General features: G+C 43.1%; 2 protein-coding genes across 3 annotated transcripts; both read right to left on the bottom strand.

Moving 5' to 3' along the window:
- Positions 1–13,354: 13,354 nt before the first annotated feature.
- On the bottom strand, positions 13,355–48,039 carry ADHFE1 (alcohol dehydrogenase iron containing 1). 2 transcript variants are annotated; one of them, XM_069600135.1, is made up of 15 exons: positions 46,419–48,039; positions 43,697–43,734; positions 41,723–41,769; positions 39,919–39,972; positions 39,533–39,687; positions 39,024–39,220; positions 36,949–37,026; positions 35,586–35,691; positions 31,552–31,704; positions 29,012–29,110; positions 25,906–25,984; positions 25,637–25,733; positions 25,040–25,116; positions 23,066–23,223; positions 13,355–13,936 (listed from the first exon to the last, which is right to left on the bottom strand). In XM_069600135.1, exons 1-14 carry the CDS (start codon positions 46,580–46,582, stop codon positions 23,083–23,085), a joined length of 1,485 nt encoding a protein of 494 aa, XP_069456236.1. In that variant the 5' UTR covers positions 46,583–48,039; the 3' UTR covers positions 13,355–13,936; positions 23,066–23,082. The 2 variants fall into 2 exon arrangements, with proteins under 2 accessions (XP_069456236.1, XP_069456235.1); XM_069600134.1 differs by lacking the exon at positions 25,040–25,116.
- Positions 48,040–48,051: 12 nt separating this feature from the next.
- On the bottom strand, positions 48,052–49,926 carry RRS1 (ribosome biogenesis regulator 1 homolog). The gene has a single exon (XM_069600136.1). The coding sequence runs from the start codon at positions 49,805–49,807 to the stop codon at positions 48,710–48,712; it is 1,098 nt and encodes a 365-aa protein (XP_069456237.1). The 5' UTR covers positions 49,808–49,926; the 3' UTR covers positions 48,052–48,709.
- Positions 49,927–71,846: the final 21,920 nt, after the last annotated feature.

Raw genomic sequence — 71,846 nt, 5'->3', positions numbered from 1 at the left:
AGCTTTTACTCGGAGTGGGATGGGAAGTCACCAGTGGGTTTGGAGCAGAGCTGCCCCATGCCTGACTTGAGAGCTTCATTCTGTTGAGAGGCGCTGAAGGGTGGCCAGGGCAGGAGCAGGAATGGAGTCAGAAGGGCATTGAAGGACCACAGGTGAGAGATAACAGAGGCTTGGATGAGGGCAGCGGTAGAAGGGGCGGTGAGAACTGGTCAAATTCTGGGTGTAATTTAAGGTAAAACCAATGGGACTTCTTGTGGCTCAGCTGATGAAGAATCTGCCTGTAATACGGGAGACCTGGGTTTGATCCCTGGATTAGGAAGATCCTCTGGAGAAGGGAAAGGCTACCCACTCTAGTATTCTGGCCTGGAGAATTCCATGGGCTATATAGTCCGTGGGGTAGCAGAGAGTCGGACATGACTGAGTGACTTTCACTTTCACTTTCTAATAGGATTTCTGACCAATAGGCTGTGGGTGTGAGAGAAAGAGAAGAGTTAAAGATGGCACTGGGGAAGAGTGAAAGAGGAAGATATTTGTGGGGGAGGGGAGAAGGCAATGGCACCCCACTCCAGTACCCTTGCCTAGAAAATCCCATGGATGGAGGAGCCTGGTGGGCTGCAGTCCATGGGGTCGATAAGAGCTGGTCACAACTGAATGACTTCACTTTCACTTTTTACTTTCATGCATTGGAGAAGGAAATGGCAACCCACTCCAGTGTTCCTGCCTGGAGAATTCCAGGGACGGGGGAGCCTGGTGGGCTGCTGTCTCTGGGGTTGCACATAGTCAGACACAACTGAAGCGACTTAGCAGCAGTAGCAGCAGCAGCAGCAGCAGCAGGGTGCCCTGTGGCATGTCAAGTTTCCAGGAAGCTGGTTCAGCTAAAGTTTGCATGCAGGAAGCCTGCCATGGTGCATTCCACGGGATTGCAAAGAATCAGACTAAACAACAACAAGCTGACTTCGGTGCTCACAGGATCAGCTCCTGGGGTAGAAGTGAAGGAGGTGAGACAGGGCAGGGGGAGTGCTAATCTGCCAAGCAGTCCTGACAAGGAACTCAGCCAGCCCATGAAGGGTCCTCCAGAGTTATCCAGACTGGGGCAGGGTGCTTGGTCAGGCCTCCTACTCGACTAGCACTGGATGGAGGCCGCCTGGGGAAGGGGTGTGATCTTGGGCCAGGAGATCCTCCCCGGTGGAGGCTGTAGTGCTTGGGCTGTAGGAGGTGTTGATTGCTGAAAAGCCACAGTAGGTGTTGCCTGACAACCCAGAGGTGTTGTCTCCCTCTGGGATGTGTTCCCTTCCTGTTTGGTGGTCATGGCTGGTTTGCCTTGTTAGACACTTGAACCATTGTGTGAGCATAATTTTTTTCCTTTTTCTTTAAGAAAAGATAGAATTAGGCCAAAATGCTTATGCTAAACAATGAAAACTTCCATATTCCCATTATCTTGAAGTGTTTTTCTAACATTAACTTTTGAATGATTTAAATTATGAATGATCTTAAACAAATATAAAAATGAAGAATATAGTATAACGAACCCTCAGGTTCCCACACTCAGCTTTACCAATAATCAGCTCATGGCCAGTCTTTTTTCACTAATACCTTGCCCCACTCTCCTAACCCATTTTATTTTGAAGCCCATTCCAATATCATCTATTTCATTTGTAAATATTTGAATGCGCATCTGAAACTTTTTAAAAAAAACTTAAGAAAATGATTTCTGGCTTCCTTTGCTACCTCTAGTCTCTTGATGAGATCAGAATTGCAAATCAGGTCTTTAGGCTCAACCTGATGGTAAATTCTTGGGTATTTAAATGGCCAGAGAGTTAATGACAAGGGCAGCTAGAGTTGCTGTTAGCTCTTGATTTATGAAGCCACATGTTCAGCCTGTGTGACAGAGGCTATTAACATCAGGCATGGCTCTGTCTCTGCCCACCACTCTCCAGGCCTGAACGCACTCAACAGATGGGGAATTTCATGGCCGCAAATGGAATTGTTTATCCTCTCATTGTTCCCGTGTCAGCAATCAAACTAAATCCATTACCCACCAATAAAAAGATCAGCTGGCTGCCAGTTCAGCCATGGAAGGAGCTGTGTTGAGGAGATTTAAGAGTTTTAGAGGGGATAAAAAAAAGTAATAAGAAGCCACATAAAAATTAAGACCCAAGAGAAGAGTTTGAGTCACTCATTCTAAAGCTGAGGTTTTAAGGGATTTGAAAGGGAAGGCCTAGTAACTCAATCTTTTCTTCAACATATCGGATACTCTAGAGACACCTGATTATAAATACTGTAGAGCTTTTATTGTGTGTTGATGGCTTTATTATTTCATTTAAAAAAGCACTCAAATGGAGCTTTGAAGAAGAAAGAAATGTCAGATTCATAATGGAAAAGCTGCTGACATGTTAATGGTCTTACTACCAGTAGGAAGATTTTCTTTTGTGGGGCTAAATAGTTGTCTGTTCTTGATGAAGTTGTTCCTCGTCGGCTCAGCTGGGGGTTTCTCTGTGTTTTGATCTGTAAGAGGAGGCTTCTAAGTTCTGTGGACCCCCCAAGTTGCTCTCCCAACATTCTCAAAAGACTAGTACTTAAAAAGTGGGTCCGAGAACACTTTTTGCCAGGTTGTTTTTATCAGGATGTATTGGACAGAAGATGTTGGTTCCAGCACTCATTGGTTATAGCTAAGGATCTGGGGCTCATGGGCTTTGCATGAATTCACTTGAAAAGTTAGAGAATTTGGCCAATGACTATTCATTCTCTTCTTTCCATTCTATTGTGGAAATACTTACTGGTAACGTACTGCTATATAGGAACACTATTTTGCCAGGCGATAAGGATCTATAGATGATTAAGACACGATTTTACCCTCTACCAGATTAGAGGGGGAGATGGACTGGGAAATAAGTGAGCACTGGATACGATGTTTCTGCAGCACAGTAGAGGCACCCAGAGCTTCCCTGTTAGCTCAGTCAGTAAAGAATCTGCGTGCGATGCAGGACACCAGGGTTTGATCCCTGGGTTGGGGAAGATCTCCTAGAGAAGGAAGTGGCAACCCACTCCAGTATTCTTGCTTGGGAAATTCCCGGGACAGAGGAGCCTGGTGGGCTACAGTCCATGGGGTCACAGGAGTCAGACATGACTTAGCGACTGAATCACCACTACCGCAGGGGCACACAGAGGATGTTAGGGAGTTCAGAGACCTCAGATGGGGCCTCTTTGACTCCCCAGGGAGAGGGTGTGATTGTAGGAAGAGTTCGTGGGGAGACAGCGACAAGATCATGACAGTCCCAGTGTCTGCCATGGGGTGTGTGCCTCCTCTTGAAGGCCAGGGAAAGCCACCAAAAGACTTTAATTAAAGAAAAGCCGTGGTCAGACAATTTGTGTTTTATCCAAACCATCCTGAGGGCAGGATGAAGAAGTGGTTAAGAACTGGAGCCTGGGCAGCCACTGAAGAAAGTGACTAGAGTGAACCAGGTGAGAGATGGTGGGCTTGAACCAAGGGGTGTGTGTGTGTGTGTGTGTGTGTGTGTGTGTGTGTGTGTTTGGGGTGAAGAGGAATATGTAATAATAACTCATAAGGTTGTTGAAATGTAAACATTGTTAAATAAAACGCTTAGAACAGAAGTTGTTGCCCAGTCTATGCTCGATCAGTGTTAACTTGGATTTCCATTTCTCCTCTTTGGGAATGAATAATTCCCAGTGGTCATAGAATAGCGCAGAAGGAAAACAGGAAGAGGAATATGTAAAAGAGGGGATAGTTAGGGGATGGGAGAGGAGAAAGGATAGTGTACAGAGAGGAGAGCGTCCCCCACAATGTCTCCTGGAGTCTCTGCCCCGCAGGAAACCTTACCTGTAGGCGAGACTCTGTGCACAAGGAGAGGCGGGCTTGGTGTTGGAGGTCTTGTGCGATGGTGGGAGTCTGGGAACAGTCAGGTCAAAGTTACTTGGAAAGCAAAGCCTTCCCGGGGCTGCAGTTGTGGCTGAGCCTGGCTATTCCACAGAGCTGGGTGGGAAGGATTTGCTTTTCTTTCTGGATGGCCAGCTCCTACTACTTTTTGGTTCTGTTATTTCCACGATGTTTCAGTCCCTTTCTTTATATTTGATAGTTTTCAGTGTGTTGCCCAGCACAGTTATGCAAACTGACCAGGATGGGTAGAGGCAGGTAGTTTTTTGGTTTAAGGAATTCCTTCTACTTTTATTAAGTAAAAAGTATTTTCTACTAGAAAGAGTTGTGCTTAATTCCATGCATCTCTTCTGGACACAGGCTCCTCTGTCCATGGGATTTCCCAGGCAAGAATACTGGAGCAGGTAGCCCTTTCCTACTCCAGAGGATCTTCCTGACCCAGGGATCAAACTAGCATCTCTTGTGTCTCCTGCATTGGCAGGTGAATTCTTTATCACTGTGCCACCAAGTTACCTTCTACATAAAATATGATTCACATTAGATCGCCCCACCCCAAAACAGATTAATACCTGCCTGCCTTCTTTCTTTCCTTCCTTCCTTCCCTTCCTCCCCTCCTTTCTGACCACTCAATCAATAAATGTTATTGAACTCTTCTAACACTGGTGAGATATCTCACTAACTGTGGCCATGGCTTCTTTAGGAACTAAGCTGCAAAGCTGATCTGTTTCTCCTGCTCAACTGACAGCATCTTCAGGGAAGGGACAGTCTCATCCAGCTTTGTATCCCCAAAACCTGGCACAGGAGTTGGCGGTGGGTGGTTTTCAAGAGCATGATCTGTGTCTGTCTTTGCTGGTTGTGTGACCTCGTTCACTTATCCAACCTCTCCAAGGCTTGGTGTCATCATCTGTAAAATGGGAATGATAGTAATAACCCTCGTCAGGTTGTTTTGAGCATTAAATGACATAATGCATGTAAAGCACTCATAGTGCCTGGCATATAAGGGTTCAACTGTATTATCAATACTAGGTTTACAGTAAATGTTATTGAACTAATGCTATTAGGACCTAGTCAGACCCTACTAATTTGCATGTAAATTGGGCAAGTGAATTTACCTCTTGGAGTGTCTGTTTTTAAAACGCTTACGTAGGGACTTTCCTGGTGACTCAGGCAGTAAAGAATCTGCCTGCAGTGCAGGAGACCCAGGTTCGATCCCTGGGTAGGGAAGATCTCCTGGAGAAGGGAATGGCAACCCACTCCAGTATTCTTGCCTGGAGAATCCCATGGACAGAGGAGCCTGATGGGCTGCAGTCCATGAGTTTGCGAAGAGGACTGAGACACAACTGAGGACTAACTTTCACTTTCACTTCCCGGGCTGCACAGTGGATGGGAATTCGCCTAGCAATGTAGGGAACACGGGGTCGATGCTTGATGCAGGAAGCTTCCGCATGCCACTGGGCAACTAAGCCCGTGTGCCACAGCTACTGAAGCTGTGCACCTGGAGCCTGGGCTCTGCAACAAGAGCAATGAAAAGCCAGGCACATCGAGTGTCCCTCAGCTAGAGAGTAGCCTCCTCTCCCTGCAACTAGAGGAAGACCGCTTGCAGCAGTGAAGCCCCAGTACAGCCAAAAATAAAGAAATAAATAAGATTATACAAACATTTATTTGACAAGTGAAAATGATAATATCTGCATGGATAATTATGATAAAATTATAATACCTTAATAGGATTATAATGGATATGGAGATTACTTTGTCCTTTGATTACAAAAATAACCCATCTCCAATAGATTATCTGAGCATAAACATCAGGAAGTAAGAAAAGCTACTGTGTTATTATAATGTTTTTTTAAAAAATGATAGATTCTTTAACTTGATAAAAGGCATCTCCAAAAGCTCTACAGCTAACATCACAGTTAATATGGAAGAGCGAATGCTCTCTCCACAGGATCAGGGTCAAGACATGGATGTCTGCTCTCTCTTCTCTTATTTAATATAGTACTGGAAGTTCTAGCAATGCAATCAGGCAAGGAGATAAAAGGCATACATATTGGAAATGAAGAAATAAAACTGTCCCTATTTGTAGATGACATAATTGTCAACATAGAAAATCCCAAAGAATCTACAGTAGACTTACAGAATTAATAAGTGAGTTCAGCAAGTTGGCAGGGTTAGGTTTAGGATAAAATCTTACCGATCTTGGGCTAGTCAGAGTTCATAGACTTCACACAAAAAGCATGATGCATAGAAGGAAAATGTGATAAATTGAATCTCATTAGACTAAAAACTTCTGCAGTATCATAAAAATTATAGGGTATAACCTAAAAATTGTGAATCACTATATTGTACACCTATAGTGTATATAATATTGTATATCACCTATACTTCAATTTAAAAAATAATGTAAACTTTTGCTCTGTGAAAAACCCTGTAAGATGAAAAGGCAAGCAATCGACTGGGAGAATAATATTTGCAAACCACATATCTGACAAAGACTTATATCTAGGATATATGAACATTTTTTCAAAACTCGACGGTAAAAAAAATAATCCAATTTGAAAACAGGCAAAAGACATGACCAGACATTTCACTAAAGAGGATACCAAATCCTCTTGCACAGATGGCAAATCAGTGCATGAAAACATGTTCAACATCATTAGCCATTAGAAAAATGCAAATTAAAATCACAATGAGACCTACCAAAATGGCTAAAATTAAAAAAAAAAAAGTAACACCAAGTGATGATGAGGATGCAGAGAAACTCACACATTTCTGATGGGAATGTAAAACTGTGCAATTCCCTACCAGTGGCTTTTAGCCCTTTCTGATGTAAATCCTTCAAGTCTACCCCTCATTTGCTAGCAAATCCTTTTCATTTTTTGTTTGTTTTTAAATTTTTTATTTTATATTGAAGTATAGCCAGTTAACAATGTTGTGATAGTTTCAGGTGGACAACAAAAGGACTCAGCCATACATGTACATATACATGTATCCATTCTCCTCCAATCCCCCCTCCCATCCAGGCTCCCACATAACATTGAGCAGAGCTCTGTGTGCTAAACAGTGGGTCCTGGTTGGTTATCCATTTAAAATATAGCAGTGTGTATATGTCAGTCCCAAACTCACTAACTATCTGTTTACCCTAGTCTTCCCCCAACTGCAAGCTTGTTCTCTCAGCCTGTGAGTCTATTTCTGTTTTGTAAATAAGCTCATTTGTATCATTTCTTTTTAGATTCTGCATAAAAGGGATGTCATATGCTATTTCTTCTTCTCTATGTGACTTATTTCACTCAGGATGACAATCTCTAGGTCCCTCCATTTTGCTGCAAACGGCATTATTTTGTTCTTTTTAATGGCTGAGTAATTTTCCATTGTATATATGCAGCACATCTTTTTTCTATTCCTCTGTCTATGGACATTTAGTGAAAGAAAGTGTTCATCAGTCATGCCCGACTCTTTGCGACATCGTGGACTGTAGCCTGCCAGATTCCCCTGTCGATGGAATTCTCCAGGCAAGAATACTGGAGTGGGTTGCTATTTCCTTCTCCAGGAGACCTTCCTGACCCAGGGACAGAGCTTGGGTCTCCTACATTGCTCGCAGATTCTTTACTGTCTGAATCACTAGGGAAACTCCTAATATTCCATTGTATATAAGTACCACATCTTCTTTACCCATTCCTCTGTCGATGGACATTTAGATTGGCCAACAAACCTTGTTAGTTACCATTATAAAAACACCACAGATTGGGGGTGGGGGAAACTTAAACAACAGGAATTTATTTTCTTAGAGCTCTGGAGGCTGGAAGTCCAAGATCAAGGCATTGACAGGTTTGATTTGTCCTGACATCTCTCTCCTTGGCCTGCAGGTGGCGCCTTCTTGCATGGCCTTATTGCATCCTTCCATGGCAATGGCAACCCACTCCAGAACTCTGGCCTGGATAATCCCAGGGATGGGGGAGCCTGGTGGGCTGCCCTCTGTGGGGTCACACAGAGTCGGACACTACTGAAGCGACTTAGCAGCAGCAGCAGCAGCATGGTCCTTCCTGTGTGCATCTCTGGTGTTTCTTTTGTGTCCAAATTTCCTCTTTTTCTAAGGACACCAGATGGATTAGATTAGGGCCTTCCCATTTGATTAACCTTATAACTCTTTACACGCCCTGTCTCCAAAGGCAGTCACATGTGAGGTACTGGAGGTTGGGGCTTCAGCACACGATTTTGGGGAAACACAGTTCTGTCTATCACCCTGGGTATCCCATTTCCCACCTAAGAAGGCTGGAGGCCAAGCCAGTGAAGCCAAAATTTCTTATAGGGGCCAGGATGGGGAGAGGCTAAGAGTGCTCACCCACTCATGGTCTTTCTGCTCTCAGGTGACTTTCTGGCCCCTTGAGAGGGGAGGCGGGGTGTCTTATGCAGCAGCTCCCATCACATTGCCCGGGAAGGGGGCTTAGTGGGCATTCAGGGAAAATTTGAGAACTGCTCCCTCTCTGACCCCCTCCCATACAAACTTAGGGAATATCATTTTCTTTCTACTCAGTTTTAATTTTTAAGTCAAAATTCTTAAATCTGTAGATTTTGGTGGTTCAGTAGCATGACAGAGGACTAGCCCTCCTAGTGTCTGCTCATTTCCGAGGAAGGCATCAGAAACCCTTGCTCTTGGGCGTGACCCAAGCTCCCGGTCAGGAGGAAGAGCCAGAGCAGAGCAGCCTGTGGTGACTTGGTGTGAGCACAGGACGCCTGGTCTGTCTTTTTCTAACTGGATGTGAGTGACTGTCCTTCTCTTTGTCCCTTGAGGCACAGTTCATTTTATTCTAATTCTTATCCATACTCTTTCTGTATGCGCTTTCCAGGTAAAATGGAAACTTCTCCCAACATAACTTTTTAAACAGGAATGTAAGGAGGAGAGGGCTTCTTGGGTGTCTCCAGCGGTAAAGAACTTGCCTGCCAGTGCAGGAGATGTAAGAGATGCAGGTTCTATCCCTGGTTCAGGAAGGTCCCCTGGAGGAGGGCATGGCAGCCCACTCCAGTATTCTTGCCTGGAGAATCCCATGGACAGAAGAGCCTGGTGGGCTATAGTCTATGGGGTCTAGCAAAGAGTCGGACACAACTGAAGTGACTTAGCACACACACAAAAAGGAGAATTTTTGTTTTCTTTTTTATAAACAGAGGTAAGACAGAGTGATCTTACTAGTCTGTTAACCCCATAGCTGGGAGATCTTTTATTCTTAACCAATTTTACCGAAATAGAACTCATTGCCCTGGTACTTACTGCAGTTTTTAATAATCACATCCTGACTGCAGCCAATACCGTGGTCTTCCTCAGTGCTGCAGTCATTAGTGAGTGCCTCCTTTCTGTCTGGGCTTTGACGGAAGAACCTCTCCATACCCTGAAAAGGCTTCAGCCTGAGAAGCAGGTGGAAATGAGGGAGGCAGGGGCTTCATGGCGAGGCCGCCACAGTGGGAAAGAGGCAGGATGGTGCCTGGGGCTGGGGTCTCCCACTCTGGGGGAAAGGATGTCTTATGGTCAGTGTCCTGGTCCTGTCCTGACCCTCGTCGTGGACTCATGGTCCTGCTCTGCGCTGGGTGGGGCTAATTCCAGCTGGAATCTCCTGAATTTGAAATATGAGAAAATTGCAATCCATGGGTTCAGTGGTTCTTAACATGTGGTCTCAGACTAGCAGCATCACCTGGGAACTAGTTCAGAATGCACCTACTGATTTAGAAACCCTGGGGCTGGGACCCAGAAACCCATGTTTTTCCAAACTCTCCAGAAGTTTCTGTGCACGCTGAAGGTTGAGACTGCCACTTTGTTTTTCTCACCACCTATGCAGAGAAGCTGCCAAACAGGTCCAAGAGCAGTCTTATTTTCCTAAACGAAACTTACCCAACAATAGAGCCCTGAGTTCGAACCTAGGCTGACAAGATCTGAATTTTTGGGGGATGGAGGAAAGGCCTGGTGATCTCTATCTTTCTAAACTAGTGCCCCAGGTCATTCTTGTCCTGGGGGAAGTTTAGAGGCCCTTGGTACCCAGCTGACATCATGTAGGGGTGTTCAGGAAAGGACGAGAACTCACAAGTGCTGAGTATAGACTGTAGGTCAGGCACTTCCTGCAGACATTTATAACAACCCTGTAAAGTGAAGTTTCTTCAGTTGCTCAGTCATGTCCAACTCTTTTCGATCTCATGGACTGTAACCCACCAGGCTCCTCTGTCCATGGGTTTCCCACGCAAGAATACTGGAGTGGGTTGATACTTCCTTCTCCAGGGGATCTTCCCGACCTAGGGATGGAACCTGCATCTCCTGCATGTCCTGCATTGGCAGGCAGGTTCTTTACCACTGAGCCACCAGGGAAGTTCAGAATGGCCACACGTTACCGTAAAAATTCCATTTGGGATTCATTAATCTAAGAAGTTAATTTACAGTATGAGACAAGGCACATGTACCTTCTCATTTATTCATTGTAATGGTAGTGGCAGGAGTAAAAATTTGGAAGCACTTTTGGTGCCCTGTAATATGAATAAATGATTAAATTCCTATTCAATAAACTGTTATGTACCTTCTAAAATAATGGTCCTGAAGATTATATGGCAACACAGAAAATACTTAAAATGTCATGGCTTAAGGGAAAAGAGCCAGAAACGACACCATCAAATTAAAAAGATGGAAAGAAAATATAGCCAATGATCACAGCTGTGTTTGGGTAATGATATGATGGTAGTTTTTCTTTTTTTCTTTCCGCTCATGATTATTTTAATCAGTTTCCAATTTTATAAGTTAGCACTTATAAGCAATTAACAGCACTTATAGCAATTAAAAGCACTCAAAGAAAAAAGTCAATTTTAAAGCCAGAAGGAATGAGATGGAGTTACTTTGAAGTTGACTGTCCTACAAGTAGTTTCATGAGGGATTTCACATGGGACAAAATTACAGTTAGAGCAGTTTGGGGGGGGGGGAGATATGCATTAATTCAGAGAGTTGTTGCGGTGGCTAGAAAGAATAATAGCATGAGAAAACTAGACCCTCCCACCCCCAGCTGCTGGTAATTCAACCTAGGGCTTTAAGAACCAATTTCTTCCCATTCAAAGTGTGGTTTGTCCCTGGGAACCACCTCCTGTAGGCCATTGTGATGGTGATGGAGCAGGCTGTGGCCTGGCCTCACCAACTCCCAGAGGACCCAGCGTTCAATGGAGGAGCCTGGGCAGCTGTCTCCGTGAGGGGTTGCTGGTCATCAGAGGCCCTGCAGCCTGTGCAATGTTGACCTGGAGGTGAACAACTCCCTTTCTCATACCCACTCCCTAGAGGCAACAGTCCCTCATTAGAATACAGTTTCTAATCTAAACAACCATTAATCTTTCTCAGGGTTAAAAGGCCAGAAAAGCAGTTTTTGCTCTCTATTTTGATACTATATTTGTCTCTGTTTTACAAGAGCAGACTTACCTCATTGACCACTGGAAAACACCCCCCAGCTGTGTCTACAGACACACTCACAAGGACAATCCCAGCACAGCCCTCCTCTAGGCATGGGAAAGGGACAGAAGTGCAACACACCAGCAACTTATTGTGGCTTGTGGAAAAAAAATCAAAGAAACAGGACCTGCGTGAAACAAATTGGTGATTTTGTATCAAGAAATAAATTAGGGATGATGTATTTTAAGTGAAAATGCCACCATATGTGATAATATTATATAAACTTTTGAATATGATTCCTTTAATTTTCCTTTCCTTAACAACTAGATTAACCCATGTAAATGGACCCCTAGGAAGAGTTTGATCATTTAAGGAAATCAATCCATAAGTAGGATCCAACTTGAAAAAATGTATGTAATTGTTGTTTCAGATACACAAAAATGTTTGGTTTACAGAAATCGACATGATCTCGTCATACTCTTAAGTCAAGAAATACATCTCTTTTGTATTCTCAAATTGTGAGGACTGAAATGATGGGTATTAGGATTAAAAACACAAGGCTTCCTAAATCTGTTTCTTCATGCATGACCTTTAAATCCTTCCTCTACGAGTCATCTCAGCATGAATACCAAGCACCCCTCCTGGTGAGTCACAGTGAGACATCTGTTTACTGGTGGAAATGGCATGGAACATTTCAGAGAGATAACGAATGCATTTTCATATCTCAAATGATTTTAAATTTTCCAAACTCAAAATCTCACATTAAGGACAGGGTAGTACCTGAAATCTAGTCAGGATATTTTCAAGCTTGCAGAGGACTTGGTTGAATAAAGTAAGACTCAGACAGAGAGAGGGGCTGGAAATGGAATCCAGGGTTCTAATGATGCCAAATTATCTTACAACATACATTACAAGAGGTCCCAAATTTACCTGGACTTTCTTGGTGGGGGCCATATATATTTTTGCTATGCCAAATATACTTTTTTTCTTTCTTTTAATTTTAAATTTATTTTTTTAATTGAAGGATAATTGCTTTACAGAATTTTGTTGGTTTCGGCCATATATCCACATGAATCAGCCATAGGTATACCTATGTCCCCTCCCTCTTGAACCACCCTCCCACCTTCCTCCCTGACAAATGTATTTTGAAATATTTATTAAACATTTATTTGTTTATTAAAGTTTCCTAAAGGATCTCAGATTGACAGAGAGTTTCACTGTTCTCTATCTTATTCACAAAGCTTCTGCTCTCAGAATCCATGATTCTCCTAAAAGGCTGGTGGGAATTTTAGCTAGATATAGTCTGCAAGGTAGAGCTGAAATTCTACTGAAACTGTCTTGTGCTTGCCTTTTGGGCATTTGGCATAAAGAATTTGAACGTTCATTTTATAGGAACTAAAATTACACCTCAGTGATTCTAAGTAAAAAAATATATAAATACATATGTATACATATAATTATCTATAACTATATATGTGCACAAAATTATGGGGAGAACATATATATATTTTAAATTTTTGTTATTTTTTAGTGGTGATTATCTTCTGGATGGTGCATTGTGAACAAATGTTTTCTTCTGTGTTTCTTTGTATTACCAGGTTTTAGTACTGAACATATTTTATATGTGTAATTAGAGAAGACAGCCTGCCCAATAAACAATATTTAAATGTTATTTTTAAAATCCCAAGTAAACAAAGATGTTTAAAGAGATAAACCTGCCCCAGGCAGGTTGACTGGCACAGTAATGCCCTTCTCATCTGTTTTTTTAAAAATCTTGATGTAATTATGTACTTTACTTGATTAAAACTTTAATCCAATTTAAAATACAGATAAATCTGCAAGTACACTGAAACCTAGAACTTTCCAGGTGGCACTAGTGGTAAAGAACCTGCCTGCCAATGCAGGAGATGCAAGAGAATTGGGTTTGATCCCTGGGGTTGGTAAGATTTCCTGGAGGAGGAAATGGCAATCAGCTCCAGTATTCTGCCCAGGAAATCCCATGGACAGAGGGGTGGGCTACAGTCTATGGGGTGGAAAAGAGTTGGACACGACTGAACAACTGAGCACACATGATTTATTTATCTATACACTATTAATAAATACTTATGTTCTTCCAAATTTTTTATTATTAGAAAATGTGCTGCCGGAAACACTCTTGCCATATTTCTTTACACACTTGTGCTAGAATTTTATAGAATACATTTCTAGATGTGGGGTTGATTACTGGGCAAAGAGTACATGCATTAACATTTTTGGTAGATATTGAGTATTTGCCCTTTTGATCCATGGAGCAGGGGCAGTCTGCAGGGTTTGGGGTAGGAACATGGATCCCTGAAGTCTGTCTGAGGGTCCAGCATGGTGGGCATTTGCCCAGCCTGCCCTATGGAAGTAGCTGGACTTGGAGCATCAGGGAATCTTCTACAGGATAAATTTATCTCACATTCAAGCTGGTAACGAGGGAGTTATATGTGGAGGCGAAAAGACAAAATTCTTGCTAGATCATCTTCTGTTATCAGAACTACGATGGCCAAGGGTAGGTCTTTCAGTGAAAATGAAAATTAATACAGTTTCATTGATGCTTCAAACAGAGCAGATAGATCCTCTTCTGACTGAGGGCGTGGTGCAAGCTTGGTGACTCTTTCCTGAAACAGTAAACAAAATAGTTACCCAGGGCTTTGCAAAAACGTTTGTAAAAGCTACTCGTATGTAAATTAACTCAGTCATGAGAAACTTGATAGTAATCATAGTTTTAAAAGTCATATTTCTTGTTGGCTTCATACTTGCTGATTCCCAGCTCAGAATTTATCAAGTGATACCTCTTTCCCACAAAGCTTTCAAAAGCCATTACTGTTGCCTGAGGGCCTTCTACCCAAATATTCAGAAGCTCACCAGCTTTGGGAAAAACACCACCTACATGCTTTTGAATTGTGGTGTTGGAGAAGACTCTTGAGAGTCCCTTGGACTGCAAGGAGATCAGCCCTGGGATTTCTTTGGAAGGAATGATGCTGAAGGTGAAACTCCAGTACTTTGGCCACCTCATGTGAAGAGTTGACTCACTGGAAAAGACTCTGATGCTGGGAGGGATTGGAGGCAGGAGGAGAAGGGGACGACCAAGGATGAGATGGCTGGATGGCATCACGGACTCGATGGACGTGAGTCTGAGTGAACTCCGGGAGTTGGTGAGTCTGAGTGAACTCCGGGAGTTGCAGGCCTGGCGTGCTGCAATTCATGGGGTTGCAAAGAGTCGGACACGACTGAGTGACTGAACTGAACTGAACTGAACTGAACAGTGACCAAGCTATGTGGATCAGGCACCCCTGTCAGGCTCTCCTTGTGCAGAGGGCACGGCCCCAAGCCCTGCATGTGCTGCCAAGGAAAATAGAACAGGGTCATCCTTGATTTCAAAGACTTTGCAACTTGGACTTAAGGTATATTAGGAAGGACTTCACCAGGACATTAACTTTCAGGCTGCAGGCAACAAGTAACTTAAAAATATATATATTAACTAAGATTTTATCTCTACCTCCTCAAACAAATTCCATGATTCCCTTAATTTCTCCAGTGATCATTGAGCCAATTTAGCAAAGACACCAGCACCTTCTACTGCTATGGTCACTCCTGTCAGTGGCTCCTTAACCCCCAGGTTTCCAGGCCTAAATGAAATTAAGAAACATGCCAGTGTTTGCTTGGGTTTTTGTGGGTCTCTGGATCTGTTTTCTGTGATGAGCACTGGTGTGGGGGCACACCTGGTAGAAGGGGGAAGGTCCATGGGGCAGGGCTGTGGCCAGCACCCCACACAGCAAACAGGTGCTCAACAGTTACTGGATGAATAAAGATGGTGGGAGGGGACACTGGCATCTCAAGGTTCACAAAGACAGGACCTGACTCCACCTTCCACTTTTCCTTAGGCAAAACCCTAGAGTCATCCCTTAAAAGAAAAAAATTATTTGGCTGCTCCAGGGCTTGGTTGTAGCACGAAGGATATTTAGTTGCAACATGTGGGATTTAGTTCGATGACCAGGGATCAAACCCAGGTCCCCTGCATTGGGAACACGAAGTCTTAGCCACTGGACCACCAGCGAAGTCCCTAGGAGTCATCTTTGATTGCTCTTTCTGTTCTCTGCAAGTTTAGTCCATCAGCAAGTCTGTCAGATTTACCTGCCAAATAAATCCCCAGTCAGACCGCTTCTCACCTCTCCATCCACCACAGCCTGTCTTACTCACTGCATGCTCCTGTCCCACTTGAAAGTCCTCTAAGAGCTACTTCCACTTTTGCTCCACTCTCAGCCTCTTCAGGCCATTCTCCCCCACGGCAGCCAGAGTGATGGTCCCACATTACAAGTTTGATCACACCATTTCCTTGCTTAACACCCTCCAATGCAACTAGAAGAACAAAACCATATCCCCTGCTTCTCACCCTGGCCCTGCTTCTCACCCCAGCTCTGATTCTTCTCACACTCACTCAGCTCACGTGGACCCACCATCCCTTTTCAGTCCCATGAAAATGCTGTCTTCACCCTATCTCAGGGTCTTTCCCCTCTGCCTGAAATGCTTCTCTCAGCTCTTCACCCATCTGCCTCAGCCTCCAGAGGCCTTCTCTGACCACATCCGCTGGAGTTCCTGCCACACTGTCCCATGTGAAATCACTATCTCATCACCCAGGATTCCTTCAGACTGCTTATCATTATGTGAAGTGATTTCATTCATATCTTATTTATAGATTTGATCAGATGTCCATTGTCTGTCTTCCTCACTAGAATGTAAGATCCATGAGGGATGGAAGGGACTTTATTTTCTTAGCTGTATCCCATACAATTCATGATATATATTAAGATGCCAGTAAGTATTTGTGAGGTAAAATGAAAAGAAGGAAGGACGCATTTAAAAAAATTAACTTTAAATGCATCTAAATATAAAGACCTAAATGTAAGGGCTAAAACCTTAAAACTCTTAGAAGAAAATGGGAAAATGTTAATGACTGGGTTTGGCAGTGATTTCTTGGATATGACATCAGCAAACAAGCAACAAAAGAAAAAAGAGATAAACTGGACTACATCAAAATTTAAAACTTTTATGCCTCAAGGGATACTGTATCAAGAGTGAAAAGACAACTTTACAGAATGGGAGAAAATATTTTCAAATCATATATATATCTGATAAGGGGTTAGTATCCAAAATAGATACATAATTGCTACAACTAAATAGCTAAAAACTCCAAACAACTCAACTCAAAAATAGACAAAGGAGTTGAACAGATGTTTCTTCAAAGAAGATATGTGGCTAACAAGCACATGAAATGATGCTCAATGTCATTAGGAAAATACAAGTGAAAACTGTGAGTTACCATTCATACCTATTGGGATGGCTATCCAAAGAATGGAAAATAATGGTGAAACTGCAGAGAAACTGGATCCCTCATGCATTGTTGGTGAGAATGTAAATGATACAGCCACTATGGCAGCTTGTCAGTTAAACACAGTATTACCCTGTGATCCAACACGCCTATTCCTTGGATATATACCCAGGTGAACTGAGAGCGAGGACTAAAACAGATACTTGTACACTGATGTTCATAGTTGCACTATTCACAGTAGCCGACCAGTGGGAACAACCCAAGTGCCCAGCTGCAGTTGAACAGATAAACAAAATGCGGCCTGTCCGCATGACGAAATGTTATTCAGCCATAAGAAGGAATGGCATTCTTACACACTGAAGGCATTATGCTAAGTGAAGACATTATGCAGACACAAAAGGACAAATACTGTATGATTGCACTTACATGAAGTACCTAGGATAGGCAAATTCAGAGTGACAGAAAGAATAGAGGCTGCCCCAGGCTGGGACTCTTCCTCTGAGTGTGGGGAGTTACTGTTTACCATTCAGCGATAGAGAAGAGCTGCTATCTGGGGTGATTTAAAAATTCTGGGGGCTTCCCTGGTGGTTAAGAATCTGCCTTGCAGTGCAGCGGACACCGGTGTGATCCCTGATCTGGGGCATGCCCACGAGCGTGCAGTGACTGAGTTATGTGCTACAGCCGCTGAAGCCAGTGCACCCTAGAGCTGGAGCTCCACAGCGAGAGGAGCCACTGAAATGAGAAGCCCGAGTACCGCAGTCAGAGAGTGACCCCTGCTTGCTGCAACCAGAGAAAACCTGCATGCAGCAAGGACAATCCAACACAGCCAAAAAAGAAGTTCTGGAAATGAAAAAATCAAAGTCCTGGAAATGGATAGTGCTAATGGTTGCATACCACTTATGTGTACTTAATGGCATTGAGTTGTACACTTAAAAATGATTAAAATAGTAAATTTTATGTCAGGTATGTTTTACCACAATTGAAAAAACAGGAATGGATGGACAGATAGAAGAAGGCTCAGGGACACTGCTGAAGAGCACGGGTGAAGCCAAGGTAAAACTCTTATCCCAACACATCTTGTACAGATGCTAAAGAATTCTGAAAATCCACAGCATGGCAGAGACTTGTTCACGGTGACTTATGTACACGCTTGTTTGTGGCGGGTCCAGGACTGCAGTTGGGTATTTGCTGTGGCTGGAGACGGCCACATTCTGTTCATAACAGCAGAGGCTTATCTGATGAGCTCAAGGGCCCTTGTGCACGCGTGCTCAGTCGCTCAGCCGTGTCCAGCTCTTTGCAACCGTAGGGACTGTAGCCTGCCAGGCTCCTCCATCCATGGGATTCTCCAGGCAAGAACACTGGAGTGGGTTGCTATGCCCTCCTCCAGGGAATCTTCTTGACCCAGGGACAAACCTGCATCTCCTGCATTGCAGGCTGAGCCACAGGGGAAGATTCAAGGGCTCTTAAAACAACCCTGTTCATCTTGGGTGACGTAGTTCAGGACTCTCAGCTCAGGCCAAGCTGAGCTCAGTTTCTTTTTCACATTTCTGACTCCCAACAATTGGTTCCAGGCTTCCCTGGTGGCTCAGTGGTAAAGAACCTGCCTGCCAATGCAGGAGACCTAAGAGACACAGGTTCGATCCCTGGGTTGGGAAGAACCTCTGCAGAAGGAAATGGCAGCCCACTCCACTGTTCTTGCCTGAGAAATCCCATGGAAAGAGAAGCCTGGCAGGCTACAGTCCAAGGGGTCACAAAACAAACATGACTTCATTGCTAAACAACAACAACAACAACAACAACAAACAACGGGTTCCACGAGGGTAAGGTCTGTGATATTTCCTTAAAGTGAAGTCGCTCAGTTGTGCCTGACTCTTTGCGACCCCATGAATAGTAGCCTGCACCAAGCTCCTCTGTCCATGATATTTTCAAGGTAAGAGTACTGGAGTGGGTTGCCATTTCCTTCTCCAGGGAATCTTCCCAACCCAGGGGTCGAACCCAGGTGTCTCACATTGTAGACAGACGCTTTACCGTCTGAGCTACCAGGGAAGTCAAATTTCCTTAAAGTCTGTGATATTTCCTTGCACGGATCACCTGTACCCTGTAAAAGCTAATATCTGAGGAATCAGACATGCTCTGCACCATGCTATTATTTATAGACACACAAGACTGAAGGACAAGTGAGTAACGCAGACACCGAAATAAATTCAGACTACCACTTTTAGCTCATTCATAAAGCAACATTTCAATGGTCCTGTCTGCCAGGGAGTGGAAGTGCTCACTTTGGTCCACAGCTCTTCTCAGTAATGAGATGTTTTGATTTGAGATGTAAATGTTTCTTTCCAGAGGTTTCAGAAATCTAGCCTGGAAGATTCATGTATTTTTGCCTGCCCCCAAGCAGCCAGGCTATGGCGACTGGACACCTCTGTCCTCCGGGCTCCGGTGCGCTGCCACCAGTAGGGGCTGTGCTGTTTGGTCAGGAATGACTGGCCTGGTTGTTCCTTCCAGCGAAAACCGATTCCCCTTTGCTAAACATAAAAGAAGCCTTATTGAGTGTCGACTACACAAAGCATCCTTTCTGGTGATGTTCTCTGCAGCAACCAGTGAAGCCTGGCAGGCTACAGTCCACCTAACAAGTGAAGATGAGTCTGCTGCGTGTGCGCCATTCTGAAACTGCCATAGCACTCCTGCAAAATGTTCACTGCAAACGTCCCCCCAACAAAATCCAAAAACTAAACCAAAATCCTTTAGTAATTCAACTGAAAAATAGATAAGCTTATTCCTAAAATTCCTTTTAAAGTCCTATGACTATTCCCCCCTTCCCCTTATATACACATATAAATCTCTCATGTTGACTTCAAAATTGAACTATCGCCAGTGAATTCAAACGAACTGTGTTTCTCCTAATCGTGAAAACATGATCAAAGGGAAAAAAGGCAACATCCGGTTGCGGGTTGCTTTATGAACACAGCTGAAGGAAATCCTGGTTCCCTACTTTACAGACATGACTTGTATTCAAAAGGTTCAATGTGCCTCGCATCCTTTGTGAAACTAAGACATTAGTCTGTTATCCGTCATCTCCCGGTATGGCATGTGCACTGAGTCATTCAGAATGGTACCTAATTAACTTGCTATTTTAGCGGATGGTCTCGAGTGTTAGTCTGGACCTGTTGCCATTTGGAACAGCTTTTGAAAGTGGGAGCCTGGGTAGAGTAGAATTGAAACTGCCCACACCTGCTGCTGTGTGCTGATGGCTAGGGGTGCACTGCCACTAGCAACTGAATGGCTGGGGCATCACCCAGTTTCGGGCTTCCCTGGCAGCTCAGCTGGTAAAGAATCCACCTGCAATGCAGGAGATCCTGGTTCTATTCCTGGGTCGGGGAGATCCCCTGGAGAAGGGCTAGGCTACCCATTCCGGTATTCTTGCCTGGAGAATCCCCATGGACAGAGGAGCCTGGCAGGATGCAGTCCATGGGGTTGCAAAGAGTCAGACATGACGGAGTGACTAAGCACAGCACAGCACATCATCCGGTTTCATCTGAAAATGATGGATACTATTCTTGGAGGCTAATGAACAACACATATTCCTGGACACTTTCCTGGGATAAATAAGCATAGCTTTTCAGAGGACCTCCTGAAGAGTGGATACTGTTATGACCATGCTATAAGAACTACAAGAGCCAGTCATCAAAATTATAGTGATCACTTGATCTCTGATGTCACTGAATGGGCTTTCATGGATCTTTGTCATTGGCTGAGTCCTATTAAATCTAAGGAAATTGCTCAAAAAGTGTCCACCATTCAGTCATTAAGCTCATATGGACAGAAGATTTAGGGGGAGAGGGCTGCCCCTTTAAGATGTTTGTGAGCTCACGTCAGGTGCTGTAGAAGATGAATGAACAAAACAGGGTCTTAACTTCATGGAACTTTAGTAGGTTTGGATAAAATAATTGTGATGGTTTTTTTTTTAAATTTAGTCCCTTGGACTTACAGGTTAGGACAATGGTTTAGAACCAGGGTCTCTTAGAGATTCCTCTTTTTCTCATTCATTTACATTTTTGGATGCAACTGAGCCTACTCTGGACCTGACCCTCAATCAGGAAAACTGGTGCCCATGGGCTATGTTTTGTTTGCGCATTTGGGAAATCAGGGAATTCAATACAAACATCCCAACTGCTGACTTCTCTTAAAAATTGAAATTTCTACCATCACTGGGACCTGAATTTATGTTTGGTGATAATAAATTGTAGCTGAAAAGCTGCTCACCCAATGAAATGGATTGTGTGTTTTCCAGTTCACTAAAGTCCTAGTGAACAAAAATTACTTTGTTCATTGCTATTATATACCTGGCTCCTATGGACAGGTAAGTCTGTGAAACCAATCCATACAAATATGATATTATGATATTATGCAAGGTCTTCAACATTCTTAGTACTTGCTAAGTGGAGAAGAAGCAAGTCTGAGACTTTTGCTTAACTGAAATGGGCTGAGGGAAAAGCATTGCCACTATGGTCAGCAGGATGCTGTGTGAGTGGAGAGTCTAGCTGTTCACTCTGTTCCAATGTCAGTGATGGAGAAGGAAATGGTAACCCACTTCAGTATTCTTGCCTGGAAAATCCTATGGACAGAGGAGCCTGGAAGGCTATATAGTCCATGGAGTCGAAAGAGTCGGACATGACTTAGTGACTAAATAACAATGTCAGGGATAGATACATGAATGTCATGACTCTGGGGAGAACTGCCTTATCCTCACAGTGTTTTTTTAAATAGGAATATATTTGATTTATAATATTGTGTTAGTCTCAGGGGTATAGCAAAGTATATATATATATATGTGTGTGTGTGTGTGTATATATACATATATGTATAACTGAATATATATACGTACACACATGGGGCTTCCCAGGTGGCTCGGAGGTAAAGAATCTGCCTGCCAATGCAGGAGACATGATTTAATCCCTGGGTTGGAAAGATTCCCTGGAAGAGAGCATGGCAACCCACTCCAGTATTCTTGCCTAGAGAATTCCATGGACAGAGGAGCCCGATCCATGGGGTCACCAAGAGTCAGACACGACTGAAGCAACATAGCATGCATGCACATATATAAACACAGATAATTTTCCATTGTAGACTATTATCAGATAATAAATATAGTTTCCTATGCTATACAATAAATCCTTATTGCTTATCTATTTTATATATAGTAGTTTGTATCTGTTAATCCCATGCATCTAATTTATCCCTTCCTCTTTCCCTTTCCCCTTCGGTAACTATAACTTTGTTTTCTATGTCTGTGAGTCTATTTCTGTTTTGTATATAGATTCATTTGTATTGTTTTTTTATATTCCACACATAAATGATATCATAAATTTTCTTTCTCTGTCTGGCTTACTTCACTTAGTATGATATTCTCTAGGTCATCCATGTTGCTGTAAACGACAATATTTCATTCTTTTACAACTCAGTAATATTCCATTTTATATAGGTACCACGTCTTCTTAAGCCAATACATCTGTTGATGGGCATTTGGGTTTTTTCCATGTCTTGGCTATTGTGAATGGTGCTGCTATGAACATTGGGGTGCATTTATCTTTTTGAATTAGAGTTTTTACCTTTTCTGTGTATCCATACAGTGTTTAGGTGATCCTTGCCTTCCCCGTCTTGGATAGGAGGACTTAGTGAGTGCTCTGGACCTGGTAAGCATGGTGGCATCTCATGGCTCTGAGCTCTCTATTTTATGGTAAATTACAATGAACAGGGTCTTGGGCTATCAGGTTCTGGTGCTATACCACCTGGGGTATCTGATCTTAAATGGAAATGTCCAAAGAGGAATAAACTCTCTTCATAAGAGCCTTGAGAGGGGAAACTTTACATCTGTTATGGTTCTACCATGTAAAGGACAGCTGCTCAGGAACATAAAAATAAGACAAAGTGACACAGATATGTATACATATGTATATGTATAGAATCTACAAGATCTAAAATAAGTTAAAAAGTGATTTCATCATCATCTTCATTTAAAGGCCATGTCTGTTCTTCACAAAGTAGTAGAATTCGTAACTATACTGGCAAAGAACATTAGTGGTCCTTTTAACTTCACATAGTTTCACGGGGGACTCTTGAAAGAGCAGAAATGGAGAAAAGGGAAATTCTGCTATACTCAAAATAAGCTTGGTTGTTTTTATCTTAAGTTTTTATAAAGAATCCCTTCGTTACATCATCAAAGCTGCACACAAGCCACAGTTTATGGAAGAAGACAGGGTGAGGGAGCCTTGACCCCTTTCAATGGGGAAACGGGGAGCTGTTGCCTGGTGTGGGTAGATTGGGTTTCCATCTCCCCTCTAAGATGCCCCAGGTGGACCCCATCTCTCCTGCAGCTCGGTGCTTCTCAGACGGGAGTGAGGGTGGCTGTGTCTCTTACCTGGGGCAGCGTTCCTTTCACCAGCTCAGGGATGTCAGCCTTGGAGTAGCCAATGGCAGCCAGGCCGTCATCCACATCCAGATCGAATAAGAATTTCCGCAGCGTGTCTGCCAAGACAGGCCCAGCATCTGGCCTCCTGGCAGTGCGGGTGTCAGCTCCTGGAAGACACAAAGCGCTGACTGTAGTGAGAGGGGGAAGCCAGGCCTGGGTGTGATTCAGCCCCAGGCTAGCTGAATACATAACCTGCTGCTGGCTCCCTCACCCCAGGACAAGGGCACCGCTGTGCCTTCCTTTGGAGGACCAGCCCAGCGGCCAGCCCCGCCAGCGATGGGCCAGCCTGGGAGCCCCTCCAGAGAGAAGCCGGGGTGCGGGCTGGGGGCTCACTTGGCTCTCACATCTCCAATGGGCACCTGGCCCGCTGTGTGGTGGGAAGAGGAACAGAGCCAAGAAAAGAGGCACAGGAAGGAGACCAAGAAAGAAGGCTGGCGTTTGACTGAAGAGGACTGAGAAAATCTGTAGGAGAAAAGTTTATGTAACTTTCAGGGCTTGGAATCTGCTGACATCTAGAGGTCTATGCTTTCAGTGTCCCTTCTCACAGTCACGGCTGAAGAAAAGAAGACAAGCCCTGTGCAAACACACCTTGTGAGACAAGACAGAAGTTCAAAATACTCTGCCACTGACTGCCAAAAAGGAGGAAAATGAGATGACAGATGCATTCAGTATGGCCAGAGAAGGAATATATCTCCTGTCTACAGCTAGAGAATTTTGGGGGGCTCTGTTGCCAAAGGGCAGGTTCCTTTAAATATCTTTTACAGAACCTTTCGGGCAAATTTAAGAACAAGGCGTCTTTTAGAAAGCAGCATTTAATATGTAGGAAATGGCAACCCACTCCAGTGTTCTTGCCGGAGAAATCCCAGGACAGAGGAGCCAGGTGGGCAACAGTCCATGGGGTCATTAAGAGTTGGGCATGACTGAGCAGTGAACTTCAATCATGTCAGTGAATAAGGAAGAAAGCTGCCAAGGGCTGGAGATTTGCAAGGGCAGAAGATGGCTGGATGGTATCATTGACTCAATGGACATGAGTCTGAGCAAACTCTGGGAGACGGTGATGGACAGGGAAACCTGGCATGCTGCATTTCATGGTGTCGCAAAGAGTTAGATACGACTGAGCGACTGAACAACAATCTGGACATGATTACTAATTAATGCACAAAATCATAGAGATGTCAGTCTGGAAGGGCCAGGGGGTTCTGACCTTAGGCAGGGTGGCAGTGACAGTTCTCAGAGGAAGAGAACCAATCCCAAACCCTTAGCACCCTTGTCCCCCATCTATTCTAGCTAGACACATTCACTGCCAGGAAGTGAAGCAGTCTGTGAACAGATTGTAGCATTATTTATTATCCAAAATGCCCCATGCTATAGTCCAAGTCCACTTTCTCTGTATTGGTCAAAAAGAGCCTAGTGTGTATGGTTTGCCTCCATATAGATTAGGTTTAGCCTCTCTGTTCTCTGACAGAGAGAACTGTTTAAGAAATCCAGGCAAAGGTATAAATAGAATGAGATACAGAGCTAGTTGGGAGAGCAGCTGGACAGAAAGTAAAGCTTGCCTGACAAGGCCAGTCTGTATTACATAGCAGTAGCTCAAATGTGGATTAAGTGGAGGGTGACACACGAAATGGGGTTTATGAGGTTTTTATGTTCTCAAGGTTGCTGCCATAAAACACATCATCCAAACGTCCAGGTTTTTTTTAGAAAAAAAGAGAAGGTAGGAAAGAGAACAGACGGGTATAAACTTAAAATGATCTAAGATACATTATTGATTTTGATTACAGGGAATCAAAATATATAATGGCCAATTTCCCAGGTGGCTCAGTGATAAAGAATCCGCCTGCCAATGCAAGAGAGGATGGTTTGATCTCTGGGTCGGGAAGATCCCCTGGAGGAGGAAATGGCAACCCACTCCAGTATTCTTACCTGGGAAATTCCAAGGACAGAGGAATCTGGTGGGCTACAGTCCATGGGGTCACAAAGAGTCAGACATGACTGAGCAACTAAGCACACACACAAAGTGATCATACATGTATTTCTTGTAAGATTCAAAAGGCACGGTGGGTATCTTACTACAGACATGATTTATCAACAGAAGAGCAAACAGATTCTTCTTTGGGGAACTTTTTGTAAAGTCTCTAGTTGTTTAGGTTCTCTATAATTGGAATTTACTCTTACTTCCTGATTTAGACTCACTTTATTTCCCATTAAAACAAGAATCATTAGTAACATGAATAGTATACAGAATTTAACTTTCCTTGGAGATAAAAACAGTGGAAATATTATTACTATAAACTTAGAGTAAGCAATACTTGGTTCCATTTCATTGTTAATAGACTCTTAGAAACACAAAATTACAGAATTGTAGTGCTAGATAGGAATCTGGGAAGGTCACTGACACTTTATTATTAGATTATCTCAAATTAGTATTTTTGGTATTAATCTTTATGGCTTATCTTCAGAAGCAATCTTAGGAAATGCTCCATAGATGTGGGTCACAGAGTTATGATGAACGGTTCATACCCAATATTTCTGCCACTTCCAAGTGCCGCTCAGGAAACATCTGTGCTGTAAACGTGAACACTGCTGGGGAGGTGAGTACCACAGAAAGGCCATGAGGCTGGGGAGAAAGGAAACATGGTGACTGCTGGGGCAAGGCTGGTCTTCAGCCTGAATATTCTAGATACTGAATTACTTTATCCTGTATTCCAAACAATCAAGAATTGACAAAAAACACTGATGGCAATTGACAGGAATCTAAGATTAAATTAAGGCATTTATTATGATATTACCACCAGGGGATGATCCACGTCGTAATCCTTTGCTTTATAAGTCTTCACTAAGCCCGAAATTGGGTAAGACATTCCATGGCTAGAAAAAAAATAAAGTCCTTATATTGACATACATCTAACAGAAATTCAAGTTAACAATACAAAGATACTCTTACGGGAGAGCCCCTCACAGTCTCTTGACAGTATTATTAACCCACAAGGTTAGACGTTTTGTTTTCTTTGATTCCTATGAGGATATATTATTATGCAATTGATATTTGGCATATTCATTGACAAAACTGCTGAAATGTTCAAAATCAAATGCTGGTAGAACTACATGCCATTAAAAAGTACTGACGTCGAAGTTGCTCCTTGAGCACATTGGTTAACCTTATGATCGTGAAGGAATCAAGAATTCACTTTGAAGTTTCTTTTTAACAGTCTTCAGGGTATGCATTTTCTATCTTGCTCGGCACAGCCTTGGCAATGTGCTCCTTCACAAACTGAATATGTTGGTGGGAGTTTTATGAACCAAGATGTACTGTGCTAGACGTGCAAACTTGTTCCGCCAGTGATCCGTCTTGCCAGTGATTAATACGTTCTTTTAAATGCTACATACTAATGGGAACTGAGTCATACATGATTATTTCAGTCTGTAAGGCTATTGAGAAAAGGCACCATGGTTTTCATTTGTGGGGATTTTTTCTGTTTGTTTTAATGGGAAAACTCTATACTCTCTCAAATTCTTAGTGAACAAATAGGACAATATTATAGTTTATAAGATGACCCAGAAAATAAACACTGTGAGAAGTTAATATCTTTACAATTAATATTTTGAAAATGAAATGCTTTACTATAGTAAAAGGGTCTGTAAGTCTGATAATGTGGGTTTTATTGGATGACTTTGTTTTTAGTCAGTAAAAAATTTATATTTCATAGAAAGATGAAGTGTTTTGGTGAATTGTATGGTTATCCAAAAAAAAAGGTGCCCCGTGCCTGTCATCACTCATAAAGCAGATCAGAAGGTATAAGCTCTCTGAGTTGCTAGAGAGGAACGTGCTTTACCGTTTTCAGGCTCCATAGTATTCAGGAAATTATGGCTTGGTGTTCTTCCATCATATGAAAGGATTCATGTAGGTTTCAAAGTACCTTTCTAACAGTATCCAATATTTTAGTTTGATTTCTTTTAACCATTATATATATTTGTTGTAAAAAATAAAAACGATCCATAATCCTATTTCTTCATGATAACCATTATAGGATATCCCCTTCTAGTCTTCTTACATGTATCTTTAATTTATGATTGTATCGTGCATTCAGTTTTAAACACTGCTGTTGACTTAGGGCTTCCCAGGTGGTGCTGGAGGTAAAGAACCTGCCTACCAATGTAGGAGATGTAAGAGACACAGGTTCGATCTCTGGGTTGAGAAGATCCCCTGGAGGAGGGCATGGCAACCCACTCCAGTATTCTTGCCTGGAGAATCCCCATGGACAGAGGTGCCTGGCGGGCTATAGTCCATGGGGTCACAAAGAGTCAAACATGACTGAAGCAACTTAGCATGCATGCACATAGTTACTTATTATTCTTTAAAAATACTTTCCCATATAATTTTTACTCTTTTAAAACATTACTTTTGATGGTTTATTCTTTGAATACTGAAATTTAGTTAACCATTCTCAAACTGTTGGGAATTTAGGTTACTCTTAAAATATTCAATTATAAATAACTTTTTAGATGAATATCCTCATAAGGAAAGTCTCTGATCATATCATGAGTATTACTTTCAGCTACATTCCTAAAAGTAGAATTCATGGGGCAAAGGGTAGAGACATTTTCCAAGCTCTGGGTAGATTTTGCTCATTTGCTTCTTAGAAAGTTGGTGCCAATCTGGCTCCTCTCAGCAGCAGAGTTTGAGGGTGACCATTTCATTGCACTTCCCTAGCAAAGGCCAATTCTTTTAAAAAAACTTTTAATTTTGTATTGGGATATTGCCAATGAACAATGTTGTGATCATTTCAGGTGAACAGCAAAGGGATGCAGCAATACATATACATGTATCCATTCTCTTCCAAACTCCCCTCCCATACAGGGCAAGGGCCAGCTCTTAATTTTCCATGTTCACCGATTTTCAGTTTTAAAGCAACATACCAATACATTTCTGATCAAACAGATTAATTCTGGGCTATCAACAAATATTCCAATCCCTTTCTTTTTGAGAGAGATCAAGGAGAAGAAAATCCTGCATTTGGTGTTTGAAAAATCCATGACAGGTGCCAAGGATGTAGAAATCAGAAACTCCATCCACTGCTGGTAGGAATGCAAAATAGTACAGCCTTTTTGGAAGACAGCCTGGCAGTACCTCAGAATTTAAACACAGAGTTACCATGTGACCCAGCAATTTCACTCCTAGGTATATACTCCATAGACGTGAAAACATATGTCCACAGGAACACTTATACATGATTCTTCATAACAGCACTATTCATAATAGCCAAAAAAGTGGAAACAACCCAAATATCCATCATCTGATGAGTAAATAAAATGTGGTATATCCATGCAATGGAACCTTACTTGGCGAGAAAAAGGAAAGAAGTACTGATAACATGTATGGGATGAACCATGGAAACATGATGCTGAATTTAAGAAGCCAGACAGAAAAGACCACATATCATTTGCTTCCATTCTATGAAATATCTGGAAAAGGCAAATCTATAGAGACAAAGTAGATTAGTAGTTGTTTAAGACTGAGGGTATAGGAGAATTGGTGGGTGACAGTTAAGATATATGAGATTTCTTTCAAAGGTGATAAAATGTTCTAAATTGATTATTGTAATGGTAGCACAACTTATGAATATACTAAAGCCCACAGAATTATACATTTTTAAAGGGCAAATTTTATAGGGTATGAATAATATGTCAATAAGGCTGTTACCAAAAAGAAAAAAAAAATCTATGACTCAATAAACTGCATTTGAGCTAAGAAAATATTATGGGACCCTAAGTTAAATTTCTTTTTTCTATAGCATGTTTAAAATCTTACAACACATCCTAAATGATTGATAGACATTAAAATAAAATTTAAGGACAATAGCTTAGGTGAAGAAATAAAATCTCAGATTTGCTCACCATAGATGAACACCAGCATTTCCAAAGCCAATGCCAGCAAAAGCACTTGCCAAGTGCATATTAGACCTTGCTTCAAGATCATCAGGATTTCTGACAGCCCTGTGGATGATATAAATACATAACAATAACATATCAACATTGGCATTTCCTACTGAAATAAAGAGCTGCCTTAGGGAAAGATCTGGGGGAGGAAAAAGAAAAAACACTACTCAATAGGAAGAAAAATTAGGCAAGTTATTCAAATGACACCTTGTCTTCTAGATGAAAACCGAAGGGAAATGTATTTTCTCATCAGTGGAGGGAGCAAAGGCATATATTATGCCGTCAGGCTGCTCATGTGATAAAAGTACCAGGGGAAGAAAGCACTGACCCTTAAACTGCATAAGCTGCTCTAGAAAAGTGCCCTGAGACTCATTCTTCTTCACTTGTCAATGACCTTGACCATGGTTGTGAGTGGACCGAGGGTAAACACATGCTCAGGATGCATGGGTCTAGGCTGGTTAGATGAAGTGAGTCCCTGTCGCCTGGGGGTACCTACAGGCCAGACAAGCTGCCCAGACATCGTGCTTTCTGTGGCTCCACCCAAATTGGACCCACTGGAGACCTCTTTTGGTATCTGCAAACCGCATGTTATTTTTACACTTTTTACTGTGGAAGTGGCATGTTATTGTAGGGCGAGCCTTCGCTCACTCCATCCCTCCCCAGTGCCATATGGGAAAGGCAAATTCTCAAAGGCCGCTTTCAGATGTAGTTGAGCCTTCCTGCTCCAGGACTCGGAAGCCCTGCCTCAGGGCGGAATGCCTGGGACAGCCAAAGGAACCACTTCCCACTTGCTTTTCTGTGATTCTGCCTGGAATAAGGGTTCCTGCTCTGAAATAAAAATGCCACAGCCTTTCTCCTTTTATCTGGAATAGTCAGGCAACTGTCTCTTTCCAAAATCCAGGGTCAGTTCCTTATTCCCAAATAGCAAGATGAAGTAGTGGATGGTGGAGTCGTGGCCTCTCCTCTCTCCATTTTGCCCCCTCACCTTCCACTGCTGCTCTGCTAAGCCCATGTCCCTGCCACACACGCTGGCTGGCCATAATCTGTATCTGCTTCTATGCAGACAGATGCTCCCTGATGCCCCCGCGAGTCCAAGATAGTTCGTGATCCTCCCCCAGCTCTGTTGCAAAATGTGGTCCTAGACCCCACCCCTCCAGCCAGAGGAGGCCCTGTAGTCACATCTAGACCAAACCTGCCCTATTCTTTCCCTCCGTTGTGTATAAATACAAAGATGAGTTTGACTTTGCATAAGTCTCAATGTCTTAGGGATCACTTTTCATCTCTAAGTGTATCTTTCCTCTCTCATGAGCCTATTAGGGCTGTTTCATGCATGCTGCTGCTGCTGCTAAGTCGCTTCAGTCGTGTCTGACTCTGTGCGACCCCATAGACAGCAGCCCACCAGGCTTCCCCGTCCCTGGGATTCTCCAGGCAAGAACACTGGAGTGGGTTGCCATTTCCTTCTCCAATGCATGAAAGTGGAAAGTGAAAAGTGCAAGTGAAGTTGCTCAGTCGTGTCCGATTCTTAGCAACCCCATAGACCACCGCCCACCAGGCTCCCCTTGTCCATGGGATTTTCCAGGCAAGAGTACTGGAGTGGGGTGCCATTGCCTTCTCCAGTTTCATGCATAAGTCTTTCAAAATCTTGTGGGAATCTTCAGGAAGAGTTTTCCGTCTCCCAGGACAGACAACTGTACACATTTCTTTCTTTTTTCTTTTTGGTGTGCCACACGACATGTGGAATCTTAGTCCCCTGGTTAGGGATCAAACCTGCACCCCCTGCAGAGGAAGGGCCGAGTCTTAACCATTGGACCACCAGGGAAGACCTGACATTTATTTCTTAAATTGAGGTTCATGTGCATTTGCTTATGGGTAGACCTTGTGTGCCTGAGGGGGCAGGACCAACATCTGTCTTATGGTTCTCATTTCTGCCCTTGGTGACCAAATCTCAAAGGACCTCCCCCAGCTTTGGTTTTGAGGTTTTGCTGAACAAACCTACTGCATGTGCTGTGCTAAATTCCTTCAGTTGTGTCCGACTCTGACCCCACGGACTGTAGCCCGCCAGGCTCCTTTGTCCATTGGATTCTCTAGGCAAGAATAATGGAGTGGGTTGCCATGCCGCCCTTCAGGGGACCTTCCCAACCCAGGGATCAAACCGGCATGTCTTATGTCTCCTGCATTGGCAGGCGAGTTCTTTACCACTAGCGCCACCTGGGAAGCCCCTAAAAAACCTTCTAGCTGCGTCCTTTATAAATCAGGCTCCCGTGTTGTCCCCAATCCTGGGCTTTGCCTTTCTAGATCGAGGGATCTGGTTTTCATTTGTCCCATTGGGGCTCCCTCCAGAGGCTGCTGGTCTCTGGTGCTTCTGTATGCACAGTGACTGCTTTTTTGGGGTGAACAGGCTTGTTCAGGACATTTCAGGATCTAGCAAGCCACATTTCATGAAGGTGGAAACTGGTTTTTTTTTTTTTCCCTGTTTCTGTCCCCTCTGGTCAACATACCTCTTCAGATACTTGGCAACAATCCGCAGTGCGTGAACTGCCCAGATGTCGCTGATGGGGTTGCTGCCCTGGTAGGCTGGCCGAGTGATGGGGCTTGAAGGGCAGGGGCTTCGCATGTGATACGGGAGGGCAGTGTAGGACTCCAGGGCATGGCTAGCAAGGAATAGTCAAAATACACAGTTGAAAGCATCCTCTTTTTCCTTCCCTCCATTCAGATCACAAACTGCCTCAGAATGCTTGGTTCTCACTCCCCCATGGATATGCCTTTGTAGTGCTGATAATCACAAGGCCTCTCACTAATCTGTCTCTTATCCATGACAGTCATCACTTATTTTAGAAATTAACACAGTGACAGAGGATGAGATGGTTGGATGATATCATCAGCTCAATGGACATGGGTCTGAGCAAACTCCAGGAGACGGTGAAAGACAGGAAGTCTGGCATGCTGCAGTCCATGGTGGTAACAAAGACTTAGACACGACTGGGTGGCTTCACAACAATGCAGTGAAGTTGACATTAACAGCACTACTGTGTTTTTGACCAGAGTGTGTTAGGATTACATATGGTTCCTTTCTAGTACCAATACATCTTTATAATGTTGAATTTTTAAACATATAAGTTGTGTTAAGAAAAGCATTAAATCTGAAAAATGACTTCCTTCTAAAGTATATTTACCATTTTATACCTTGCCTTGATCAGATACCATATTATCCATCTAAAGAGCGTCATAATAGTTATACTAGCCTCCTATAAGAGTGCAGAGCAGTGGGTCAGCTCCCAGGTGTGAATTCTGGCACCAGGCTTTCCCAGTGCGGGCCTGGGGCCAGGAGAGTCACCATCCTCCTTGTGATTCTAAGATGAGGATAGCTCATAGCACGTCTTTCTTCATGGTGCTGATGTGAAAATTGACGCATGTAAATTACTTAGCATATTGTACCAGCACTTTGTAAAGTTTATCATTCACCATTATTGTTAATGCTTGGCCTGAAAAAAAGTCTACGTTTTTCTCCTATAGGCCCTAAATTCAGGGTTGGCTATTTTAAGAACAAAGTATCAGTTTTCTTTACCTACTGGCCTGCCATGAATTCTAGCTAATCAAGTGCAGAAGATGGGAATAAACATAATCATCCAGATGAGTGACTCATTGGGAACACAGTATAACAGGAACTCCTATGTGTGTGAGTTATACTTTTCAGTCTTAGAATGGAGAGTTTTCTCTCCTCTACATGTGAGAGGCAGATAACATCTTTTGAAACAAAGTATTAGAACTTCAAAAGGAATTAGTTGGTAGACAAAAGCTATGGGTTTGTGGTTCTAAATAGGAAACGTGGGCAAAGCAGTAAGGAGGTATCCATGGGGCGGAGGGGGGGTAACAAGCCTGCCAAGGTGGAGAGTTGAACCTCTGCCCATTGTGTATCTGGATTCTGGGCCCAAGACTGGATCTGTCTTTCTGAGGTAGATTCACTGAACTGAGCTCACAGAAGTGTTAGTCGCTCAGTCATGTCCAGCTCTTTGCGACCGCATGGACTATAGCGTGCCAGGCTCCTCCATCCATGGGATTTTCCAAACATGAATACTGGAGTGGGTTGCCATTTCCTTCTCCAGGGGATCTTCCCGACCCAGGGATCGAACCCAGGTCTCCTGCATGCAGGCAGACTCTTCACCACCTGAGCTACCAGGGAAACTGTGTAAAACTTAGAAGTCTGATTACTGATTTCCAACAAGAAATAGAACCTCTGTCCATGACTGTCCAGTGCTGTGGGTTCCCCCAGCTGAACTGGGTGTCCACTGTGGTCAGCATGGTAAAGAAAGTCATTTCCTTGGTGCAGAGTATTCCTATTAGCCTCTTTACACTGGAGACGGTATTTTTGCTATGACATATCTGCTCATTTTTTAAAATAACTTGTCAGGGCTTACTTTATCTCTGGAAAGAAACTGCTTCACTTTAAATTCCATATGCCACTAATAAAATGTATTTTGAAAGAAAAAGAAAAGAGAAAATAGAACCTCTGAGGGGGGCAGACATCTGAGTCTTCTAGATGGCATCTATTCTCCCTGTTGTCAAAGCTGTGGATGCTAACTTATGATCACAAGGCCCATGGAGCCCTAACCAGGGTCACTGCTTCTAAGGTTGAATATATGGGTGTGTCCATCTTCAGCACAGGCCACTGGGCCTCGGGGGCAGACTTCTCCTTCGACCACACGTGCTCTCCGGTGGTCAGTCCTTGGAAGGGCCACTGCCATCACTGTCTTTTGTTCTGAGTTCACTCCCCTCCCCTCTGATTGACAGCAAAGTCTCTGGGTCTGTGGGTCATTCACATACATGTGACTGCTTTGGTCTGTTATATTAATATATTTATTATACAGTTCCCAGCTACGGAGGGTAATCTCATTTTCCTTATTTCCAAGTTATTAGAGGACAACTCTCCAAAACACTGACAACATCGACCAGGATGGAGTTGGACACAAGTTTTCTCCCATTTCTTGGCAGGCAGTGTAATGCAGTGAGAAAGCAGTCCATGGACTGGGATAGACCTGGACATGAACCCTAACTCTGCTGCCCCCTGCTCATGTGAATTTTACTCAGCAGGTGTTAACTGAGTACCTATGACGTGACAGCCCCTTTGCTAAGGGACAGGGATGCAGAAGTCCGTAAGATGGTCCTGTCCTCGCCAGGTTCACAGTGCAGTGAGAGACAGCACACAGAGAGGGGCATCTCCAAAGCAACGCACAGTCCCCCAGTGGGGAGGAGCAAAGCACAGAGTGGTTCTTGAGGAGGCGGGGCAGGCAGCAAAGGCTCCATCAAGGGCAGGATGCCCCAGTGGAAATGAAGAAAGACTTCTCCAAGCAGATAAAGAGCTGAGCACTGGGGACAATCCAGGGCCAAAGAAACTTGGCTTTAGACAGGAGGTGTGGAAATGCAATGAGAGACTGATAAGGTAGAGGGGCGTGTGTGTGTATGTGTGCAGTGGTCATATTGCATTCTGGAAGCTTCTTGAGGCCAGTGTGGAGGACAGATGGAAGGAGTATGGGATGTGAGCAGGAAAACTGATGATGAGGCTGCTGCCCTGGGTCCAGGCTTAAACTGAGGTGGGACCATGAGGCTTGAGAGCAGGGAGCAGATGGGAGAGATTCAAGCAGATGAGAGTGAGCTCTGTGGCTAGGTGTAGGCATGAGACAAGGGATAAGCTCATACTATGTCCTGCTGCTCACTAGGGTAAGGAACCCAGGAGGAGGAGCTGTGAAGGGTAAGGTGGTGGTGGTGAGAGAATGGTCAGATTTCATCAACTCCCAGATGCCATGCATTATAAGATGCACCATTTTTAAAAAGTACCACTGAAGAAGAAAACCATACTGCATGCCACAGATATACAGATATGCCCTGATTTCAGAGATGTTAAAATGGGGAAAAAAATGTACATGTGTAAACGGATGGTAGTCTTTTGGGGCCCGCTGAATGTGAAGTGCCCGTGGGTCCCTATGATGCCACTGGAACAGAGTGCCCAGAACTTGAGCAGAAACATGGATGTGGGAGCCATTGGCACATGGCAGCTAAAGCCAGGAGAACACAGGCTGTGGCTCTGGGCAAGTTGCTAAATGTCTCCAGTTCAGTTTTCTTTTCCGCCTGGCACAGAGCTGTGGGGAAGTGATGACGTGTAAGTGCCAACAGTGAGCCTGTCCAGCTCAGGAAGTGGACACTCCTGTCCCTGCTCTTTTCCTCTGGCTACAGCCCGGGCACCCTGGGTTGGTGCAGCAGAGGCGGTGCTGTGGGCCTGAGATGCTGCGTACTTGTCTCTCTGATCCCGTGGTTGCAGCTGTGGCTGGTCCGGTCCAGCAGCTTTGTGACTCACCCAGGACCTCACCTCCTCTTTACAGCTTCAGCCTTGTCATCCAGGCTAGGGGATGATGACAGCCAAAGCCAGGGTGGTTGTGGAGCACGATCAGTGAGAGCTTAGCAAGTGCTTTCAGCAGTCGAGTGCTGTGCATTGACCCGAGTCCCCGAAAGAGCCCCTTCAGGGGCCCTGGGTACCTACCAGAGCACATCGAAGCCACTGTTGGCGACCACCCGCCCAGGCATGTGAAGGGTGTGCAGAGGATCAATCAGGCCCAGTGTGGGTTTGATGGCTCGCGAAGCAATGCCTAAGACAGGGATTTGCAACACAGGCCATAGGTATGGACATGATTTTTAAAAAAATCAAATAACTTTAGGGTAAGAAATTATCCTAAAAAAAAATCAAAATATGAGATAAGATTCATTCTCATTTAGGGAGGCAGCAAGGAGCAACGGAAAAAGATCTGGAGTCAGAAACCTGGGAATTTCAGGGCAGCTGAAGCTCCCTGCAGTTTACAAAAGCCACTATGCCATCTGGTCCCAGCTCCAGGTTGTAGCTATAGTGGAGTATTTATACCACTCAAACACTACAACTCAGGGCTTATTTATTCATAAAACTCCAAAGAACTGGCTTACCACCACACTGCTTGTTTGGGTCCTGGCTCTGTGACTTACTGCGTGACACTGGTACACGTCTGTACCTCTCTGAGTTCTCTCTCTGAGAGTTCTCTGTAAGCTCAGACTCTGGTGACACAGGGCCTCCATCCCTCCCAGAGATGTTGTAAGGACCACATTAGATAACATGATGGGGAAGTCTTTAAAAAAAAAAGTAAGGGAGAATTTAAGTGTTGCTTACTATTATTAATATCTTTAACAATGTCACAGGATACTATAATTTAAAAAGAGAAGTTACCATAAATGTGCGGTTCATTGCTAATTTTTTCTGCTACAAAGCCCTGGAAGAAGGATGTTGAGCCATCTCAAGGAGAGGGACATTTCTCCCAGATTAGCTGAGAGTTGGAGAAGATGACAGGATGCAGATGACAAAGAAGGTAGACGGCAGAAGAGTGGGTACTTAGGAATGGGGCTGGAGACATTAACTGGGAAGAAGCATGAGGGAACTTTCTGGAGCAGTGGGAATATCTATATTTTGATTAGGGTGTTGGGTACATGTGTGTATATATTTGTCAGAACTCAGCAAACCAGATTCTTAAAATTATACATTTTATTATTAAAAAATCACATCTCAAAGAAAATGAGTTAGAATGTAAAAAAGCTGGGAAAGGAAATAACCATTTGTCATTGATATACAGTCACTAACTTGGGCAGAAAAATGGCCCTGGTTCATGGCATTTCAATCTGCTTTCATAGGTAATTCTCAAAAACAAGATTATTAGACTGCTTCATACTCTTATATGTATATGGGAAAAGAAAGAACATGTGTCTATGTGCATACTCTTTCTTTAATTCTGTAACTCTTTGAATTTTAAATATTAGGATTAAAGAAAAAGGAGTGGAATTGAAAGCTAAGAGAATTAAAAAACATTTATAGAGGAAGTTCTTACCAGTTTTTACTTTCAAGTGTTCGTAGTCAAAAATGGCAACTCCGGTAGTTTCGCTCCCTGTGCCTGAGGTAGTTGGAACTTGAACAACAAAAAAATTAATTTTAATAGAGGATCTAAATAAAGGTCAGTGGAGATACTTAATTCAGCCTCAGGAGATAAGGAGCAAAGTTAGAGAAGAAAGCTTTGTTGCTCTTGTCTATTCGCTTGATGCGTGTATCTGTGTTAATATGTATGTATGCTTAATGTGGATGGCTTCCCAGGTGGTGCTAGTGGTAAAGAATCCACCTGCCAATGCAGGAGACGTGGGTTTGATCCCTGGGTTGGGAAGATCCCCTGGAGGAAGACACGGCAACCCACTCCCAACCCATGGCAACCCAAGTATTCTTGCCTGGCGAATCCCATGGACAGAGGAGCCTGGTGGGCTATGGTCTATAGGGTCACAGAGTCAGATCCACTGAAGCAACTTAGCACACACATGCTTGATGTGTATGACTGTGTCTGCATTAACATGTGAGGAACAGGTCTGATCCCTGTGCTGGCATTAGCTTTCTGGCACCTGTCTTTAATGTGTGTGTGCTGGCATTAATTACTCATGCATGAATGCTCAGTATATATGAGGTACACGGCTACATTAACATGCATGTAAACCTAATGCATGTGTACTTGATATGTATGCATGATGCTTGTATCTGTGTCAGCATGTATGTCTGATGTCCGTATGGTGCTAACATGTATGTATGCCCCGCATGTAGGTACCACATCCACATTTGTATTATGCACATGTGTGTTTAATGTGTTCATGTGGTATCTGTTTCTGTATTAACAGGGAGGCACTCTGGGAGCCCTGGGCTCCCCCCAGGGCCAGAGTTTAAGCAGCTGCAGCTTGGAATTCAAAAGCAGGCCTCTTGCCATCTCTGGGAAGAAAGCTCATATTTGCCATCTCTAAAAGACATCTTTATTCCCCCTTGGCAGCAAGCACAGTGACACCCTGCCTTTGCTGGGCTCCGCGGTTTTGCAGTTCAGTCAAGTTTCTAAACTTTACTAATCACCCCTCTGTGTGATGCTGACACAGTTTCACCACAGGGTTCCAATCTCCAGACATCAATTATGCTGCGCCCCACTGATCCCTAGTTCATGTCAAAGCCGTTCATCTGCCGTCAACTCACTCCCGTCCCAGCACAATGGGGGTGGGGGAGGAGTGGGGAAGAAGCTGATATTTTCCAGTTAGGGCATTTGAGCTGTAAGGCTTTAAACAGTGATGTGTTAACAGCGATAAAACGGAGGAAAGAAAAGACCAAAAGATCCCCAGGTCTGTGTGGACCAGAAGAGGGAGCCTGATTTGGGTTTGCGTGTCTGTGTCCTGTGTTGCCACCGAGCAGATGTCGTCCAGCATGACAAGGCCATACTGGCCACATGTCCCGGGGCAGACAAAGCCCCAGGTCAGCTGAGGAGCCATCATGTGGAAGAAAGGGTTGAGTCAACACCAGAGAAATGACAGGAAACATTCCCCTTAAACTCCCAGATGCCAAAGTGGGACAAAACAGAGAAGGGCTCAGACCAGAGAGGGGTCTGAGCATCTATAAACACTGACCTTCCTTCTCCAAAAAGTGACTTCATAGCTGAGCTCTGCAGACCCCTACCATTGACCCAAACTGCCTCTGTCTGTGCAGTAATGACGATCAGAATTTTAAACATGAATGAATTTTGAATCTATTTTGATCTCCAAACAAGGTATTGTATTAAAATGAAATCAGAAAACTTTGGAAACATACACCCCAAAATTACTGACTTGTATCTTTCCTAACGGGGCTTCCCATGTGGCTCAATGGTAAAGAAATCTGCCTGCCAATGCAGGAGATGCGAGTTCGACCCCTGGATTGGGAAGATCCCCTGGAGAAGGAAATGATGACCCACTTCGGTGTTCTTGCCTGGGAGAATGCCATGGACAGAGGTGTCTGGAAGAGTATGGTACAGGGGTCACAAAAGAGTCAGACACAATTTAGCACCTAAACACCACGACCAACGTCTTTTCTAAAGCCTTTTGTCAATTGCAAAATAAAACAGACAGTGTTTACCTGCGATCAGAGGTTTCAGAGGCACAGTCACAGGCTTTCCCTTCCCAATGGGGGCATTGACGTAGTCTAGGAAGTCAGAGTCAGGGCTGGATGAATACAGATTAGCGGCTTTACAGGTGTCTATGGTGGAACCGCCACCCACGGCCAGGAAGGCATCGAAAGCTCCCTTTTTGGCAAATTCAATGGCTTCCATGAAGCTTGGAGAAGGGAAAATGAATGCCATTATGTCAGGACTTCCAGAAATAAATTGCCATGCCATTAAATAGGGCTTCTCTGATGGCTCAGACAGAAGAGAATGCACCTGCAATGCAGGAGATATGGATCTGATCCCTGGGTTGGGAAGATCCCCTGGAGAAGGAAATGGCAACCCACTCCAGTACTCTTGCCTGGAGAATCCCATGGACAGAGGAGCCCGGAGGGCTATACAGTCAGGTCTGGGGCAAATTTTAATCAGCACTGATATATATTGGCTTCCGCTTAAAGTAAATTTAACAACAATAAAAGAATACCTTGTATCAGTTGGTTCCACTCTCACATGATCATAAACCTTAAAGTTTATGCCATTCTTCACTAGTGAATCCATCACTGTCTGTACAGGAGGGAGGTGGGAGAGGTTCTTGTCTGTCATCAAACAAACATTTTTAGCACCCATGTTTTGTAGGTCCTACAATAACAAAAATAACTTATAAGTTAAGTTTGATTGCACAAGAAATGTAATAGACACGTCTCACAAAATTAACATAAAGTCCAAAATAAAGGACTCCCATCCAAGGACTAACCAGGCCTGACCCAGGCTTTGAGATTAAAACAAAGGATCAACAGTTGTTAATATGTGCTTGTTGTAAAAGATATATAACATTTATAGTAGAAGACTGTAGAAATCCTAAATACTTGCCATGCCCACTTCCTTGGTAACTCCTGCTCCATATCTAATAGTTGAAACAGCCATCTGAGGAAAAATACAAGGTTTAGGTGACAGGTGTTTGGAAAGTTGGTTATTTCATTTCTAAAACCCTGGAACACTTCCTCATTGTCTAGATAATAAAGTATATATGCCCCAGCATGGCCTTCTAAGTCACCCCAACTGGCCTCACACACATCACACTTTTTTAAGCAAACATTCCTTCCAGATACACTAGAATTATGTATTTTTTTCCCAAACATTTCATAATCTTCATTTGTTTCCTCAGCTTGACATGCCTGCCTCTTCTTGCCTCCACACCTAAATGATTCTTCAGCATCTTATTTTCCAATGTTAATGTTGTCTTTGTGTATTTTTCATGCCTTCATCCACTCATCCAATCAGTCATCTCTCCAACCCCCGTTGCATGCATTTATCTATCCCTCTGTCTATTCATCCTTTCATCCAACCAACACTGCTGAGTGTCTGCTATGTTTCAGGCATGTCCTAGGCTCTGGTAGTACAGCTATGAAGAAGACAAACATGGCTTCATAGTTTACAGCCGAGAGAAGAGCTTTTATACTGATGGATGATAGGTTACTTTTGGCCTGAAGATATGCTTTGTTTGATCCATATTATGTTTAGATTTCCTTTTTTGGTTTGGATAGTAACTCTTATTATCCAATTAAAGGAAAAAAACAAAAACAATGTGACCATCTGGATTTCTATCTCTCTTGAATAATCAGGCAGCATGTATGCACGCTAAGGTGCTTCAGTCATGTTCGACTCTTTGCAGCCCCATAGACTGTGCACCAGGCTCCTCTGACCATGGGATTCTCTAGGCAAGAATACTGGAGTGGGTTGACATGCCTGCCTCCAGGGGATCTTCCCTACCCAGGGATCGAACCTATGTCTTTTATGTCACCTGCGTTGTCAAGTGGGTTCTTTACCACTAGCACCACCTGGGAAGACCTCAATCAGGCAGTACTGGCTGCAATCCAGTGTGGCAGCAACCAAGTAGGGCTACGGGCAGATTGCACCCTTCAGATGGGCCTGTGCTCTCAGCCAACTCAGCCCCATCCTCCCAGTCTGCGCCTGGAATGATTAACTGTCAGGCCTCTGATCACATTTTAATTTATGATCCTTGAACTAGGAGGAGACAGAGATTTAACATATAATTATGTAATCACAGTGTGATAAAAAATCATCGGAATTAATTGTTCCTTTATTCCTGCTTCAAAGATTACTTGAACCTCTTTGGGGGTTGTTATAGTTACAAAACTAAAGAAGATTCATCATACAACATATAAGATGGAGTCTGTAGAACTGGGAATCTGTCCTGTTTTAATGTGTGTACAGAAGACAGTATTCTAGGCACTACTCGTGTTACCAGAATATTTATACTCCATTATCCTGACAAAATACTTTGCTAAATAGATGCTGATCAAATAATAAAGTTAGGGAACATCAATTAATAACAGACTTCAAATGAGATAGTAATGCATTAGGGAAATACTCTGGTCGTATTTTTTCAGGTCATTCCTAAAAGAATGAATGAATAGGCACTTCCCTGGTGGTCCAGTGTCTAAGAGTGCTCTCCCAATGCAGTGGGCCTGGCTTCAGTCCCTGGTCAGGGAACTAGATCCCACATGTCAAAACTAAGAGTTTGCATGCTACGACTAGATAAAGATCCCACTTGCTGCAATAAAGATCCTCCATGTGCAACGAAGATCTGGCAGCCAAATATTATATATACAGAAATAAATATTTTTTAAAAAGAATGAATAATTAGATCTACCTCAAAGGCATAATCTGTTGTTTTTCCAGAAGGTGAAAGTCCAGGAGCTAGAAGTGCAAAAGTTAGCATCAGAGTAGGCCTTAGAAACAGAGCAAAGATATTGTTATTTGATAGTAAATTGGGATTTCAGCAGTGAATGTAAATATTTCCTTTGAAGCCTTACTTAAAATACACTTCTCAGTTTCATTGTTGCCTATTCAATTCAAATTAAACTCTGCATTTTAAGAGAATGTAATGCTAAATTGGTGCAGACTGTGAAAATAAAGTTATTTAAAATATTTTCTCCATTGAAATTAAAATATACTTTTGAAAACATAATGACTAACAATCTGCTATAAAAAAATCCTCTAGATGCTATGGAGTTGATTATTATTAGAGAACAACTATTAGTAAATTCATTCATTAGAGTCCTGCTTACACTTCTTCAATAACTGTGATTATTTAAATAAAACCTCTCTATGGAGGGTGCTTATTACACTAAGATATTTTTCAAGCTTATGCCTATGAACTATTAAGTTTTCTCTGGGAAATTTAATAAAAATTTTTATAAATGGATATTTCTTTGCAAGGTGCCAGGTTTAGTTGTGGCAAAAAAAATTTTTTTTTGTCTTATTGGAACAACAAGAAGTCTCTACTTCGTGGATTTTATCTTTGTTTTCATCTACTTATTGTTATCAGTCTTGACCAGTCATAAGACTGAAAAAAAGTCAACGGAACAATTTTCACTACCATTTTTTTTTTTTTTAATGAGACAAAGAAAAGAGACCACAACTGGATAACAATCTACCTTTGGTAGAGGGCAAGGGTATCCTTAATCATATTTCAGATTTCTTTGATACTGATAGGGTTTAAAGAAATTGTCTATTACTCCGGTAACTAAAATTTAGGAAAAGACATAAACTGGATCTTAGAAAACACTGAGATTATCTTTCTCTAAATTACTAATTTTATTGCCCCAAATAGGAAACATTACTGATTTGTTGTTGAAACTAAGCTAAGAATTGCAGAAAAGCAGCTAAAGACAAAATTCTGCATGTGTCCATGAGGGCTAAAAAGGCATGGCATGCTTCTGCTTGGTGGATGGCTATTAAAGACTGGGGTGGTCCCTTGGCTGGTCCTAAAGAATGAGTCACTCTCACGGCAGGAAATAGTCCTTGGTTAGTTATTCTATCTCTTCTACTCCCAATCAGCTTCTTGGTGAATTTCTGCTTAGGCTCCTTTTTCATCCCTTACCACTGTTAGGATGTGACCTTTTCTCCTAAGAGGCAAAATCAGTTTTTGTGTCAGTATAATTCATGTGACATTCTGGGGACATGTTGAACTTACAGTGAGCTCCTGCTGTTCACTGTGGACAATGGACTTGGTAAGGATTAAGATGTCTGTAGGAACTGAAAACTTTTATCATTTTTAATTATTAAGAAATAGTGTTATTTTAAACATCAATACTTTTTTTTTTTTTTTTTACTTCTGGGAACCACACTGTTCTTTAGACTCTTTTTTGCAATATATTAGAACCTTTCGAAGATTTCATCTTGATTAATTCTGTTTGTTGAACTCAGACCATCCTAATATCCTATTTATATTACCATTTTTAGCTTTGGCAAATAATTCTATTTCAAAAAGAAAGACATTATAAATAGCATTAAATATATATTCGAGCCAAACACATAATCAGTAGCATACATTCAGCTGACATAATTAGAACTGTTGTTGTTCAGTTGCTCAGTCATGTCCAGCTCTTTTGCAACCCCATGGACTGTTGCCCACCAGGCTCTTCTGTCCACGGGATTCTTCAGGCAAGAATATTGGAGTGGGTTGCTGATCCTTCTCCAGATAATTAGAACCACATGTTACCAGTTTCAAAAGCAAAGCAATCATCTGCATCAATCTTCCTCTCACATGCTTTGACTTTGTCCAAATGCATTGCCAAATGTGGACACTGAAATTGTGGCTAAACACAAAATGTATTATTACCTTGGGAATAAGTATGAGAATGACTCGGGCACTGGCATCTAGGGAATCAGAAAAAGAAAAAATAGAGTGAAACCAGAAAATCTGAAGCTAGGAAGTTTTAAAGTAACACACATTGCATTCTAGTTTTAAGATGCTTTCAAAGTAGCAGCTATTGACACCTGCACAATAGAAAAAGCCAGAAATCACCATGGACGAAAAGCCAACTCAGTCTTTCCAGCATTGTAGGATCATTCTTCTGCAAATTATTCAAGCAGCAGTTAATACCGTGGGGAACTGAGATGAGTGCTCCTGGGCTACAATAAAGTTTAAGAGGAGGTCTCACTTCTTACTAGGTTAGGAGCTTTGGCCAAATTGACCTAGTGTTAACGAGTCGCACCTCAGACCCTACCTCTCTCCTCCCGAACTTTCCTTGCATTTTCCCATTGTCTTCAGGGTGTTCAGACAGGCTCTGGGCTGCTTCCTCTGGAAGCCCTCAGTGGCCGGCAGGCCCCCCCCTGGTCACCACGTGGCGCCTCCGGCCTTTCTCGGCTCCAGGATTTCGTCCCCTCCCCGGACCCTCCCTCCGTGTCCCCCTAAGCCGAGATCACACCTGTCACCTTCTTCTCCTCAATCCCTCACCTCAGTCCGCTCCTCTACAGATATCCCATCTGCTCTTTCTAGAGGTTCCCTCCCTTGACTTCCACATCCTGGTCGCCTCCTAGCCCTTGGTCAGTCCCTTCTCTGGCTTCCTGTTCTGTTGACCGCCATCCGATTGAGCTTCGCAAAAGGGTTTGTGTTTCTATTGCCCATGGGACCCTGTCCTGGTGGGTCCCGCAGGTAAGCGGGTGCATACCCCGCTCCGCCCTCCGCCGAGTGCAGACTTGGACTGAAAACATCTGAGAGGGGAGAGGGCAGAAGGGAAAGGGGAAGGAAGGAAAAGCGTTAAACTCAATGATGGTCAAGATCTCAAAAACTGAATTAAGTGAACAAGGAGGTGGTCGGGTGTGAGTCGCCAGAATGAGTAGAGGTTGCCATCTGGTGGGCGCGGCGGAAAGCGCCACGTGTAAGGGTTTCTCCTGGAGCATCCCGGAGGGCCTGAGCCATCTGCAGGCTCCCTCGGAGAAAACCGAATAATGCAGGGTCCCAGGGTTGTCCTTCACTTGGCATTACCTTCTAGGTCCTTCGCTGCTTTATGCCCCTCCAGGACAAGAAGAGGGGCTCAAAGGGAAGGAAAATTCGACATTGTGGGAGGATACTCTGCTTCTCTTTTTGTTATATAATTTCCAAGCTCTCAGGCTACCTCAATTCATCATTTCTGCTCATCAATTGTGGTCTGAATCCCACCCCCTATTGCCTTCTTTGGACCTCCATCTGTCCCATATGTCCCAGCCTTCCGCTTATTTGATCCTTGTCATCATAGTTAAGAGTTTCATGCTTAAAATTCTCACCCTCCTCTCCCCTCTGGCTTGCTCACCCTCTGGTTTCTCTCTTCCTCACCCACATCCTGCTGACTTCATTTCCTTGGCCTCCTGAACTCTGCAAAGTTACAGCCAGGCTCTCATCTACACACCTTCTGGGTCTGGCACAATTATTTTGACTTCCTTCCTGGTATCACTGATAAAACTGGCCGTATCTTAGCAAAGGCCAACCTCTCCCCTGCATACTAAATCTCAGCTCTGCTCAGCTTCTCAAAACATCACAACGAACAGTTCTTCCTTTGCTCTCCTGCATCATCAACCCCCTCCCCCTCATCCCACCACCCCTCCCCCCACCACAACCCAGTCTGGGATTGACATATACACACTGCTGTATTTAAAAAGGATAACCAACAAGGATCTAACGTATAACTAGTACATAGAACTCTGCTCAATGTTATGTGGCAACCTGGATGGAAGGGGAGTTTGGGGGAGAATGTATACATGTATATGTGTGGCTGAGTCCCTTTGCGGTTCACCTCGGTCTTCACATCCTTCCCTCTCTCCTGCATCCTGTCCTCTGCGTTCTGCACAGACCCCTTTCATCCCTGTGCACGTGCTCAGTGGCTAAGTCATGTCCGACTCTTCGTGACTCCATGGACTGGTCCCTGGGATTTTCCCAAGCAAAAATACTGCAGCAGGTTGCCACTTCCTTCTTCAGGGGATCTTCCCCACCCAGGGATCAAACCCACCGCTCTTGTGTCAGCATTGGCAGAGATTTCTTTACCACTGTGCCACCTGGGAAGCCCCAACATAAGGACATTGCATTGGCCAGGAATCAGAACCCAGGCCTCCCACGTGGAAGGCAAGAATGCTACCACTGAACCAATGCCTAACTTTACTGCTATCCCCTCATGCAATTCTCTGCTAACTTTAAACTGATCTAAAGCCTCTTGTCCTTGTACCCCCAGCACCTAGAATAGTTTCTGGTGCATTACCATACACCCAGTATGTGCTGATTGGATACATGCATTTGTCTTGGACAGCTTGTGCCAAGCTGTCCGCTGTCTGCCTCGACTGGGACCTGGAGCTCTCCTCTCTCGACCTTAGTTTCAATGGTAGGTCAGGCGAAGTACAAGTGGCTGCGTTTGGCTGCTTGGCTACTTGGCACACTGACAGCGGAGTCCAGGCCGCAGCGCTCTGCGGTACCGCGTCCCGGAAAATGATCCGAGGAAGAACGCGCGGGCTCGGGCGGGTCGTTCCCCGGGGGCTCCGCCGCACCCTAGGGTCCCCTGCCTGCCCGCCCGTCCGGCCGGCCCCGCACTCACGCTGCGCGTTGCAGAAGCCTCAGCAAGTGCACTACCCGGGCGCGAGCGGCGGCCATGGCTGAGCCGAGTCTTCCTCCCGCGGCGACGCCCCCTCCGCCGCCGGCCAATCCCGGCCTCCGCTTCTCCTCCGCCCACCCCAGCCACAGCGCTTGGCGGCGGAACATTTTCCCACTAGTTGAAGCTACGGCTGCCCCAGCCGCAAAGTCTCATTGTCCACGTTCGAAATTGCCATACAGGTAACTGCTCCGTAGGGTTTTGGTCTGCTCTCCTGTCTATTTCACAAGGCAAGGACGTGGGGGAGGGAGAAACAAGGGCAGCGACCCCCGCTCCTTTAAAATGCTCTTTTGCCTTAAGTGTATTTTCAGAATAAACTAACACAACTGCATTTCAATTTAACGGTAAATAAGAACTTTGCATCCCCCCTTTTTTAACAAGACTAGTTTTGTGTGCAACTGCTAGATCAAGTCACAAAACAAAAGGCAGAAAAATTCCCAAACAAAGCAAACAACAGAAAATCCCAGACAGTTGAGAAGAATTTAAAAGGTGTTAAATGCTCTATAAACGGTTTGGTTTGGAAGAAGCTGTTCAGGATACCATTACGTTTTCTTTTTTTAATTAACGGTTAAAACTTGCCATGGTTACATGAGAAGGGAGGGTTTACAGCACCAAGTGCTCCAGGCCCCAGTGGAAACGATGATCAGTGATGGCACAGTTCAACTTTGTCAGAAGGTATGAGACAGTAAGTTGAACATCTGTGTTTTTAGTAACCTATTATGAAATCGGAATTAATCTCGTCTTCATAGCAATTTCTAGAATATAAAAATTGGACAATGGAAAAATGAGACAAACTCTCGATTTCCTATCAGGTGTCCGACCAAAAAGCAAGAGTAGAGTGGCTCCCCAGAGCTATAACAACAGCAGAAAAGCCCGCCATTCTAGATCTGTATACTGTGAATCCTTTTCAGGAGGTATTTAGTTTTACAAAGATTAGTTACTGAAATCCGTTAGGGAAAGACATCCAGGATAACTGTAAATGTTTCACCTGCTAATTAGATCAGCTCAAGGCAATGGCACCCTACTCCAGTACTCTTGCCTGGAAAATCCCATGGAGGCAGGAGCCTGGTGGGCTGCAGTCCATGGGGTTGCTAAGAGTTAGACATGACTGAGTGACTTCACTTTCACTTTCATGCCTTGGAGAAGGAAATGACAACCCACTCCAGTGTTCTTGCCTGGAGAATCCCAGGGACCGGGAAGCCTAGTGGGCTGCCGTCTATGGGGTCACACAGTGTCGGACAGGACTGAAGTGACTTAGCAGCAGCAGCAGGTCAATTTGACAAATGAATCAAAAGATAGTAGTAATATTGCAAGTAAGGATTTTGTAGGTTTCTTTCTCTCTTCCCCAAACAGATCTCACTTGAAGCTTAAAAAAAAAAACACCTGGGATATAAATACTGATAAAGATTTAAGTATAAAATTAGGATTAGGACTTCCCTGGTGGTCCAGTGGCCAGGATTCCACACTCCCGATACAGGGGACCTGGGTTCAATCCCTAGTCTGGGAACTAGATCCCACATACTGCAACTAAGACCCAGCACAGCCAAATAAATAAACATTAAAAAAAAAAAAACTGAGATTGAGGATTATTACCATTATTTAGTGAAGTCCAAATTTATCATTTACAGCAAATTAATGTTTTCAGTGTTAAAAAGCATCAAATTTTGTTTTTGAAAGAGACACACTTTCAGTATTATATCTGACACCGAAAGCAGGATGAGTTTTTCTAATAAAAGTGGTCTTGCTGAAATCATAATGTAACTGCTATGTTTTCTAGAAAGTAAATGAAAATAATCTGTACCAGGTATCCAGGTCATTGGTTTTACTTAAAATGTAACCTTTCTGTTCCCACATGCTTTGATAAATACACAAACTTGTCATCAAAATAATGCAGAAACCAGCTGTTAAGTCTCTCCCTTAAACCCCATCCAAAGTTTAAAGAGAGGGAAAAAAAAGGCTGTTTAAAAGTAAAACTCATTCCTAGTTTTCACAGATTCTTTCCCTAATTCAGATGTTCTTAAATACAACCTTTAATCTCCAGCCAGAGTTTTGGTTGTGGGAAATACATTAATTTGTCCAGTCCAACATTTACATATCATCTTCAGAGGAGGGTAAACCTGGCCCTTTAACCTCAAGCTCAGTGAAGGCAGTGGCCAAATCTTGTGCATCTGGGTACTGTATCTAGAACTTAGCATTAAGTACAGTTCTTGGTTTAGGAGAAGGTCCAAGGATGAAATTTACTTCCTCCTCTTTCCTCCTTGGTGTTGCCCCCCTTTTCTCTTGCCACTCAGGCCGGGAGGTCCGGAATTCATCTTGCCTCCCAAACCCCCTTTCCTCTTCCCTCCTTGGCTGGGCGGGCCCCCTTTCCTCTTACCCCCGGGACCCTGTCGGGCCCCCTTTCTCTTGCCCTTCTGACTCATTTTCCTCCGCTTGGCCGCCTCCTCCTGGTCCTCCTCTCTCATCTGCTTATTGGTGGCCCTCGTAATGTCCAACTGAGGCTTTTTGCTGTTCATCACTCGCAGCATCTCCAACTGGCTCTTTCTCTCGGCCGCAAAGTCCCCGAAAAGAGGCTGAAACTTCCTCTTCTTGCCAGAGCCCCTGGGCGCCTTCTCCTTGGGCAGGCGCTCCTGGAAGCGCCCCACAGAGGCAGTGGAGACCTTGGCCACCTGCATGGCGCGGCCCAGCTCCTCCTTACTCTGGTGTCCAGTAGGGTGCATGCCGGCCGCGCTGGGCAGCTGCATCTTGTGCGCGCGGGCCAGGTTACGCAGCCGGTTCAGTTCGTTCTTGGCCACCCGTTCCTTCTTAGCCTGAATCCGCTTGGCGAACTGGTCCTCCATGGGGTCGGCATTGCCCGGCACCTCGATCAGCCACTCCTTGGTGTCGTCGCGGGCTCGCTGGTAGCCCCAGCGGCGGCGCCACTGGCCGCTCACCTCGTCCCACACCAGATTGGTTTTCTTCTTGGGACGGATGCCCTTGAGGCGCGCAAACTGCTGCCAGCGAGTAAGAGGCCGCGGCCTGGGCACCGGCTTCTCGCGCGGCAGACGAGTGCTGGGTTCCGGCAGCCGTGCCACCAGCGCCTCCTCCACGCGCTCGGTAGGCAGCTGCCACAGCTGGTTGATGAGCAGCTGCGTGTTGTCCCGCGCCAGGGCCCTCAGCTCGGCCTCCTGTGTGGGTCCCGCGTGCCGCAGCCCGGTCGGGGGGTTCCGGTCAGAGGCCAGCAAATTACCCAGGTCGAACTCCAGCTCCAATTCCTTCTGCACCGTGATGCGCTGTAGCTTCTCTGCCTCGTCCCGCTCCGCCTTTGCCAGCAGCTCCTCCACGCTCTGGCCCTCCATGGCTCCGGTTCGGCTCGCTACCTCTGGGAGACAGTTCTAGTCACGACTCCTCCTACAAGGGTTAAAGCCGCGGCACCCCAGACACGTGCGACTTCCCGGACGCTCGACCCGGAAGAGAAAGTTCCGCTTCCGGGGCACCCGGAAGGGGCTCAAGGAGCGGGCTACCCGAGGAACGGCCGGCAGAGGGCGGTGTTAGAGAGCAGATGAGATTAGAGGCAGCCTTTGGGGTGGAGCCCGGAGGTAGGCGGAGCCGAATCTACGAATTCCGAGGCCTGATTGGGACCTTGGCTCCCAGGATGCCCCTGCGGGAGGGGGTGGTCCTGTGCGAGCTGGGCAAGTTAGGGGGCCGCGGACTAAGCGGGCCCGGGAGCGACTGTTAGTTTTAGTGTGTGTAAAAGTCAGTTCTCAAGTTGTTTAGCCAGTCATTTTCACCAGAGCCTTGACACCTGTTCATGGTGTGCCCCCGGGTGTGGGCACTTCACCCGGGGATGTACAGAAAGCTAAGTGGAGACGGAGACTTTGTTTTCTTTTGGAGCGAGCGGGTCTGGCGGTTAGACCGCCCTGAAGGGGCGCGGCTGTGCCCCCATCCTGGCGACTTCAAGTCTGGTCTCCGGAGCCCAGGGCCACCTCCTCTCCTGGCTGATGGCAGAAGAGCGCGGGGCTCAGCTGTTAGACCGCCGGGGTTCCGACCTTGACCGCTCTGGTGTTTGACCTTCGGCTGTGTAACTTGTTTGTGCCTATTCTTAAACCTGTAAGATGGGGTTGCAAATATTACCTCCCAGGTCTGCCGTGAAGATAAATGAGTTAATATGCTCCCAAGGGAGCTTACACTGGAGTCTTGGGCATATGAGTGCTCAATAAATGTGAGCTAAATACCAGTAATTGTTTAATTCTCATCATGGCTCTGGGAACTCTGCTGAAAAGGCAGTCTTATACAGTGATTAAACACCAGGTTCTTGAATCAAGCTACCTAGAATAAGATCTGGGTTTCTTGTACCCACATTGGTCAGGTTGTTTAACTTAAGTCCTATTCATAAGTTGATGAATATGAATCATTAGTTCCTGGTACATTGTAAGCATTCAGTAAGTGTTGGCTATTGTTATTCACTATATTCCGCTGGTGACAGAAGCAGGCTCAGAGAAGTAAAATGACTTGTCTAAGGTTATACAGCCAGGAAGTATGGGAGCAGGAGAAATCTAAACTCTGGCTCTAAAACTACATACATATTCTCTGCAATGTCTTCCAGACTCTTGATACTCAAAAAAGTGTGGTCTGTTGACCAGCAGTACAGCAGCATCTGGGAGCTTATTAGAAAATGCAGAGTCTCTGGCCTTAGCCCAGATGTTATGACTCAGAACTTTTATTTTAACAAAATATCTTAGTGATTAATGGAAATGAAAGGGGTTAGTTGCTCAGTGATCTCCAGAATTCTATGAACAGAGAAGCCCAGCAGGCTACAGTCCATGGGTTCTCAAAGAATTGGATTCAACTGAGCAGCTAACATTTTGACTTTCATGGCTTCCCCGGAGGCTCAGATGGTAAAGAAGCTGCCTGTTGTGTGAACCCAGACCCTAGTTCAATCCTTGGGTTGTCAAGATCCCCTGGAGAGGGGAATGGCAACCCACTCCAGTATTCTTGCCTAAAGAATTCCACAGACTGTATAGTCCATGGAGTTGCAAAGAGTTGGACATGACTGAGTGACTTTCACTTCACTGGGAGTAGTGAAGAAGGGGTTAGCTGAAGAATTAACCCGTAGAAATGGACATTATAGCAATTAGGAAATAGATTCACTTGAATGTCTGCTAAAGAGGGCTTTAGACACACGCCTGTCACACTTGCTCCCTGAGTTTGGGCTCTTCTTGAGCTGATTGACTTTTCTCAGCTCTGCTCTGTTCATTCACTCAGCAAACATTTCTTGACTGCAATTTATGCCTCAGGAATTTGACTCTAATATTCTTTCTTCCTCTTTTTAAAAAGCATTTTAGGATTTGCTGGGGATTTTCTGAGTGTTTGCCTTAACACTCAACACCTTAATACCAATCATCCCATGGGGCTGAGGCCAGGTCATAGGTCTTATTAGGCAACCTCCTTGGACCTTAAAGCTCTTGGGGTTTGCCATAGGAGAGTGTTGAGGACACTGATATAACTATTCTGGGCTTGGCTTAGATTCATTCATTTAACAAACATTTGAATGACTACCATGTTTGAGGCACTAGATGCAAAGATTACTGAGACTTTATGGAACAGTGGAGAAGAAAGAAAGGTTAAGAGAAATTTACAATATGGCATGATTAAGCCTTTAACAAGAAGTACAGCTCTGTAGAATTGAGCTCTTTTGTCAGTCTTTTGAGTTAGGGAAAAAAAAGAGCAGGTGTAGATAGACGTTGAATGGTACGAATTCTCACTGGATGAAATGCTATTTGGTTTGAATCATATAGGTCAACTCTTCATTGAACTTGAATTGTTTTATGTTTCTTTATAATCCAAGTAAATTTTAATTTCCTTGATGAATGGAAACTGATTTTTACTTTCACTTTGCTGAGCCTAGCACTGGATACATAACAGGTGAAAGAATAAGCCTAGTTTCTAAATTAAAAAAGGATCAATGTTGGCTGTTCTAGTCAATGTAAGCAAAACTAGTAAGACCAGGATTTGGAGCTTTAAGAAATATTAATCTTATTGAGGCAGCTTGCATTTGGATCATGTTTACGCTGGGCAAGACTATGCAGTGTTGAGAAAGAGAGCACCTGCCAGGGATGTGCAGATACACGTGACTATGCTATAATAGTATGGCGAAGGGTTGTACATACTGTCTTTTCCTCTTACTGGTTTTCCGCTTTGTCTTTGCTTCTTTGTCCCATAATGCAGCTAGATCCCAAGTTCCGTCATCAGACCCCTCTTCTTTTCTCTGTATACCTACTCTCAGTGCCATTTCATCCACTCTCATTGTGTCAGCCGCTACTGCTGTGCAGCTGATTCTTTCTTTTTTTTTTTTTTCTTACATGATGGTATACATGTTTCAATGCCATTCTCCTAAATCTGTGCAGATGATTCTTAGAGGCACATCTTTTCCTCTTTCCTTCTCAGAGCTCTAGCCTCTAATCTCTGATCACCTGCTGGGCCCTTCCACCATACTCTAAATTCAGTATGTCTAAGACTGCATAACCCATCATCTTCCTGAAAATGTGCTTCCATCATCCATCCAACTACCTTTTTTTTCCCCCTCCAACAAATGTTTATAGAAGGTTTTTTATGGCCAAAACACTGTTCTGGGCTTTGCAAATGCAACAATGAGTAAAACCAGGCTCAGTAATGTAATCATCTATTCTAGTCTAGTAAGGCTTGAAACTATGATATCATCCTTGGCCTTTCTCTTCCCATCTCTAAATTCAGCCAGTCTGTTGGGCTTCCCTGGTGGTCCAGTGGTCAAGAATCTGTCTTGCAATGCAAGGGACACAGATTCGATCCTCGGTCAGGGAAGATCCCACGTGCGGCAGAGGAACTAAGCCCGTGTGCCGCAGCTACTGAGCCCAAGCTCCAGAGCCTGTGAGCTGCAACTGGAGCCCGTGCTCTGCAACGAGAGAAGCCACTTCAGTGAGAAGCTCGAGGACTGGCAAGAAGAGCAGCCCTCACTCTCTGCAGTGGGAGAAGCCCAAGCACAGCGATGAGGACCCACCACAGCCAAAAAGTAGAAGCAGATAAATGAATGAATCCAGTCAGCCTATTAAACTTTGTCTCTGTGTTATTCCTTTCTCATCCTCACGACCTTACCCTAGACTGGAACTCTTCTATTTCTCCAGATACTTTCTCCACTTTGCTCTCTGCTCTGGCTTTCGCGCATAACCAGCAGGAGGCAGTGACAGATCAGAAGTGAAGAGAGAAGGATGAAGGCGTGTTTCTCCCTTGCATGCTCAGTCCTGTCCGAATCTTTGAGACCCCATGGACTATGTAGCCTGACAGGCTCCTCTGTCCATGGAATTTCCCAGACAAGCTGGCAGCAATGGAATTTGAACCCACGCCCCCAAAGAGACTGGAGCCGTAACCCAGTACCTTAGACCGCTCAGCCACGCTACCCTGCTTGTCCCTAGCCCTCTGCAGACTGGTGTGGGTCGGCTGATTACTAACTGAAAGGCCATAGCTCCAATCAGGCATCTGTCCACATGCAGGCACCTCTCCCAGCTCCTCTAATTGCTTTGCAGGCTTAGGAGTGGTTAAGGCTTTTACCATTGTGGTCCTATTCTTTGTGAATTTCCTTAAGCCATGTCCACATTGTTGTAGTATTCCCTTTGTTAATCTGAAATTTCCTGGCCCAACTGCGACCTGTTTCCTGCCAGGACTTGACTAGTACCCAGAGACCAGCAGGAGGAGCATCCTAGCAGTTTCCTGCCTCTGTGCTCTCTTAGAGCTCATCTGGAGGATTTATCTTTCACAGATTTAGCCAAATCACTCTTCTCAAAAACTCCTCTATCTTGTTCTTGGTCTTGGATGTCAATGATCTGACCCCAAACTACTCTTTTCACTCACATGGCATGATACTGCTCCTTTTACTGGCTTTCCAGATACTTCTTCCCTATCCTAGTTTCCATCTTAGCTGTTTTCTAGAAGGCAATGGCATGCCACTCCAACATTCTTGCCTGGAAAATCCCATGGACGGAGGAGCCTGGTGGGCTGCAGTCCATGGGGTCGCTAAGAGTCGGACCAGACTAAGCGACTTCACTTTCCACTTTCATGCATTGGAGAAGGAAATGGCAACCCACTCCAGTGTTCTTGCCTGGAAAATCCCAGGGATGGGGGAGCCTGGTGGGCTGCCGTCTATGGGGTCGCACAGAATCAGACACAACTGAAGCGACTTAGCAGCAGCAGCAGCAGAGCCTTACTTACTTCTCTCAAGAAAGGTAAAGATAAGGGACAGGACAGAAAAAGCAATGGTTTTATTTTTGTAGCAACGTTGAGAAACAATAAGAAAAGTGAACCTATTAGGGAGATTCCCCTCCCGGCAGCCATGGGCAGGAGGGTTAAAGATGGGAAGGTAGTACCTTTTTTGTTCACTCAAAACATAACTAGATGGTCAGTAAAACATTTTTGTAAGCAATTTCTTCATTCTTTTGATTAACTCAGATTTCCTTTCTAAACATTTCTCGGTTGCCCCTTTTGGTAGCAGAAATCATGGGGAATGATCCAACCATTCTCTAGTCCTGCTGTGAGCAGAGTTATTTTGAGTATTTTTGCCGAGGAAATTCAGTGTTCCAGTAATTTGATACAATAGCAGGAAAAGACTCTTAAAACACATTATATCCACAAGGTTCATTTTCTTTTCTTTTTTTTTTAAATGGATTTATAATTTAATTTAGAAGTATTCGAGGGGAAAATTTAATTTTGAAATTTTCTTAATCATAGATAAAAATCTGTGTATTCATGTAGTTCGGTTTAATCAGAAACCCACACAAAAAACCTATCATTTTGTTTAAAAGGGAAGAAGATATATAATTAAGGTTTTGTGTGGTTAGCGTAGAAGCAGACTGAACATTATGCTATTGCCTAGAAGGAACTGTGGATTTCAGGATAGTAAAAATGACGGTAGCGTTTTAGAACTGACTTAAGTTGTTTTGTTCTCTGTAAAATTGCATTTGCCAAAATCTTATTATCACCTGTAAGATAAGTAAGCACCACTGGCCGATAGTTTTCATTCATGACTGCATCATTAAATCCAAGGGAATAAAATTGGTTTGAGATTTAGAGTTCAATATAGAATGAAAGAGTGAGATAAAAAGGAAAACTGAAATTCCAGAATTTTATAGATATTTGCACTTTATATTCAATAACAAAATTTAGATCCATTTATTAAACTATCACTCTCTGTTATACTTTAACTTACAAAGTAAAATTGCAATGAGTAAGAAATATTTTTTTTTTCAGTTAATGAAATCTGAATAATTTTTGTAAATAACTTGAGAGTGGATTTACTCCACATCAGGTAACTAAGTCCTGAATTTCTTTCCCCTAATAAAAGCAACTGCATTGCCACCCAGTCTTCAACTTGTCTTTGCAGTCATAGACCATGTGTGAACATATATTGATCTGCCCATCAAAATTTTCTTCTAAATTTCCCATATGAGCAATATCAAGAATGCACAGGGAAATTAGTCCTATACCAAACAAACATTAATTCTTGGCCCTCTTAGCCAAAAATTGTTTCTAAACAATTTGTACAGAAACAAATTGTTTCTCTATTTGTACAACATGTCTGTGAAAAATGAAAGGAACAAACAGAAAACTAAAACTATGACCCCACGTATGGTAAGCTCTGTAGCCCGCACTTTTCTTTCTCTAAGTGTTTTTACTTCCCAGAGGAAGACAGCAAAGCAAAGGATCTCTTAGTGGCAAATAGGTGTGTGATTGTGTCCTTGTCAGCATCCCAAGAGTGCGTGGCGGTCTCGGCCAGCTCCTGGGGTGCCTGGTGACACAGAAGATCCAGTTGCTTGAGGTGTGTGGACTCTTCCGAAGGCCCAATTAGGAGTCATTATTGTGAATGTATAGATAATGTTCCTGACATTTTCCAGGCATTTCGACTGCCTCATTATCCAAGACAGTGTGGATTTCAGATGTGGAATCTCCGTTCCTATGGTGGGTCCTGGGTTTCCTTCTCTAGAAAGCCTGTGGATTAGGCTTTAAGTCTCAGACTTCAGTTTATTCATCTGGAAAATGAAGGGTTTTGACTAGGTGGCCTTTACAATTCATCTCTGTGATCCTTTTCTTTTGTTAAAAAGGTATGTTTGGGGGGACCTCCTTGGTGGTCCAGTGGTTAAAACTCCACGCTGTCAATGCAGGGAGCCTGAATTCAGTCCCTGCTCAGGAAACTAAGATCCCACATGCTATGTAGCTAGGCCAAAAAAATAATAAGAACAAAAGAAAGAAAGCCATTCTTAAAAAAAATTAAAATGAGAAGTTAAAAAAAAAACTATAAAAGAAAAGCTATACTCTCCTGATGCTCCAGTATTACTTTCTTATAAAGCACTTTCTCTTTTGGTTATTGATTGAATTTTTTGACAGATGTATCCGTTTACCAACCTCCCCCTCTTCCTGAGTCATTTATTTCATTTCCTAGGCTGGTTGTATGACTCCACATAGTGAAACAGCTTCCTGTGCGCACAAGGAGACTGTGACTATACAAGTGCTAATCAGTTTTTAATAATGTGGAGGTTGATTATTGTGTTTTGTAGGCTTTTCATGATGCTTTTCCTTTTTTTTTTCCTTCTTCCACTTACCATTAAACTTTGAGAACTCTAAGGCAGGATAGAGAATGAGCCCGGAGTATACACTGTTTTACTATTTGTTATCTATTCTGGAAAAATGTCTTATAGGGAAGAAGACAGAAGATATATTTTAAAATATTTTTAAGATTTTTATATTATGAGGTCGGGTCTGGGAATGAAAGATTGTGGTAGATTGGCTTTATTTGTATCTTTTCTGGCCTAAGATCTAGAAGTGATGCTATTCTTTGATTATTACAATTATAGAAAAGTTTTAGAGAAAGCTTCAAAGTTAACTCCCTCAAATAATAAAATCAGGGCAGTTTTGTGTTTTGTGTTGCTTCAGAGAAAGCTAGTCAGAGAATTTCAGCACAAGGAAGGGAAAGCAGGGGCATACCCCATGCGGAGAGACTATAGTTTTCCTTCTAATCCACTGCAAAGAAGGTGAATATTGCAATGAAGCGAGTCATCTGATGTTTTTTGTTTCCCAGTGCATATAAAAGATGTTTACATAATACTTTAGTGTTAAGTGTGCAATAGCATTATGTTTAAAAAAAATCAGTATGTGTGTGTGAGTTCAGTCTCAAAGTTTTGTCCAACTCTTTGCAACCTCATGGACTGTAGCCTGCCAGGCTCCTCTATCTGTGGGATTTTCCAGGCAAGAATACTGGTGTGGGTTGCCATTTCCTCCTCCAGGGGATCTTCCTGAATCTGGGATAGAACCCATGTCTCCTGCATCTCTTGCTTTGGCAGGCAGATTCCTAACCCCTGAGCTAAAAAAAAAAAAAAAAAAAAAATCAATGTGCATACTTAAATTAAAAATAATTTATTGCTAAAAAATGCTAACCATCATCTGGTAATTCAGTATTGCCACAAACCTTTCAAGTGGTAAAAACAAAACAAAACAAACACTGTTATCTGCAAAACACAATAAAATAAAGTATTCCTGTAGAATAAAATATAATAATATTTCTGGTATGTTTAGTAATTATTCAAAGAATGTGTCTTGGTGATTTCTGGCCTGATTACCTGGGGACAAATTCCCCAAGGGTTCATCATCCCATCTGAAAAATGAGCTAACATTAATTTGCGGTTTTAGAGTTCTGTGAGTGGAAGACAAGTTATTCAAACACACTTTTGCAAAGAACCCTTGTGAGGTGTCAGGAGACAGGTTCTGACTCCACTTCCCTACTTCATAGTTGTGGGTGGCTTGGTAAGTCACTGCACTTCTCTGTCAGTTTCTCTATCTATGACTCGAGCTTCACTAGCTTCTCTCCATGCCCCTTCTAGCGTCATGTAGCATTGTGCTTTTGTTAATACAGCCTCAAGAGAGAAGTGTGGGTGACGGAAAAACAGACTTGAAGACAGAGATTCTTAATTGGATGAGCTTCAGGGTGACATGAATCCCTTGGTGTTTGGTGCAAACACGTGTGAATATATGTCTGCTCCTTAATGAATAGAAACTTTTTTTTATCCCCGTCAGATTCTCTAAAACCTCTGTGACTCTCTACTCCTCACCTACATGGTTGAGAACTATGTATTGTAGAGGAGGGAGATAACGAAGGGAGTAATTGGTGAAAATTTTTATGTAAGAATAACTTGAGTTGGCCTTTGAGCCAGGGTAGAGTTTAAGTAGATGGGAGGAGGAAGATGGTAGTGATGGGAGGAGAAAGATAGTACCATCCAGTAGATGGTAGTGATATGAGTAAAGACATGTAGCCAATATTTTATGGAGCAAGTACGATGTTTCAAGCAATGATTATAAATCTTTACAGTGGGCCTAGGAGGTAGATATTACTAGTATACTCACTTTATGCTGCCCCCTGCCCCACTACCTCACTACTACTTTGCTCTCTGAGTCTATGAGTTTTGGATTTTTTGGTAATTTTTTTTTTTTTTAGATTTAAAATATGTGGGTCATGTGGTATTTGTCTTCCTATGTCTGACTTATTTTACTTAGCATGATGCCTTAAAGCTCCATTTGTGTAGTTGCAAATGGCGAAATTTCATTCTTTTTTTTGCTGAATAATATTCTATTATATCTATATATAGCACATTAAAAAATCCATTTATACATTGATGGACACTTAGATTGTTTCCTTATTGTGGCTTAATGTAAATAATGATGTAATGAGCATGGGGGTACAGAGAATCTTTTTAAGTTAGGGTTTTGTTTCCTTTGGATACTCAGAAGTGGAATGGCTGGGTCAGACTATGATACTTCTATTTTCAGTTTCATTGGCATTATTGGCTACATTGGGGAGAATTCCTCTTTTTCTCATCGCTAGTAGAGTTTGTATAAGGTTGGTATATCTGATTACTTGAAAGCTTGGTAGGATTCACATATAAAATTATGTAGGCTTAGTGTTTTCTCTGTGAGGAGATTTTAAAGTTCTGATTCTTTTTTATGAGTAGAGTCATTTTTCTTCTCCTCAAAACAGTTTTGGTAAGATACATATTTCTAGAAATTTGTCTATTTCTTTTAATGTTTCCAATTTATTGGCATAAAATTTTCATAAGAGCCTCTCAAATATTCTCCTCTTTATCTAAAGGTATGTCTGTTGCCTCACTCCTAATATTTTTTGTCGTATTCTCTCTTTACTCTTGATCAGTCTTACCAGAGGATTTTCTATTTAGTTTTTGCACACATCTTGTTTTTGACTTGATCGATACTCTCCAGTTTATCTTTATTTTCATTCTATTAATTTTTGCTCTTTTATTCATCTTTCTTCAACTTAGATGGTGTTGTTCTGTTTTTAAGAAAACGTCTCTAGTTCAACCTCAGTTCAGTTCAGTTCAGTTGTTCAGTCATGTCCGACTCTTTGTGACCCCATGGATTGCAGCACACCAGGACAGGCCTCCTTGTCCATCACCAACTCCCGGAGCCTACTCAAACTCATGTCCATTGAGTCAGTGATGCCATCCAACCATCTCATCCTCTGTCGTCCCCTTCTCCTCCTGCCTTCAATTTTTCCCAGCATCAGGGTCTTTTCCGATGAGTCAGTTCTTCACATCAGGTGGCCAAAGTATTGGAGTTTCAGCTTCAGCATCAGTCCTTCCAATGAATATGAAGGACTGATTTCCTTTAGGATGGGCTGGTTGAATCTCCTTGCAGTCCAAGGGACTCTCAAGAGTCTTCTCCAATACCACAGATCAAAAACATCAATTTTTCAGCATTCAACTTTCTGTGTAGTTCAACTCTCACATCCATACATGACCACTGGAAAAACCATAGCTTTGACTAGATGGACATTTGTTGGCAAAATAATGTCTCTGCTTTTTAATAAGCTGTCTAGGTTGGACATAGCTTTTCTTCCAAGGGGCAAGTGTCTTTTAATTTCATGTCTGCAGTCACCATCTGCAGTGATTTTGGAGCCCAGAAAAATAAAGTCTGTCATTCTTTCCACTGTTTCCCCATCAATTTGCTATGAAGTGATGGGACTGGATGCCATGATCTTAGTTTTCTGGATGTTGAGTTTTAACTCAACTTTTTCAGTTTCCTGTTTCACTTTCCTCAAGAGGCTCTATAGTTCTTTGCTTTCTGCCATAAGGGTGGTGTCATCTGCATATCTGAGGTTATTGATATTTCTCCCAGCAATCTTGATTCCAGCTTGTGCTTCATCCAGCCCAGCGTTTCTCATGATGTACTCTGCATAGAAGTTAAATAAGCAGGGTGACAGTATACAGCCTTGACGTACTCCCTTCCCTATTTGGAACAAGACTGTTGTTCCATGTCCAGTTCTAACTGTTGCTTCCTGACGTGCATACAGATTTCTCAGGAGGCAGGTCAGGTGGTCTGGTATTCTCCTCTCTTTAAGAATTTTCGACAGTTTGTTGTGATCCACACAGTCAAAGGCTTTTGCATAATCAATAAAGCAGAAGTAGATTTTTTTTGTAACTCTCTTGCTTTTTTGATGATCCAGTGGATGTTGGCAATTTGCTCTCTGATTCCTCTGCCTTTTCTAAACCCAGCTTGAACATCTGGAAGTTCACGGTTCACATACTGCTGAAGCCTGGCTTGGAGAATTTTGAGCATTACTTTACTAGCGTGTGAGATGAGTGCAAATGTGCAGTAGTTTGAGCATTCTTTGGCATTGCCTTTCTTTGGGATTGGAATGAAAACTGACCTTTTCCAGTCCTGTGGCCACTGCTGAGTTTTCCAAATTTGCCGGCATATTGGGTGCAGCACTTTCACAGTATCATCTTTCAGGATTTGAAATAGCTCAACTGGAATTCCATCACTTCCATTAGCTTTGTTCGTACTGATGCTTCCTAATGCCCACTTGACTTTGCATTCCACAGTGTCTGGCTCTCAGTGAGTGATCACACCATCATGATTATCCGGGTCATGAGGATCTTTTTTGTATAGTTCTTCTGTGTATTCTTGCCACCTCTTCTTAATATCTTCTGCTTCTGTTAGGTCCATATCATTTCTGTCCTTTATTGTGCCCATTTTTGCATGAAATATTCCCTTCGTATCTCTAATTTTCTTGAAGAGATCTCTAGTCTTTACTATTCTATTGTTTTCCTCTATTTTTTTGCATTGATCACTGAGGAAGGCTTTCTTATCTCATCTTGCTATTCTTTGGAACTCTGCATTCAAATGGGTATATATCTTTCCTTTTGTCCTTTGCCTTTTGCTTCTCTTCTTTTCGTAGCTGTTTGTAAGTCCTCCTCAGACAACCATTTTGCCTTTTTGCATTTCTTTTCCTTGGGGATGGTCTTGATCACTGCCTCTTGTACAATGTCATGAACCTCAGTCCATAGTTCTTCAGGCACTCTGTCTATCAGATCTAATCCCTTGAATCTGTTTGTCACTTCCACTGTATACTTGTAAGGGATTTGATTTAGGTCATACCTGAATGGTCTAGTGGTTTTCCCTACTTTCTTCAATTTGAGTCTTAATTTGGCAACAAGGAGTTCATAATCTGAGCCACAGTCAGCTTCCAGTCTTGTTTTTGGTGAGTGTAGAAAGTTTCTCCATCTTTGGCTGCAAGGAATATCATCAATCTGACTTTAGTATTGACCATCCAGTGATGTCCATGTGTAGAGAATACTGGAGTGGGTAGCCTTTCCCTTCTCCAAGGGATCTTCCCAACCTGGGATCGAACCCAGGTTTCCTTCGTTGCAGGTAGATTCTCTACCAGCTGAGCCACGAGGGAAGTTCCTAATTTTCAGATTTTTTTAAAAAGATAGGTAAGTATTTAAAGCTGTACCTTTCCCTTCAAGTAATACTTTTATCATGTCTCACAAAATTTATGGTACTTTGATTTTCATTCAGTTCTCTGTATTTTCCTGAAATAAATATATATTTTTTCCTTTTAAATTTAACTTTCCTGTGTCTTCATTATTTAGGTATGCTTCTTGTGAGTAGTAGATAGGTGGAAAAAATCCACCTGACAATCTCTTTTAACTGGGAAGCTTTATTCATTAACATTCAGTGCGGGATTTCCTTGGTGACCCAGTGGCTAAGACTCCCTGCTCCACATGCAGGGGGCTGGTGTTCGATTACTGATCAGGAGAATTAGTAAACCCCACATACCACAACTAGGAATTTGCTCACTGCATCTGAAGATCCCAGATGCCACAACTAAGACCTGGAGCAGTCAAATAAATAAATATTGAAAAACATTCAATGGAATTTAGAGTATATTTGGATTTGTTTTAATGGTCTCCTTGCTTTTTATTTGTCATTTTCTCTTTCTTATTTTGAATCGTTATTTTTTTCTTTCATTCCTTTTTTCTAATTGTTTAGAAGTTAGACATGTTTTTTTAATTTCAAGGTTGCATCTGGATTTTTTTCCATTTATATTTCACTTCAAGAAGTCTAAGGTTAATCAGTATCTTAACACTCCATGCTGAATAATAGAAGGTTGTGAACTTTGATCATCTCCCATCAAATTATTTACTCTTCTTGGTTAATATTTTAGTTGTATCTTTTTTAAACTCTTAGATTAAACATTATTATAGTTACAGATAATATGTCTAGATTTAACAATTTGTTTAGATATTTACAAATCTCTTTGCTCGTTTTTCCTTCTTGTCTCTTAAAATTCTTTTAGGATCATTTTCTCTCTTCCTGAAGTATATTCTTATAAGATTCCTTCATTAAGTTTTCCTGATGGCAAACTCTTGCAGTTTTTGTTTATCTGAAAATGTCCTAGTTAAAGAAAAACAGTTTAGTTGGATATGCAAGTATAAATCAGTAGTTACCTTCTCTCAGGACTTTGAAGATATTATTCACCCTTTTGGTTTCCATTCTGCCTCTTGAGAAGTGGGCTGTCTCTTATGATGTAAACATAACACCACCATGTATTTTGATATAACTATGGATTTTACTAGATTCATGGATCACCATTGTTTCTTATGCTTTAGCACAATTTCCTCAGAAAATGTGGATAGGTGGTATAAATTCTGAATCTTTTTGTATTTGAAAATGCTCTTCTTTGACCTGCTTTGTGGTTTGACACTTCCCACTTCTGGGCTTGCTCTTTCCTCCTTTAAAGATATTCATGCCAGAGCCATGATAGCAGGTAATTTACAGGTTTACTACTCAACTCAGGTGCAGGCAAAGTGAGGAGAGTCTCGGGGGAGGGGACTCACCGGCTTCCATTAAATGATATTCTGGCCAGGCATAGCGTTCTTGGAGCATAGTTCTTTTCCTTCAATAGTCACTAAATAGTAACTGATGTTGAAGTGTATTTCTTCCCTTTAAATGGATCTACCCAAGCATTGTCATTTCTCCCCCATTGAATCTGCGTTAGTAGGAGCCACCTATTCAGATATGGTCTTTGCTTGCTCGTGACAGCTGCTGGGATTGGATCAAGATGAAGCAGGATTTGGGGGCTCTTTGAGCAGCGTGATTCTCAGTTCTTGGGAGGTTTAGGTCTCTAGCTCTGGTTCTTCTTCAGGCAATCTCTGCATTGCACCAGCCTTGCCTGAAGAAGCCTGTTTTCTCTGCAGTGACTGAGTCCTGCTGGAGTTGTAAACAAGATTCCAGAGGTACACACCCTCCACTGGCTGCTCAGCTCAGTTTCCTTGGGAGCTAAATGTCTCAGATGGGATTGTCTGTGTCTTTCACACACACGTGCAAGCACATGCATGTGCATGTGTGTGTGCACTCACACAGACACACACACACACACCTCTTTACCTATTAGCTATTTTTTTCTTGTTAAATGATATGGAATGAAGTATGACTAACGGACATATTCATAATCCAGCCCCAACGTCCCTTTTATGGTTGCCTTTCCTGCTGCTGCTCCATACACACAGTGTTTCCTAAGTGTTGAATTATTCTTCTGTTTCCTGAACATATGATATACTTTCTCATTTCCAGATCTTCCATCATAAAGTGGGAGAAATAAGAATGAAAGTGTTAGAAACATTAGACGCAAGCTGACATCGCTCTAGAATCTGTCTCCTGACCACATTTTTAAACGAATAAGGAAACTGAGTCTGGTTCAGGCTCGCAGAGCTTGTTTTAGTTAATGTGAGGATGTGGTGGGATATGACTTTTGACAGGAAGGAGTGAGACACAGAGAACAGCGTTGACAGGGAAGCCCTGCCAGTGAGATGCAGGAGGAGAGGCCAGGTGCTTCTGAGAGTCGTGAGTTCATTCGTTCATTTAGTGTGTATCAGTCTGAACGTCACCAGGTGAGTTAGGTGGTGACAGAACAGAAATGGGTGAGGAATATTAAATAGAGAGCAGCTTCATCAAACGTGGAAATGTGAACATGCATGATGCCTTTGGGAAGACAGAGCAGTTCAGAATGGCTGAGACATTTGCAGGGCTAGCGGGAAATGAGACTGTGATGATCAGGGGGGCCAGCTTGTGGAGGGGTTTGCTTATCACACTTTGTTCTCTATTTGACCAACAATTACTGAAGACCTACTGTTGGCCAGGAGCTATGCCAGCACTGGAGACAGAAAAGTGAGAAAGACAGTGTTCCTGCTCTCCAGGAGCTACAGACATGGAGGAGTGGTGTGAGTTAAGGCTGAAGACTGATGGAAAGTTCAGTCTCATAGCAGAAGGGGACAGGAGGCAGGGAGTCCAGACAGGTAGGAAATAGCTGCCTGAATTCAAGGGAGAAATGATGCAAGCCTGGACTTTGGAGAGTGATGGTTGATGGTAATGGAAGGGCATCATGGGCCAGGGAGAAGATCAAGGAGGCAGGACCCAGAGAGGGAAGCCTGCCAACAGCCTCTGACTGCATCCATCCTTGTCTGGCCTGAAGATGGTAATGATGTTGCTGTATGTTAGCTTTTGTTTCTGCTTCTTATGGGTTCTCAGAGAGAGAGTCTAATTGCCCATCTTTCTCCCCATGGCTTGAAGCATTGCATCTGTATTTCCAGTAAACACAGAATATTGTTAGCCAGGTTCACAGTCAACTAGTTCATCCTAATTGATTTATTAAAAATATTTCTATGGAGGAAGTCAGTTATTTTCTTAGTTTTTGCTAGAGCAGTTAGACATCCCTTTGAGGAATTTCTGTGAATTGCCATACATAGCTGTTGTAAAGAGTATTGCTGAATAAGGCAATATTGCATAATTCTACATATAAATATATAGTTTGAAATATTTAGGGACTATTAGTTTTTGTTGTCGCCATCATCTTTAAACAGCTATAAAGTAAAGGGGACATGGCAGTTGCCATTTTAGCAAGGATGTTTTGCCAAATATTCTTTCCCTTTTCTTTCCTTCCTCTTGGCATCATGTTTAAAATTGTTTTCTCAGAGTATGCAACAAAAGGATTTATTTCCTTGGCAACATATTTAATAACAGACAATTTAGCAGACACTATGGATAACTTGTACATCGCAATTTCTTCTAAGTAAATAAGTGTTGAGAACATTTTGTTGCATTATATTTTTCTCCCTGCTTACAGCTCCCAGGTTAGCCTTATAGGTAAACCACACACTGCAGCTCTTCTACAAAACCTCCAGGACAGCTTCTCCTGCTGTTTGCAGGCTTGGAAATGGACACATGATAGGATAGCTTTATTTTTCCTTTCTGGTTTGCATTGATTATGATCAGCAGATACTTAGTGACTGCCTAATGTAACAGGACAAAAGGCAACAGGTGGCCTGCAGTGTAGGGACTGTAGGCATTGGCACTGTGTGCATGCTCAGTTGCGTCTGACTCTTTGTGACCCTTTGGACAGTAGCCCTCCAGGCTCCTCTGTCCATGGGATTCTTACAGGCAAGAATGCTGGAGTGGGTTGCTATTTCCTACCCCAGGGGATCTTCCCGATCCAGGGATTGAATCTGCATCTCCTTCATCTCCTGCATTGGCAGGCAGATTCATTACCACTGAGCCATTGGGAAGGCCCCATAGGAACTGTTACTTTAACTGAAAAGACAAAATGGCATCCTACCAATGGGGTATAAAAAGGGTTTCCCAGAAACTGTGATGTACCCTGGCACATGTATTCACCCCCAACATGCTCCATACTGGTCTCAGTATTTTTCATGACCAAGTGCTTCCTGCTTATCTTGTGTAGAAAAAGAATGGAAACACTCTACCTCACAATTTTGGAAATAAGATCCAACACCTCCCAAGAGGAAACAAGATCTGAATGCAGTACCATCTAAATTAAAAAGTGTTAGTCGCTCAGTCGTGTCTGACTCTGTGTGACCCCGTGAACTGCAGCCCACCAGGCATCTCTGCCTAAGGGATTCTTCAGGCAAGAACACTGGGCTGAGTTGCCATTTCCTTCTCCAGGGGATCTTCCCAACCCAGGGATCGAACCCAGGTCTCCAACATTGCAGGCAGATTCTTTTATGCACCCAGGGAAGCCCCCACTTAAATATAGTGGAGGATAAAGGTTTAAGGGGTAGCCTAGTATATATGCAGTCCGTGTTGACCTGTTTAATAGTAAGCAGTGGAAAAAAATTTTTTTAATGACATAATTTACAAACTTGCTGCCTGTCAAGAGTCATAAGCTCATGAGTTTAATTAGGGAAAGTGAATGTTTCCTTATTTCCAGAAGCTGCTGCTCCTTCTGGTTTACATTCAGAGAAGAGGAGTGACTTCCCCAAGGAACCCCGTCCTCCAACTAATGTCTGACTGGGGCCTCCATGTGCTTTCCTCCACCACGACCAGGGTCTAGGTACTTAGGACAGTGGACGGTGCCAGTGGGTCATCAGAGTCGGCATTTTCTGACTCTGCTCCTCCTGGGTCCTGTCCTCTTTGGGTGACAAATGTCTGGTCTGAGCCCATTTGGGAGATGTTACAGATGGTAAAGCATCTGCCTACAATGCAGGAGACCAGGGTTTGATCCCTGTGTTGGGAAGATCTCCTGGAAAAGGAAATGGCAACCCACTCTAGTATTCTTGCCTGGAGAATCCCAGGGACAGAGGAGCATGGTAGGCTACAGTCCATGGGGTCGCAAAGAGTCAGACACGACTAAGTGACTTCCACTTTCACTTTCTTTCACAGGCCAGTGACCTTTTGGGCTTTCCCATAAGCACATAATTATAATTCATTATGGTTTCCAATTTCAGTTCTGGATTTTCAGTCTCTCTACACTAGATTTAAGTGCTGAATTTAAGTGTACCTATCAATCAAACTTAATAGTGCTTTGTACAAAAAAATCATAAAAACATAGTATGATATTAGTCTAGAATCAAGACAAATGAAAGTGACAACTATAATTTAAAACACAAACCTTTTGTCAAGCAGAACTAGAGTCAGAAATACATAGGGTTTTATAAACTAAGCCCTCCAGATACCACTGGAGGTATCTGGCTCTTTGCAACCCTATGGAGTAGCCCGCCAGGCTCCTCTGTCCATGGGATTCTCCAGGCAAGAATACTGAAGTGGGTTGCCATTTCCTTCTTCAGAGGATTCCCAAACCAGGGATTGATCCCTGGTCTTCTGCATTGCAGGCAGATTCTTTACCATCTGAGCCACCAGGGAAGCCCATCCAGACGCCATACATTTGGGTTTTATCATTTAAAAAGTGGTCTAAGGTAGTTCTATTTGCAATTTTTTAAGGAATCTCCACACTGTTCTCCAAAGTGGCTGTACTAGTTTGCATTCCCACCAACAGTGTAGGAGGGTGCTGGGCATACACACCGAGGAAACCAGAATTGAAAGAGACACATGTACCTCAATGTTCATCGCAGCACTGTTTATAATAGCCAGGACATGGAAACAACCTAGATGTCCATCAGCAGATGAATGGATAAGAAAGCTGTGGTACATATACACAATGGAGTATTACTCAGCCATTAAAAAGAATACATTTGAATCAGTTCTGATGAGATGGATGAAACTGGAGCCGATTATACAGAGTGAAGTAAGCCAGAAAGAAAAACACCAATACAGTATACTAACACATATATATGGAATTTAGAAAGATGGCAATGACGACCCTATATGCAAGACAGTGAAAAAGACACAGATGTGTATAACGGACTTTTGGACTCAGAGGGAGAGGGAGAGGGTGGGATGATTTGGGAGAATGGCATTGTAACATGTATACTATCATGTAAGAATCGAATCGCCAGTCTATGTCAGACGCAGGATACAGCACGCTTGGGGCTGGTGCATGGGGATGACCCAGAGAGATGTTATGGGGAGGGAGGGGGGAGGGGGGTTCATGTTTGGGAACGCATGTACACCCGTGGTGGATTCATGTCAATGTATGGTAAAACCAATACAGTATTGTAAAGTAAAATAAAGTAAAAATAAAAATTAAAAAAAAAAGTAAGCCTAAATTCTGGCCTCTGGCTAAAGCTGGCTGCATGACCTTGCCATAATAAGTAAACTTAAAGTTATGTAACATCTCTAGGCCCAGTTGCCTAACCATAAAATGGAGATAATAATAATGCCTGTGTCTTAGAGTTGCTGTAAGGATTAAACAAAATGTACATAATAAAATGATCCCAGTGCCTGGTTTATGATAAAAAAAAAAAAAGTGGTCTAAGTACTTTCTGGGCTTCCCAGGTGGTGCTAGCAGGTTAAGAATCTGCCTGCCAATGCAGGAAACATAAGAGACACAGGTTTGATACCTGGGTCAGGAAGATCCCCTGGAGGACAGCATGGCAACCCACTCCGGTATTCTTGCCTGGGAAATCTCATGGACAGGGGAACCTGGTGGGCTACAGTCCATAGTGTCACAAAGAGTTGGACACGCCTGAAGTGACTTAGCACACACACACACAAAACTTTCTAAAGATTCTCTAATACCAGATTCTCCATAGCATGAGTCAGGTGGCTTTTTTCTTTTTCTTTTTGACATAGGAGATTGAAAGAGTAGCTTCAGGATCTTGAACCTATGAGAACAATTGATCTAGGGTAGGAAAGGTAACTTCAGTCTCCAAAATGGTCAGGCAGAAAATGTGCATGAGTGAAGCCCACAGCTGCCAGACATTGTGACAAACTGCTTGAAGAGATCTTTGGGTTTATGGCATCCCTGGTCCAGACATTTCAGATATATTCCTTAGTTTAGGAATTTATGCCTTAATCTAGGCCTAAAAATGATTAATCAAGAAACCGGTTAAATTGATTTGCACAATCTCCTGGAACTTGCATTTCCGCAAAGGTACATGGCTAATCCTTTCAAGTATCTGCTATGTTTGTTTCTGTGAGTAACCAATTACTTCATAAGGACTTTTCAGTTCATTAGATTATAGTATATAGCCTATATTAGACTGTAGTATATAGTCTATATTAGACTATAGTATATAGTCATGTAATGTTCTTAAACTTCATCAGCAAGTGAAAAATAATAAAGGAAAAAAATTGAGATTAGATGTCCATCAGCAGATGAATGGATAAGAAAGCTGTGGTACATATACACAATGGAATATTACTCAGCCGTTAAAAAGAATTCATTTGAATCAGTTCTGATGAGATGGATGAAACTGGAGCCGATTATACAGAGTGAAGTAAGCCAGAAAGAAAAACACCAATACAGTATACTAACACATATATATGGAATTTAGGAAGATGGCAATGACGACCCTGTATGCAAGACAGGGAAAGAGACACAGATGTGTATAACGGACTTTTGGACTCAGAGGGAGAGGGAGAGGGTGGGATGATTTGGGAGAATGACATTCTAACATGTATACTATCATGTGAATTGAATCGCCAGTCTATGTCTGACGCAGGATGCAGCATGCTTGGGGCTGGTGCATGGGGATGGCCCAGAAAGATGTTATGGGGAGGGAGGTGGGAGGGGGGTTCATGTTTGGGAATGCATGTAAGAATTAAAGATTTTAAAATTTAAAAAATAAAAAACTAAAAAAAAAACTAAAAAAAAAAATAAAAACTATCATAGGAATACAGGATTCTAACTGTTGACACCAGAGGATCAGATATGGCTGAGAAACAGCAGCTTCTGTCATGAAGCCTCATGCTTATTGGAACCAAAGTTGTTATAACTGGTAGCAAGAGAGACCCATCACAAAGGCCTAGGCTGAAGGTTGCTATGGAGATGATGCAGAAAATGATTCAGAATATTGCACAGACATTTATTTGATTGAGGATTGATAAATCCCGTACAACATGTGTCAGCCTATTATACCATGCATTGTATATCAGGGGTTCCTAGTGACTCTCCCTAGGCTGTGCAGCCCACTTATGAAAGTGGAAATTTCCAAATAACACTCCATGCCACAGAGTCGCACACACAGAGTGGGTGGTTTTCGGATTTGAGTATGCGTGTGAATCATTAAGTGTGCTGATTACAAAAGTCAGTTTTATTTTGATTCAGGGCATATTGTTGTTGTTCAGTAGCTAAGTCATGTCTTAGGGACCCAATGAACTGCGGCACGCCAGGCTTCCCTGTCCTTCACTGTCTACAGACCACATTTTGAGATACAATGCTTTAAAATGAAGGAATGGAAAGAATTACAGAGGTTTTGACTTGTTTTCTTGATAAGTGGTCTTATTCACATTCTTTGGAAGCCATTTCTGCAGTTACAAAATGTAAGAATTCCTTACAGAAAGAAAAAATGTTTCATCATTGTCCAGAGCTCTTTTTTCATATATTCATGGGTGACTCCACAGTTTATACTCCTAACCCAGAACTTTTTCACACTTCAAATGTGTACACATAGCTGTCTGGTGGATACCTCCACTTGAATGTCTACTGTTCATCTCTTATAGCCCCTAAAATCCTCCTTCCCAGCCTGGTCCACACACAGCTTTCCCTATTTCAGTTAGTGGCAACACCATTCTTCCAGCGGCCCAGACTAAAAACTTGGAGTCATCCCAGAAGTCATTTTCTATTTCCCATTTCCCATATCCAATTGGCTCACCCCTACCCCCCACCAAATGTATACAGAATGTATAAAATGCATACCGTCATTTTCCCCATCCCTTGCTATATCCTGGTCCAAGGTTTTAACTATTTCTTCCCTAATTACTGCAGTTCTCCTTTCTGGTCTCCTTGTTTTCATTCTTAGTCCCTTATAATCTGTTCTCAACAGTCAGAGTGTTCTCCTAAAATGAAAACCATATCTTGTCCTTTTTCTGTCCTGTCCCATGTCACTCAAAATGGCAGTCAGAAGACTGAGATTGACCTGCAGGATTTGAGATCTCTTTGACTTCTTCTCACTCCCCTCTCCTACCTGCTCACACTCTTCTGGGCTCATTCACCATACTCATGCTATTTTTTGAAGCCACTTGACCTTCACACTAGTTGTTCCCTTATTATACTAGTTGCCTGAACTGCTCTTCCCTGGTATATCTGAATGGCTTTCTTCCTCACAACCTTTAAGTCTTTGCTCAAATGGTACCTTCTCAAAAGGCCAAGTCTTACCCCCTTCTTTA

Source organism: Ovis canadensis, chromosome 9, assembly GCF_042477335.2.
Source record: "Ovis canadensis isolate MfBH-ARS-UI-01 breed Bighorn chromosome 9, ARS-UI_OviCan_v2, whole genome shotgun sequence".
Lineage (NCBI taxonomy): Eukaryota > Metazoa > Chordata > Mammalia > Artiodactyla > Bovidae > Ovis > Ovis canadensis.
This window is presented reverse-complemented; position numbering and strand designations above follow the sequence as displayed.

What these genes read in the sequence shown, in the direction of transcription:
- RRS1 (XM_069600136.1), bottom strand. Translation starts at nt 49,807, where the DNA reads ATGGAGGGCCAGAGCGTGGAGGAGCTGCTGGCAAAGGCGGAGCGGGAC.
- ADHFE1 (XM_069600134.1), bottom strand. Translation starts at nt 46,582, where the DNA reads ATGTTCCGCCGCCAAGCGCTGTGGCTGGGGTGGGCGGAGGAGAAGCGG. An exon ending in GTTGCCAAGTATCTGAAGAG is followed by an intron (nt 29,111 to 31,551) that starts GTATGTTGACCA and finishes TATCATCCACAG; the next exon opens with GGCTGTCAGAAATCCTGATG. An exon ending in GGAAGTGGCAGAAATATTGG is followed by an intron (nt 23,224 to 25,636) that starts GTATGAACCGTT and finishes TGTGTCTTCCAG; the next exon opens with GAGCTGACACCCGCACTGCC.